Source organism: Sarcophilus harrisii, chromosome 2 (genome assembly GCF_902635505.1).
Source record: "Sarcophilus harrisii chromosome 2, mSarHar1.11, whole genome shotgun sequence".
In the NCBI taxonomy this organism is placed as follows: domain Eukaryota; kingdom Metazoa; phylum Chordata; class Mammalia; order Dasyuromorphia; family Dasyuridae; genus Sarcophilus; species Sarcophilus harrisii.
In genome coordinates, this window is record NC_045427.1 from 9,419,492 (window position 1) to 9,490,768 (window position 71,277).

Sequence of the window (71,277 nt, forward strand, 5' to 3'; positions counted from 1 at the left end):
GGGCACGGCACTGGACCCACACGTCCATGGACCACATCTCTGCCTCCCGCACTCCAGGCTGCAGGGTCAGCGTGCCGTCCCCCCATAACCCCTCAGCAAACCTCCGTCCCAGAAGCGGGGCCGGATCCTAAGGTGGATTCCCGGGCCTCAGGACCAGAGCATGGTCAGAACACGACCTGAGCGGCACCAAGTGCTCCCAGAGCGGGAGAGGCGAGCTCGCCTCTGGAGGGAAGGAGTGACTGTAGTGCTGGGCCTGGGCCAGTGGGCCCGTGGGCCCAATACAGCAATGGCACAAGGGAGGACTCTTCTGGGATGGAGGCTGCAGAAGCAAAGGCCCTGAAGGGAGGGAAAAGCCCAGCATGGCTGTGGTACGGGGTCCTGGGGGGTTGGAAAGCTGGTGGCTGGAGTGGTCTCCTCAGAGAGGCCCAGGCCAAGCACTGAGATTTAATTCTCTGAATAAGGGAAATCTGGCCAGGAGCTTCTTGGGGTAGCTCATGAGACACAACTGAGGGCCCACAATGAACACTGGTGAAAATGATGAAAAAGCGTCCAAGGGCTGTGGGAAGATGGGCACGCTGAAACGATGGCCGAAGGTGGGCGGCACCGGCAACCACTTGGCCTCTTCGATGCTGAGACACCACAACTGGATGTCTGCTGTCCAGGGAACTTGGATACGAAGAGAGAAAGCTCTCCATGTGGCAACATAATGAACTGCCGGCAAAGCAGGCACCCACTGACAGTGGAGGCTGCCTGTGCCAACTGGGAGACGGGGCAGGACTGGGCCGTAAGAAATGACAAAGACTGAAATTTCTCAGGCTGGCGAGAGCCATCTGTGCCCAGAGAGGATGGTGGGGGCCGAGTGTGGATCATAGCAGAGGATTTTCATTGTTTCTGTTGTTTGCTTGCTTCATTTTGTTTTATTTTATTTTCCTTTTGGATCTGATTTTTCTAGTGCTGCATGATAATTGTGGAGATATATAGAGAAGAATTGTTCATGTTTAATACATATTGGGTTATTTGCCGTCTAGGGGAAGGGATGAGAGGGAGGGAGAAAAGATTTGGAATAAAGGTTTTGCAAGGGTGAATGGGTGAAAATCATCTTTGCATGTATTTTGAAGAAAAGCTATTATTATTAAGAAAAAACAAAACCCCCAAACCCCAATACCAGAATTTTAGAGAAATTAGAAGCTTTGGACAAACTGATGCACAGGAAAGGCGCAGAACCAAAATAATAATAAATGACAAACAGAATCATAAAGGAAAATATTGGCAAAAGAAGCCAAATAGTGAAAACAACAACCCAAAACGAACCAGACCCAAACCCAGCCGGCCCTGGGCCTCTCCTCCCGGCAGAGGGCAGGATGTCCATCTGTCATCGGTAGAGTTCACCGTATTTGTGTTTGTAATTAGTTCTTTCTCTGAAACAGGGAAGACTATTCTGGAGGAAGCAGAGTTGGGGGAGCAGTGCTCCCAGAAAGCACTGTGATGTAAAAACAAAAGGTCTCGATCATTTGTTTTTTTTAAGAAATAGGACGGAAAGTCGACAGCAGCTCCAAACTACCCCTCACTTGGGATACGATGTGGGTCAAGGAAAGAAAGCCAAGGCGATATGTCCACAGAAGGTGGCTGGGGTGGAGATGGTACGGGACGGCAAACGGCCGGAGCCCGCCATTCTGGACAGAGAAAGGTTTCCTCGAGGCACAATAAAGTCCTCCCATCCCAGGGAAGGGCACCTCTCCATTTGGCAAAAGACGTTCTGGCTCATGAGAAAACAGTGAAGGCAGGATGGGGGTGATGAGGGGGTGGTGACAGGACAGGGACCCACTGCTGGGCCACCCCAGGCTGCTCCCAGCCCGAGCGCACACACCGCTGCTCCAGCTGGTTACTCCAGGGCATAAGGTAACGGGTGAGTTTAATCAGCCACTTTATTTCAGGGAACTACTCGTTAAACAACCAAAATCTCTGGCCAGTTGCACCAAAGCATTTTGTGGGCCGCGTTTTCCCTCGGCCGCCTGGCCAGATTTCTCTGGGCTCCGCTCGTTCCTTCCTTAAAGGAAGCTACTGCCCTCCAGGGGACACAGAATTCTACCTTTAAGGTGTCCCCGTGTTTAACCCCTTCATAAGCAGAAGGAGCGCCGAGAGACGCCTTGGATGGGTCGGCACTTTCTACCCATGCAGATGCTCACTGGGAGCAAACCCAGCAGTGAGCCAAGAAGGGAAAAGGAGGAGCTAAGTTAGAGACAACTGAGAAGTCGGGTTAATGCTATTGGAAAAAAGGGCGTTCCATCATCCCTGACACCGCGGAGGCTGGAACAGCTCTCCCTCGGGGAGCCAGACAACTCCTGCTACCTAAAGGCAGACCTCCCCCGTGAGCCCCCAAGCTTTTCTGGACGACAAAGAGAAGGGCGAGATCTTGACAGTGTCTGGAAGGGGGTTAAGGCCAACTTTTCATCGGAGGTCGGTCATGACGACCGCCCGGTCCACAACGGTCACGTGGCTGCAGGTCTGCAAGGGAACGAAGCACAAACCTCAAGTCCTGGGCCAGGAGCCCTGCCCAGACAGAGGCCCTCCCCGGGCGCCCCCGCCGACCTGTCGGCTTTACAAGGAGCCATGGCGGAGATCCCCAAGGGAGGATGGCCTGCTTGGGAAGGCCCCTGTCTGTCTTGGGGGTCCTAGAGCACCCCAGATCTGGGGCTTCAGTGATGGGCCAGAGATGGTGCTCATGGGGCCCGGTCCCTCCCGGTTCGCTCAGCACCCACACTCACACAGAACAGAGGGGGATCCTTGCAGTGGGGATGAAATCCTTTTTGGCGACAGGAAGAGATCTCCTCCAGTCCGTGGTCCGTCAGCCTAAAGAATCCTGTTCTGAAATGAGACCGGAGGGTCACTGGTGAATCCCAGCAGCCTGGACACACACGCTACCGTCTCCGTGCTCAAACTAACCCTGATCAAGAGAAGCAAAGGCAAGGACAGATCCCTTGGGGAGAAAGGACGAGGGCGGGGCCCAGGATGCTCGGGGGCCCCAGTCCCATTTCCAGCTTTTTCTGGCTTTCCTTTGGCTAAGCCTCCAAACTGTTGTCTGGAAATGACCTGAGGGGGAGGGGGCAGGCCAGCTTCCCCGGAGGCGCTTCCATTACGGTGCCCACGTATTCACAGACAGGGTGGACAGACCCAGATGGCCCCTCCTGCCAGGCCAGTGGGCCCTTGCAGAGCCCAGTCATTTACTCACTCCTGAAACTTGGGGGAGCAGACAATGGCGATCGACTCTGGCAGCATCATCTGGTAGGAGCAGTGCGTGTGCAGGTCCACGCTGGACAGGAAAGCCGTCTGCGTGGGGTGAGTCTGCACGGACACAAAGAGACAAACTCCCATCATCCCAGGAGCGGCCTGCGCCCTTCCCCAGAGAACGCCCGAGTCCTAAAAGCCAGGCCGGCTTTCTCTCGTGCTTGCTCTCCAGGGCCGGGCCCACAGCTGGTGCTTGGTAAATGCACCCGAACCCTGGTCTCTCCGGCCTCCAGGCCAGTGCCCTTCCCCAGTGCCGTGCAGCACACTGAGGAGAGTGGGAGGGGAGCATCTGCGCTGGGGACAAACTGCTGGAGCCGAGGAAGGAAGGCTGGAAGGTATTTTTGTGACAAAGTGGGGCCGGGACAAGAAAAGAGACGCGTGTGAAACCAGGAGGGGAGGCGACCCCCCCCTCCCCAATGGGGCCACATTGGGGAGACAGAACTGAGAGAGAAGCCACCGTCTGAGCACCTCGGGACACTCTGGGTGGTGGGCATGGCCACGGTTACCAGCGCTCTCCTCGGCTGGGCTCACTCCCAGTTTCTGCTCGTGGGCCGGAGCAGCCCAGGGAGGGCCTGGCTGCCAGGCCCCAGCAAGCCCCGGCTCCCACTGGGCAGAGAGAGAGCAGGGCAGGGGCAGCGAGGCCGGGGGCGCTTACATGTATCCAACCCAGGGTGATGAGGCCCTGCTGGTCCTGGATGAGGAACAGCTCCTCCTCATTCTCCGTGTTGCAGTAATCGGGCCCTGAACTCTGCTTGGGGATGAGGACGTGGGTGATGGTGAATTCATTCTTCATCTGCCGGAGGGCACGGAAGGAGAAGCAGAGTCACCCACGGGCAGCTGCTGAGGCTGCTCCTGTCAGCTCCACTCCCGACGGCCCCGGGCCGGGCCCTGGGCTCCCGGCAAACTGGCCCGAAGCTCGCCGAGACCTCCGGGAGCCTCACAACTGGGGGGTCCTGGGTCAGGCACGGGGTGGACGGGGAACCTCCGACATCCCATCATCCCTCTGCTAAGGGGCCACTGCCGAGGAGACCTGGGAGGGCTCTACTTTACCAGCTTCCCACAGAGGATCCCGCACGTCTCCACGCCACGGACAGTGTTGGCGTCGGCCAACTGGAGGAACTGTGGGCAGAGCATCTGGGGCACCACCACGTGGCGGAGGCCATCTATCGCAGATGCTGAAAAGGGCAAGGGGGAAAGGTCAGAGGCGACAGCCCAGGAGGTGCCGAGCGATACACCGTCTCCCCTGCCCCGGCCTGGGCTCTGCCCCACAGGAGCGGGGGGCCGGCTACTGCGAGACCTTTCCAGTGCTTGTCCACGGGCACCGAGGGTACATTTCTCCAAGATAACAGAGACCGAAACCATCTTAACAACCGGCATCAACAAAAGGGCGAAGCTTCTTGTACCAACAGGAAGAGAGCAGCCCCCCAGCATCTCCGGCCCAAAGCAGGCTGGCCACGTTTTGCTGAGCAGCCATGGCTGTATTTACTCTTCTTCTCCATTACTTGAGCTTTAAACACCAGCAAAAATAACTGCCTTCCCCTCCCCCTATCCAGCTTTGGCAGCAGAGGGTGACTTGGGGGTTATTTTGGGGAGCTCCGGGTGAGCAAAAACATGGCGCCCAGGCCGGTCCTCCACTCCCACTAGCTCACTGGGTGACCCTGGGCATGTAACTGATAAGTCTCTGAACCTTAGTTTCCTCACCTGAAAAATGGAGAAAACAATGCCTACGGCACTGAAGGATGGAAAACACCCTACACTCTGAAAAGCAACTGTCCAAGCAGCCATTACTCTCTCCCTAAGTGAGGGATGGGCCCTACAAGATTGAGCTCAGGGCCCCTTGGCCATTAGCCTGTTAAAGTCAAAAAGCAGAAGTCAGGAGCCGGGGGGGTGGGGGGAAATCCTGCATTTTCTGCCTAAATATCTGGATCTCTGTACCATGAGAGCATGAGCAGTAGTAGAACCCAGTGGAGCCCGAATGATGGACAATTTGGGAATCTAGAACAAAGAGCTTTTCCAGGCTCCCCTTTTCTGTGCATCTTTCTGGAAGCCATTATGCAGTGCTTCCTTAACTGGCGCTCCAGAACCCCTGACCCAGATACGATTTCACTGGCTTTTCCTGCCATGAGAGTGTGGGGAGTGGTCTGCACTGAACCCCGCCCAGGATTTCTGTCTCTGCACCTTCTCAGGTAGCCCGTCCACCATTCAACAAGGGGAGTTGGGGAGGCTGGCCATAGGACAAGGAGCGGAAGGAAGCCGGGAGCTGTTTTTCTGACCTAGTTGTCCAGAATGTTTATCTTGGCCAAGGCCCTGAGGGACCAAGATTGTTTTCAGGGGGAACACGATTCCCTGGCGTTACCCCCAAAACCAAAACCAGTTTGGTGCTGGGATGGAGCCCGGGAGGTGCAGAATTTCCTCTGAAAGGAGGATGGACATAGTGAGAAAAACCTAAATTTCTCCATAATCCCGAGGTTAGCCCCAGAATTAAGGGTTCTCACCCATGGGTGCTGAGACTGGTCCTTTTCTAGTTCTGGGGAAAAACAGGCAGCCTCACTGCTAGCCGGGAGGCTTGGCACGGAGGCCCCATTTCCGAACAAGAGAGGGGTGACAAGTGGCTCTCTGTGGCCAGTCTTCTCGGCCCACAGGATGGGGGACATTTTCACCCAGCCTGGTTCGGGTACCCCCCAGCCCAGGGAAAGAGGCAGCAGGGAGACTCACTGTGTTCTGGGCTGTTCAGAGCTCCAGGCTTCAAGGACCTGTCCACCAGAGGGGGCTTGGCTGGCGTGGGCCCCGGGCTGGGCAGCCCCGGCGCTATGGGCGCTGCAGGCAGCACCTCTGTAGGGGGCCTCTCCACACCGGGCACCAGGGGCCCACCTAGAACCTCAGGGCCTGGGTCCGGCTTCCCAAACTCCTGCACTATCCGCAGCCGCTCCTTTTCCAGTTCCTGCCGACGGATCATCTCTTCAAAGGCATGGAACTGTTCCTGCTCCGCCTGCTGCTGCTTCTGCTGGGCCACCCTTTGCCGTTCCTCCTCCAGCTGCTGCTGGAGGGCCAAGTTGCGAGCAAACTCCTCAGTTTCTTTCTTCTGCAAGGAAAGAGAGTGATTTGGGCTCACACTCCAGTGATCCCAAACCGCAGGAAAACAGGCAAGAAGGCCGCTCAGCAGCCACACAACTCCGCCGGGACCAGCTCCCTTATTGTGTCATCCCTCCCCCTTCTCCATTGCACCTCCTGGAAGGCCCTCCTCGCTACATGGGGCCGGTGCAACGGCCTTCTCACTGGACTCCTCGGACCCCGTCACCCCTTCTCAGGGAGGTTCCCTGGCTCCCCTTTGCTCCAGTGTTAACAACAAAGCTCTTTAAAGCTCTCCACACTTTGCCTCCAGCCTTCCCAGTGTCTTTACACTGCCCGCGGCAGCCTCGCGGTTCTCGGCCCATGCCGTCCATCTCTCATCTCTGAGCCTTTGCCTTGGGGGGGCTCCCGTGCCTCTCAGAATCCCCCCTGCCCTCTCAAGGGGCAAGAGGCCTGCCGTCCTACCGGCCCCCACGAGAGGCTTTCTCTCCAAAGCTCCCTTCCCTGCACTCAGGGGGCATCTTCTGGGACCGAAGGCCAGAAGGGTCCGGCACGCTAGCGCTTTCCCATTAGGATCAGGCTCCCGGAGGGAAGGGACGGCCTTTCTTTGCTCTGCTCAGTGCCGGACACACAGCCAGGGCTTACTAACAACTGCCCCTGCCCATTGGGGTCCACAAACCCTCAGCCCTCCTGGAGCTTCGCCATGCCCCCACCCCCGATCTGGGGCCTGCGGCATATTTCTGAGGGCCCCATCCCTGTTCCCCTGCATTCCTATTGCACTTAGTGTGGGTGGGGATGCCCCATTTTAGCCTTCTGTCCTCTCCCGGGAGACAGCAGCCCAAGGATTCCCGGCCTCCTCTTACACTCAAGGAGGCCGACTCCCGGGGAGGGGGGGGGGGGGGGCAACGCCCTGCCCCCAGTGCCCAGTCAGGGCAAGAGCAGCCCAAGTCTTCCCCAATGACTCTCCCATGACACGGAGGGGACAGTGGAGGAAGCGCCAGACTTCGAATCAGGAAGCCCTGGGTTCCAATACGGCCTCAGAGATGAAATATGTTTGCAAATCTAAAGTGCTACAGAAATGTGTGAGCTGCCACGACACTGTCCCATTGCAGCTCCCTCAGGTCTGGCTAGCCCAGTCCCCCAAGAAATCAGCGCGGGCTCCAGCCGCTGAGGGCTCTCGGGTCCGGGATGACTGACCTTTCTCCCAATGTATTCCACATATTCTTTGGTGTATCTCTTCAGCAGCTCCTCCTTCAACTCTTCTGCTTTGGGAAAGGCGATCTCCTTGAGTTTCTGGGACACAACGAAAAGACAGGAGGTTAAGGGGCATCCCCATCTTGTTGGGGGAGGGGAGAGTGTCAATGATGAGTGTAAGATGGATAAGGCCCCACCAGGGATCTGAGCGGCCCCTCCCGGCTCCTCTGAGGAGCTGCAGAGTCCTGGGGGCCTCAGAGCTTGCCATGATTCTGATCGAGCCTGTTTTTTTTCCCTTCTCTTCTTCTCTTTCTTTTTAAATTTCTTTGCTATGGGGGACAGCTCTTGAGGAGGGAGAAGAGGAGAAAGACGAAGAAATCTAGGCAATAAAAATAGGCAAGGGGGAGGCTCGGTGCGGGCCGGCTGCCGTGGCCGCTCTGCCAAGCCAGGCGGGAGCTTCTCGGGGCGAGGCCAGCGTGGGGGGTTCTGGGGGAGCGGGAGAGCGGGCACCTTCACAGTGTCCTTCTTTTCCGGGATGACCGCCGTCTTGTAGTCTCTGTGCTTCGGGAGCTTCTCGAGGAAAAGCCTGAAAGAGAAGAGTGGCTGATTAGCCTCCAGAAACCCAGTGGGCCTCCAGTCTCAGTAGGCCCAGCATGCCCGGTGGGCTCCGGTGGGTAAGAGCAGGGTCAGGCCAGCAGGAGGCAGGCCGGCCTGGGCGAGACCCCCACAAAGAAGCCCCACAGGAGCCTGTCCCACGTGCATTGTCCTCCAGGTACATCCGTCTCCAGGCAGGTGGTCCAGAAGCCCATGCAGAGGGAGCGCTCACTGGCAAAAGGGCTTTTTCAGGAAGCTGTCGTGAGCATGGGTTAGGGCTGGACTGTGGCCTCCCACAATGGATCCAGCCCCTGGGAAGGGGATTAAGCCTCCTGAGGCTTCCTGCTCTGCAAAGCAACTTCCTTTCCTGAGAAACGAGAGGCCGGAGACCAAGAGGTTAAGCCCCCCCTCGCAGCTCTCCTTGGGGGGGAGGTGCTCCTGGAGCCTCCTCAGCCACAGCCAGCACCAGCCTTTGTTGGACTGCTTACTCCAGGGCCCGGGAAGCGATTGGGACCAACTCACTCTGAAACGTTCAGTCACGGGCTCGCTTCTGCTCTGCGTAGAAATCCGCCTCCAGCAGCTAACAGACGTGCTGGCGGACCTTGGGACTGGAGCTGCTTTTAATAGGTCCGAATCCAAATAAATGGCAGTGGGGGCCAAAACAAACAGCTGGAACATGCCCTGCCAACGGCCCGGAGATCCTGGAGACAGGGGAGATCCCCAAGCCAGGGCTGGGCTGGTGGCCTTCCCTCCCTCCTCAGGAGTAGAGGCCCGAGGGCGACAGGGTGGGGGCAGCTCATCCCCGGGCTGGCGGAAGCCTCAGCCCAGGGTCAGCAGAGCAGCCAAGGAGCAAAGGCCTGGCCTGTCCCCCTGGGGGTGGAGAAGCTCTCCCCGAGGTGCCCCTGCCGGTCTGGGTGCCCCTGCCCACCGAACTACTTCCCTCCCTCTCCAAAGAGAAGTTTCCCTGGCCTGCCCTCAAGGAGGCTGCAATCTAATGGGGAGACAAAGATACAAGATACAAACACTAGAAAACCAGGCCTGAGTCAGAGAGACCCAGGTTCAAGTGTCGTCTCAGAACTCACTATCGGTGCAACCCTGACCCCCCCCCCCCATCTCAGTTTCCTCATCTCTAACATAATAGGGGACACTAACAGGACCTCTGCCCACTGCTCCCTGCCTGACCGGAGAGGATGGACATCAGAGCTCCTTCCACAACCTCCACTGAGTGACGATGATAATGGAGATGGTGGCAGATGCCATTTACACAGTGTCTCCCCTGTGCCAAGCGCTTTCAGTGGTCTCATTTGGTCCTTACAACACCCTGGGAAGGCAGGCAGAATTATGACTCCCCCTTTCATAGATTGGGAAACTGAGGCAAATAAGGCTAAGTGACTTGCCCAAGCTCACACAGCTAGTAGGTATCTGAACATCTGAGGCTTCCTGACTCTGGGCCTGGCACTCCAACCATTGCACCACCCAGCCAGTGGTCCCACTGCCCCCTTGGCTGCTCCTTCTCCTGTCCCCTGGATGGAGAGGAGGGTTCCTTCCAAATCTTCCATTTTCACCTGAAAGTGGGACTTGGGCTGGGGGTCTGCCCCCATCAGGGGCCCTCAGAGCTGGGGCTTCTTCCACGGCCTGGGCAAAGGCTGCCCAGCATTTTACTGGGGTGAAATGGCCGAGATAGCGTGCCGAGCCAGGGGGAGGAGGGTGCTTCCCTTGGTGCTTGTGTTCTGTGGGCAGAACACTACTGTACTGTCCTGTCGTACTGTCCGCATCCCTGCGGGCTCAGGGTACCCGCCAACCCAGGCTATGGAGGGGACACTGATCAGGGAGGAGGCCCGACTCCAGCCAAACGGAATGATCCTCCCGGCTTCCTCAGCGGGCCCTCCCCCCTCTGCTCCTGCTTTTCAATCCTCTGCTGCAGCCAGGAAGTTCTCTCCCAAGAAGGTGCTGCCAGTGCCTTCCCCCTCCTGGAGCCTCTGGGGTGACTCCCTTCACTGCTCATCCATCCTCCCAGACCAACCTCCACTCCCCAAGCACCAGTGCTCAGTCATACCGTGCCCGGAGCCCAGGTAATATCAGAACCTCAGGCCTCCAGGGGCCTGGGCAGAGAGAGATGGTTAAAAAAAAAAAAAGATGCTCTGAGGTCAGGCAAGGAAGAAACCCATCCTTTCTAGGAGGGGAAGCGGGGAAGGCCTCCCGGCTCTGATGGGGCTTTTGGCCTGAGCCTTGGAGGCAACGAGGATTTTTAAGAGGCCCAAAAGAAGGGAAGGCCCTCCTGGAGGAGGGGACAGTACAAGCAGAGGTTCGGAAGTGAGAAAGGGCAGAGCCTGAACCATCCAGCCTCACGCTGGTGTGGGACAGATGGAGGAAAGTGAACTGCAAAGGCAGGTCAGGGGCAGAGGGTGGAGGGCCCTGAACGTCAGCCTGAGGAGCCTGGGAAACCTCGTGAGGGCATCTGGGTCACAGAGACCGATCTGGCAGCAGGAGGGGATCAGAGGGGAGACCATAGGCTGGAAATGAGGGCTTTATCGGGCCTGGCAGCAGAGGGGCTGGGGAGGGAGGAGCTACTGGCTGGGCGGATGCTGACGGAGCACAGAGGGACAATGAAGTATCTCAGGGAGGGAGAGAACAGGGGAAGTTGGGACAAAGAAGAAGATTCAAGGGGAAAATGAGGGGAGCCATGGGCAGAGGGAGTGGGCCGAGGGCCTGGAAGGCAGTGGCAGCCCCTCGCCACTTAGAGACCTCCAGAGGGCTCAGCGTCAGTCCTCCACTGCAGCAGGGGTGCAGACCCTCGCCCAGTCCCAGGGGAACCTTAGGCTTACTCCCCATCCGAACTAGTCTGGAGGTTAGTTCCCTTGGACAGGGATGCAAACAGGCCAAAACAAAGGCAGCACCGAGCCGCCATCCACACAGGAGACCTCTGGGAAACCTCCCTTTAGATTTCTGAGACTGAGATTTAAAGCCACTTCTTTAAAGTCTGTTTGTAAAGAAACCACAAGGCACTCATTGGCTCACCCCCCCAAAGAGCCTACTATGTGCACAGCAGTCCAATACCCGGGGTTCAAGTTCCGTCTTAAAGCCTTACTCCCTGGGGCCGCTGGCTGGGCCCCCATTCTGCCTTTAAAGAGCCGAGGCTGCAAGAGCTCCGCCTGCCCGGCTGGGCTAACAAGGAGGGTCCCAATCGGTCAGGGGGTCACCACACACGTGTCCCCCTCCCCAATATCACAGCTTTCTGACACCTGACAGGATAATCTCCAAGGAGTGACCGTGCCCCCGACCTCACCGCAGCCTCTACGACACAGGGCAGAGGATCACAAAGTGCTCCCGGCATCCCGGAACAATGGTTCAGCCCAGTCCTGACCTCCCCCCAGATGCTGGGCCCAGAGCTGGGCCTTGGAGAAACAAAACCACAGGATGGTCTGGTCCCTGCGGACTCACGAGGGAAGTTTGGAAGGGGGAAGGCAGTAAAGTTACAAGGGGAGGACGGTTTTGCTCTGGCGATGGCAAGAGCCGTGCCTTGTCCAAAGTCACTACAAGAGTCAGCTGGGGCCCGGCACAGGGGGCTGGGCGGGCAGACCCCCTAATCCCAGCTGAGTGATGCTGGGCAAGGCCCTTCATCGCTGTGAAAACGGGAGAAGGGAAGAGCCAAGAAAGCCCCGCGGGCCACGAAGACAAGAGACAGACGGGCCAGACAACTACGGGCTCCAGGTCTTAGCTGGGAGGGGCGGCGGAGGCTCAGGGAGGGGGACATGGTGGCTTCTGGTCATCCAGCTCCTGGCCAAGCTGGGGCTCCTGGGGGAGGTGGCGGCTTCGAGGCCTTTTCCCTAAGGGTTGGACTTCCCGGTCACTGGGAGCCTAGTCCAGATCGTGAATGCTGTCTACAGCAGCAGCTTCCCTGGCCAGAGAAGTGTCAGACTCCCACCCGCCCCCAGCAAGGGGAGAGAATGGGCAGGCCCGTGTGAGCGCTGAACAGCTGCAGCCCAGATGTGGCCAGGCGGCGGGGTCACATCTGACTGGGGCCCAGGGCGGGCAAACATGTCAAAGGGGAGAGAGATTCATCAAAGGCTGCACAAAGGCCTCCAGTCCCAAGGCCCGGGGGCCTCCCGCCCTCCCCTGCCCACAGGGAGGGGAGCACAAGAGGCTGCAAGAGGCCCTCGGAGCGGAGCGCAGGGAGGCCCTGCCTCGCTGCAGCCCAGATCCCTTCCCTAAAAGCTCACCAATGCCCATAAAAAGCTCTGAGAGCGTCCGCCCGCAGCAGGGGTGGCTCCTGCTCCGTTAATCAGGGAAAAATGCGCCGAATTCCTCCTGCTGAGGATCCTTCCCCGAAGCTCGGGCCTACAAAGGGCAGCACATTCCTAGGGGAAGGGGGGCTTCTGGGAGACTGGCGACTGCAGGAGCTGCGGCGCCCGAGACAGTCGCTCCGAGCAAGCCTTTTGGACCTGCTTTGGGCCTGGCTGCTCAGGCTGTGGGCCGCCCAACGCTCATATTTTAAATGCAGAAAAGAAAATGCTGCAGACTACAAAGGGAACCAAGGGCTTGTTTTCCTGTCTGAAATCCTCCCCCGGGCTCTGAAGCCTGAAGAGCTCAGCTTTGGGACCCACTTGCAGGTCGTGAGGCTGGGGAGGGGAGCAGCTACAAGGAAGTGGGGTGCACTCCCAGTAGCCCCCGGGCACATCTCCTTAAGGACAGTAGAAAGAGCACTGGATTTGTGGCCGGCGGTCTCCGTCCCTGAGCAAGGCCCAGCACTGGGGCTCTTGGGTCTGAGGATAGTGAGTTCTGTGACTGCGGAGGGGCGACGGGCTGCCGGGGAGCTTACCCCCTTTACTTTTGACTCTCTGCATCCAGCATGGTGACTAGTACACAGTGGGCTCTTCACAATGCTTACTTTTGTCTGTAGGAATTTGGACAAATGATGAACCCCAATTTCCCCGTCTATTCCCCAGCTTCCTTCAAGGCTGTTCTGATTTCGCTTTCCCCCTTCTGAGATGACCGCCTGACTACTCTGCTCCCAGTCACGTTCATGTTTATTTCCCCATCAGAGCGTGCGCTCCTGAGGGCAGAGGCTGGTTTATACCTCAGTGCTCGAGCCTGGCACACAGCAGGTGCTTAATAAGTGCTTGGCTGAATGTCAGCCTTCCCCTGGAGGGGGCTGCCTCTGGACTCTCCGGCTCACTCTCTGCTCCCCCTCTACAGTTCTGCTTGCTTGGACTCCATGGAACCGGATGCCTCGTACCTGGGGACCCCCTCCCTTCCCCCACAGGGCAGGGACTGTCTTCTTCCTCTGTAGTCTCAGTGCTCGGCAGTGTCTGGCACACAGTAAGTGCTTAATACATGTTTACTGAATTGACTCCTATCTCCCCAGGCTGCTGTGGGCGGCCAAAGCATCTGAGGAATGTGAATGGTCTTCTCCAGAAACATTCAGAGGCTTCACGAGGAAGTGCCCGAGGACGCCCCCAGCAGCAGGGAGGCTGGCGAACACTCTCCCAACCCCAACCCCGGCTCCGAGCAGGGGCAGGTCTGCCCTCCGGCCATCCCCAGCCAGACACGGGAGGGAAAGCCGGCCCTCCGGGGCGCCGCCGCCGCTGCTGCCGCCGCCTGTCTCTATCTCTGTTTCTCTGTGAGATGAGCTCTCTCTGGACACACTTGGGTTTCTCAGCCCCAGAAATGCCTGGGGTCCGAAGGAGCCCCAGTCATTGAAATGTAACAAAAAGTTAGAGAGCCAGGGACCGAGGGGGCGGGTGGGTGAGGCTGTGTGTGTGTGTGTGTGTGTGTGTGTGTGTGAGGGGGGAGTATGTATGTGAGGGGGTCTGTGTGAGAGTGTCCGTGTGTGAGAGTGTGTGTGTGTATGTGAGGGGGTGCTTTCTGTGTGAGAGCGTGTGTGTGTGTGTGTGTGTGTGTGTGTGTGTGTGTGTGTGTGTGTGTGGAGCTGTGGGAAGGGTTCCCCTGCACAAGCCACAACAACCATGAGAAGCTTCCCTCGGACACCGATTGCCCCAGTGGGCCCTGGACAAGCTCCGAACCAACCAGTTGCCGGGCCGGGCCCTTCGGCCGCGTGCTCGGGGCCTCCGCTGTGGGGCCGCTCATCGAGCCCTCCCCTCAATGACGCATAGAACAGAGCAGACCGTACGACCAAGAAGCCGACTGTGGACAGCCTGCCGGCCTCCATGTAAGGGGAGCTTGGCGCCCAGAGCCCTCTTCCCTGGGAGCCTTTTCCCTGAGAGCGGACGCCCTGAGCCGTTGGCACCATGGGGAGAGGAGAGAGCCAAGAGCGGGGACAAGGCTCTCCCTGCCTCTGATCTCTCCAGCTCTGCTCACCCCAATGCTCCTCCTAAAGCTGAGCTTGAGGACTCCGGTCTCAGAAAGCTGCAGAGGTTCCTTCCCAGATGTAGGACCGTGCTTGGGCCTGTTTGGCATTTGACCAGTAGCGCCCGGTACAAGCTCCACAACGCACTCTCCTGGCATTTCTCACACGTGACACTTTGTCTCCCCCTCCCCCCCCCCAGCCTCTTCTCAATCCCTGACCTCCTTCAATACCCCCCTCAGGGGCAGCCTCCTCGGCCCCCAAGCTGCTGATGTCTTTTCCCCCTTTTAAGAATCTGAAGCACTTGGGGGCAGGGATGGTTTGTGTGGTAGTAACCCCAGCACCCATGAGAACACCTGGCACACAGCAGGTGCTTAATAAATGTTCACTAACTGGCCGGTGGACGCTACTGAGATCTGAAGCCAACGGCTGGAAACATTGCCTTCTGGGGTAACATCGCCCCAGTGCAGAGCGCACCTGCAGCCCGCCAGGCAGTGTGAGAGTGATCACTGGGGAGGGGAAGGGAACGGCTCTTACGTGATGTATTTGTTGTAGAGGATGAAGGCGTGCTCGATGTTGCCCTCCTCCGAGTAAATGGACGCCATGCGGATAATCTCCACTCCGGACCGAAAGTACCGGCGAGGGGGCACATCTTCGTTGACCTCCACCGCGCTGCCCACCTGGATGAGGGCTCTGACCCTCTCGTCGGGGGGGAGGCTCACGTCCCCGTGGTCAGGCATCAGGCCCAGGACGTTCTGGAGGGGAAAGGGAAAGCACACGGTTCTTAGAGCCTTAGCCCACCTCGCTCAGACTCCCCCGAGGGGACACTGCCCCATGGATCACCAGCCTGGGCCTGCTTCCCCCCGGGAGGCTTCCAGGGGCCACTCAGAGCAGCCCCGACTGCTAGAAGTCTTTCCTCACATTTACAACCACCACCGCCAGGATGGCTAATCCTTCTACATCCCACTCCACACCAGGCCCACGAAAGGTGCTTCACCATTATCTCCTGGCACCTGCACAAAACCTGGGAGGAGGAAGGGGCTTTTTGGTAAATGTCTCTCCCTGCAGCTTCCCCCAGTGGGTCCCTGGGGAGACAGGCAGAACAAGACTAACGCCTGCAGCTCTCCGTCAACTTCTGGAGAGACGCCACGTTCCCCACTTGGCCAGCTCCCGGAGTCTCCCTCGGGGATTCTCCCAGTGGGCTGCCCTCTGGAAGCCCCGTGGGTGCCCCCAAGAGTGGTCTGGCCAAGGCAGGGCACAGTCAAGAGTCACAGCCATCAGTTCCGGATATCAAAACTTGAAGAGGACCAATCGTCACTATGAGGAAGAGGGAATAAGAGAACTGGGGAAAAGAAAAGGGGGGGGGAGGTTAGTTGCCTTCAGACATTTAGAAGCTTGTCTCCTAATGGAGAGGGCTTCCTAAATAGAAGGGGGCTTGACTTGTCCCTCTTGGTCCCAGGGAGCTGAGAAGCCGGGATCAGCGGGTGGAGTTTCAAGAAAGGGTGATTTGGGTTTCAGGCAGGCAGGTTCTCCTTAGGCGGGACTGGTGACTGGGATATCTGAGCCGGCTCAGGGCTCAAACAGAGGCTGATCTGGACCGTGTTTACAAGAGTCTCCACCTGAGATTGTGGAATCAGAAAAGGAGGAATGGCAAGGAAGTGGTAGAACCAGAAAGAGGCACTTGCACCAAGCATGAGGGCTAAGAAGGTGGAGCCGCCCTGCCCCGTTCCCCTTCCTGCACCACCCCAGGGCTCACACCGGGTCAGGAAGAGTGTCCAATTTCTTCAGCCTCTCCTCACCGGGGGCTTTCAGTTATAGCACTGCCAAGAGGAAGTGTAACTAATTTTCCTTAGTCTACTGGGAGGGCAGTGCTCTGCCGCTAATTTTGTAAATCTGGGCAGGGGAGCAAGTAGAAGAACCAGCTCTGACTACGTCTTGTTAGTCCTCGGTCCGCTCCTTCCGTCAAGTCTCCATCGTCCGTCTTAGCACTGCAAGGAATTGAAGATCTGAAAACAATTTCCAGAGGGCCGGTTTCTATTAAACCACTGAAGGGCAAAAGGACAGGTAATAACTTTCGAATGCAACACTGTCCTCTGCCTCAGGCCCCAGCTAAGTTTGACAGAGAATCTACCCATTCCACCTTCAAGACTGAATACTAGTCATTCCGTGTCTTTGGGGTTGTATCTGAAATTCCCTATTGGAGGTGGGTTGGCTCTGAGAACCAGGGGGAAATGCCAATGTGTTAAATCACCAGTGGCTCTGTTAAAGATCCATAATGATGTCAGGTCTCACCCTGGCATTGGATGACTTTTGTTGACTGGCTGCCCTTACCACTTCAGCCTCATTCCCACTTCTGGGCTCTCCATCCTAGTCTTCCTTAGCTCTTTGCACCTTTCATGGTCTGACAGGAGCTGGACTCCACACGCCTACTTAGGTCACTTCACACCAGAATGTCTTCTCTTCCCTAGGCCAGATCCCACACTTCTGATCCCTAATTCACAGACCTCCTGGAAGACTCCCTAGTCCAACTGCAGGGGCATTGGCTGGGAGGAGGAAGAGAGGCCTCCAATAAACTTTTCTTTTTTTTCTTTTTTTCTTTTTAATAACTTTTTATTGACAGAACCCATGCCAGGGTAATTTTTTTACAACATTACCCCTTGCACTCACTTCTGTTCCGATTTTCCCCTCCCTCCCTCCCCCCCTCCCCCAGATGGCAAGCAGTCCTATACATGTTAAATAGGTTATAGATCTTGGATACAATCTATGTGTGCAGAACCGAACAGTTCTCTTGTTGCTCAGGGAGAATAGGATTCAGAAGGTATAAATAATCTGGGAAGAACAAAAATGCAAACAGTTTACATTCATTTCCTAGTGTTCTTTCTTTGGGTGTAGCTGCTTCTGCCCATCCTTGATCAATTGACACTAAGTTAGATCTTGTCTTTGTTGAAGAAATCCACTTCCATCAGAATACATCGGATAAACTTTTCAACTAAGTATTTCCTTCTGCCTAGGAGGAAACTTGGATTCTGAGAGGGAAAGGGATTTGGCTGAGGCTATACAGCCTGTGCTGACAGTTTTTAGACCCAGCCTTATCCTTGTGCACTCTGGATAAGTCACTGTCTGAACCTCATTTTTCACTCTGTAAAAGGAGGGTATTAGACTAGAATATCTTCTAAGGTCCCTTTAATGCCATGATTCAGTGTGACTAAAGTCATTCTAAGGAGGACTGTGGGAACTGAATGTGGATCACAACGTAACACTCTCACTCTTTGTTGTCGTTTGATGTGGATCACAATATAACACTCACTCTTTTTGTTGTTTGATGTGGATCACAACATTATATTCTCACTCTTTTTGTTGTTTGTTTGCATTTTGTTTTCTTACTCATTTACTTTCCTTTTTGATCTGATTTTTCTTGTGCAGCAAGAGAATTGTATAAATATGTTCACACGTATCAGAATTAATATATTTTAACATGTATAACACATATAGGATTGCTTGCCATCTAGGCGTAGGGTGGGGAGGAAGAGGGGAAAATCTGACACACGAGGCTCTGCAAGGGTCAATGTTGAAAATTTACCCATGCATGTTTTAAAAATAAAAAAAACTTAAGAAAAAAAAAGAAAAATAGAAAGTCACTCTAACTTTAAATGTGTTTTCAACGCAGCAAATCACTTTGTACAAATGCTTAGAAATAAAGATGCCTGCATAGAGTTAGAGGGTACCCATCTAAAGTCATTTACAGATGAAAAGTGGCTAATACTGCATATACACTGTAAAGACTGGAGTCAGAGGACAAGCCAGGCTCAATTCCGGACTGGTATTATGTGTGCCCCTTCTGGGAAGTCACTTTGCCTCTGAGCCTTTGTTTCCTCATCCGCAAAAAGAGCCAAAACTAGGAGATCTCTAACAGTCCACCTCACTGCAAGCCAGTGATCCAAAAAGATGGAAGACAATAAATGAGGCAGGGCTGCGAAATTATCTCTAAAGTCTCCCCATTAATAACAGTGGATTCATCACGTTCTACTCGGTACCTCACTTCAGTTGTGTGTGCTAAAAGAGAAAGGAGAAACAGGATTAAGTAACAAAAAGAGGTTGAGTTGAAGCAAGACAGAGGAGAAATCTGTGCTCACATCATTTTGAAAGCACCAAAGGATGAGTTCACAAGTTAGCCATCTTGAAGAGGATCCCAGGATCAAACTACAAGAAAATCACAGGAAGTGTCATCTCCTAAAAAAGGAAATCGACAACCACTGGCTCAATGTGAGCCTACTTTGTCACCTCTTTAGAAAAGACTTCCCTCCTCTTGGCAGCGGGGCAGGGAGCTGAGCAGGGGATGATGGGTAGAGAAGGCCTTGTCCATGACTACATGTGGTCACTACACCAGTTGGTTTGGCTTTAATAAACAACGGAGGGTTTATCTAATGCGAGGGGAGGAGAGAAGGAAGACTTTATTCAGAGATGACCGTGATGTAAAAACAAATGGCAACGACAACTTATTTTATAAAGATTTTGGTGAGAATGATTCGTGTACATACACTTAGGGTACTTTCAGTGAAAAGGTGAGAGAGCTGGTTTGCAGCCCATTTCCTATAAGGCCACAGAACTAACTCAGAGGCGTAGAAAATACAAGCAATTCTGCTTTATCTACTGATTACTGCAGGTGTCTGAGGAGGCAGAACAGGCAGCTTTTCCAAGCCTTTTGTCTGACACCTTTCAAGAAAATGCGAAGATCAGATGCTCAGTTCTTTGCTCCCCTGATGATGAACAAGGAAAACTTGGAGGAGAGAGCTGGATGCTGACTCAATACATTGGCCATTGTCCTGGACACTGTCCAGCACATCATTCAGATGGTGGGTTCAGATGGTAGGGTATGACTGTATCAAGCCCCAGAGTATTCCTACAAGTTTTCTTCAAAGGCCACTTAAGAGACCAATCGAATGGCATAGATGAGAAAAACTAAACAGATGAAAAATGTCTATGACAAACTGTTGGTTGAATCAGTCCATCAGTCCATAATAATAAAAAATTATTATGCACTGACTGGTACTGCCCCAAGTGTTGGGGACACAAAGAAAGGGTCCTTGCCCTCAAATAGTACACACTCTACTAGGGTGGATAAAATGAAAGGAACTCTACAAATGGGATAATTGGTGCCAGTCTACAGAGGGATGGCAATAGAATTAAAAGGGTTCAGAAAAGGCTTCCTGTGAAAGGTGGGGTTTTAATTGGGACCTGAAGGAACCCAGCAGGTCAGGAGAGTAATGTGGGACAGGGAAAACAGATGCCTGAAGTTGCAGATGGAGGGTCTTGTTTGAGAATCAGCAAGGAGTGCAGTTCCCTGCATCATGCTGGGGGAAGCTAGAAGGGGTCAGGCTATAAAGTTGTAGTTGAGCCATTTCAGTTGCGTCCAACACTCAACCTTTTTAGGTTTTCTGAAGTGGTCTGTCATTTCCTTCTCCAGCTCATTTTACTGATGAGGTAACTGAGGCAAACAGAGTACAATGACTTACCCAGGATCACACAGCTAATAAAGATCTGAGGCTGGATTTGAAATCAGGTTTTTTCCTGACTCCAGGCCCAGAGCTTCTATTAGCTGCACCACCTAACAGCTGAAAAAAGCAAATACTGCACTTCATATTTGATCCTGGGGTTAATCAGGTGCCATTTAAGTATTGTTATTGGGGGAGGGGGGAATTATCTTACCACAATTTAAGAAGAATGGTTGGGAAGAAAGGATGATAATCAGCATGGTGGCAGCATCAGGGGAGCTTGGCAACAGACGGGTTATGGAGGCTGGTGAGAGGAGTCAAGGATGCAGGAGGAAGAGGGAAATCCGGAAGAGTGGAGGAGGGGATGGAAGAAAGATAAGGAGGGGGTTGGAGGAGGGAGCTTAAGATATCTGCTGGGCAATGTCTAGTTTGATATGTCCAATAGGCAGCTGGAGATGTGAGACTGGAGGTTGAGAAAGAGGTCAGGGCTGGAAATCCAGGAATCATCAGACTAAGAAGTATTCAATGAATCCATGAGTTGATAAAATCCCCAAGTAGAAGAGCACAGAAGAAAAGGGAAGGGAAACTGAGGCAGGGAGCGTCTGCTCATGTGGAGTAAGAAAAGAAGAGGTAATTAGAGGGGGCCAAGCAAAAGGAGGGGTATGAAGGGCAAGACTAAGACGGGAGGGGAAGGGAAACAGAGACAGGGAGAGAGAAAGGAGACAAGAGACAGAGAGAGACAAGACAGGGAGACCAGAGACAAGAGGACAGAAGAGAAGCAGAGAGAGAGGAGGGTGAACGACAGAGAAGAGAGATAGAGACATAGGATGGAGACGGAGAGACAGAGACAAGAAAGACAGGGAGACAGAGTCAAAAGACAAAGAGAGACAGAGAGGAGGCAGAGACAAGAGAGACAAAGGCACAAGAGAGACAGACAAGAGGCAGGGACACAAGGACCCGAGAGGGAGAGCCAGAGAAGAGGGACAGAGACGCTCGGGGTGGGGGTGGGGGTGTCAAGGATACGCGGCAGGAGGGCGCAGCCCCCGCAGCCCACGGGCCCGAGCCCGGCCGGGGCCGCGTCACTCCCTCCCCTTCCCCCCTCCCCCTCCGCCTCCCCCTCCCCGCCGCTCCCACTCACCGGCCTCTCCGCTTCCGCGGTCCGGGCCTCCCCCAGCCTCGTTCTGGTTCCCTCAGTGCCCCGCCCCCGACGGCGGCGGAGACGTGTGGGTGACGTCACGTCCGGCGGCGACCCCGGCCGAACCGGGCTCCGCTCCACCCCAAGGCCGAGAGGATGGGGCCTCGTGGGCCCGCCTCCGAGTGCGGCCGCCGCCAATGGGGAGCCGCGGGGCGGAGGCCATCTTGGTAAAGGAAAGCCGTCGGAGAAAGGGGGCTCGGGAGTCTGGCCCCACTCCCGGGGGCCTCCTTCGGGCTTTCCTCGGCGGGGGACGCTGGGGCGCTTGGGCCGTCCCTTCGCCGGCTCGTTTTGCGACGGGGAAGCGGAGGCCGGTAGGGTTCGGGAACGTGCCCAGGACGCCCCCAGCTCGGGCGAGTCTGGGCCGGGGTTTGGGCTCCGGCCCTCGGGACTGCGGAGGGGCCCAACCCGCCCGATCTCGTTACGTCGGGCGGGCCGTGATCGTTACATGGAGCGCTTGGGACCGGAGCGCTGGAAAGTTGGCCGAGGACTTTACGTGGCTTAACTCCTTCGGGAAGCCCCGCTGGGGGCCAGGCGGCGTGCTAAGTGCTGGGGAAACAAAGGCAGCAAAACGGCCCTCCGGCAGCCTCCGATCGAATGCGGGCGCGCTCACGCGACCCGGGCACGAGCAGACCCTTCCCGCTCCCCCCCTCCCTCCGAGGGGCTGGGGGCCCGCGGCGGGGGAGATGCATCCTCTGGGCCTCCCCAGTTTGCTAAGTAGGGATCTGTCAGAGCTTGTGTCCTTCCATGCCGACGCAAAGAAAATTTTATTGGAGAATAATAGGAAAGGGGAGAACCAACGAATGCGTGCAGAGTCCATCTGGGTGCATGCCCCCAGCCTGCAGATAAGCTCGCTGAAAGTAAGCGTGGTTCCCTTGTTTGTGCGCGCTGCCCTCGGCCTCTCGCCCAGGAAGCATCCGAAGCCGGATTTGAACCCCTGAAGATGTGTTCCAGGCCTGGCACCCTCCCGGCCACACCTGGCCGCCCTTACTAAAAGCTTAGGTAGTGACCGACTGGTGGAAACTTTTTTTCCCCCTAGCAGTCGGGATCGATCGATATTCCGCCGCCAAAATAGTCTTGTAAGGGATAGGTCCGACCAAGTCATTCCCCTGGCCAACGATCGCCAGCGGTTCCCCAGGGCAAGGCCGCGGGGTCCCTCTGCACGAGTCCCCATCAGGTTATTTCTTTGATCCACCAGTCATGGATAACCTCGCCTTCAAAACGCCATTGCTTCCATAGCTTGCTTGCCACACCTGGATGGCATCGACTCTTCTCTGTCAGGAGAAACCCTTATTTTCCTTCAAAGCCCAGCCTTGGTTCCCTTTCCCTCTTCAGGTCCAGTTGCTCACTGCTGTCCAATCCCTGATGTGATTTGGGTTCTTCTTAGCCAATAAATTTATCAGTGATAATGCTTGTTGATTGGTTGAACACTTTTATTACTTATTATTTATTATATTTATATATATAAATAAATATATTTATTATTATTTATTAGGAAGGGCTTCCGGAGGGGCAGCTAGTGGTAACCATAATGCTTAGGCTCAGAAGGTTCTGCCCTAAATGGCGAGGCTACAAAGACTAAAGGGAAACACTCCCTGCCTTCAAGGATCTTGCATTCTATCTGGAAGACAGTATAAGAAAAGAATACAAGATTTCTTGGGAGGGAGGGGGAGTACCTCTAGTTTGGGGTCAAAAGAGATCAGAAAAACTTCAGGCAGAAGGCGATACTTGAGTGTAGCCTTGGCCAGGTTCTCCTGTTTCCCTTTAGCACTTTTGATGTTCTTTTCCTGTATCACATTCTCATAGAATATTTATCTGTGTGGCTGGTGCTGCCCCAGAAGGTCTTGGTCTTCACCGGAAGTGCTCGATGTTTAACTTGATAAACCTATTTCAAGATTAATTTTCTTTTTACATCACCTTTTCTCCCATAGACCTCTCTTCCACATGGAGGAGTACTCCTTTTAATAAATACATTTAATAACTAATAATAAAATAAAAATAAATTTAATAAAATAAATAAAAAAGGAGGAGGGGGAGTTCAGCCATGTTAGCCAACATATCCATTAAGTCCAACAGTATAAGCAGTATTCCTTGTTAATAGCCTAGCACCAGGAATTCAAATCCTGATAATGAAGCCTGACTGTAAACCTGGGCAAGTCACTTTGCCCCAGCTGCCTCAGTTTCCTTATCTGTAAGAGTCGGAGATAATAATAGCACCTACCTAGCTGGGTGGTTGTGAAGATCAAATGAGATATATTTGTAAAACACTCTGCAAACCTCAAAGCACTTCTATCCAAGCCAGCTACTCTAATTAATTAAGTTTTGGCTTGGTCAGTATAATGATGTTACACTGTTTACAATCACTGTGACTGTTGCTTTTCTGGTTCTACACTGGAAGGTACTTTAGTCCTTCCGCATCTAACAGCGATAACAGACATTTTGAAACCTTCAGATTCATTGTTTCTTATGGTCCCATGCCACATGTAGCCGTGTAACAGAATTGTTTTTTTGTTTCCTTAGGGATGGATATTAACTTTGTTCCAGTTCTTTACTATCACAAGAAGGGCTGGCTTAAATATTCTGGTGTAAATGAGGCCTTTTTGTCATCGGGCTCCTTGTGACACAGGCACAGCAGTGGTTTCTCTGGGGTGAAGGCGGTGGCGATTAAGTTACTTTCTTAGCATAAAGCCCAGTGGCTTTCCAGAATTGTATCCACTCTAAATCATTCAGCATTTCCGAGGATGCTGCGATGGGGGTTGAGGATATAAAAATAAAGCCAAAAAACAAATCCTCACTCTCTGGAAGCTTAATTATTGGGGCAAGCTGTTAAAAAAAAACAAGGTCTCCGATGTATTGGGAGATTTAAAAGATTTCAACAGTGATCAGACAAGATCTTGAGGATCTTTAGCCCAAATTTGGGAGGTCACAGAACAGAGCAGGAAAGGGTGATCAGTTCCTCTCGATTAATGGAAACATCCCCATTTCACATTTCAAAATGGTTGTAACTGGCTCCATCTACTGGACTAAATGTTAATATCTGGTCAGAAGAGACTGATAAGAGGCTGGCTTTGTGGACTAAAGAATACATATTAAAGTAATAAAATTAATACATACTAAAGCATACTGAAGAGCCTTGTACTTATGGGATCCTTGTATTAACTCATTTGCAAAGCGAGCCACCTTTCCCCCCACAAAAGAATTATCCCTTATTTTACCTCGATCCCCCAACTTCTGCCTACTTAAGGAGAGCTGCTGTTTCCTGAAAGTTTTTGTAAAGTGCTTTTCTCACAACATGTGGTGAGTAGGGAAAGCGACAATCTCCACTTTAAAGAGGAGGAAACTGAGGCTTCGAGGTGACCAGGCCAGGGCTACATTGGCAGTAAATGGATCCAAATCATCCAAGGCCAGTGTTTTTCTCACCATAGCACAAGAGAATACCTAAGAGAAATAAGAGGGAGGAAATGAGTCTGTGACCTAGTAGGACAGATCACAGAAAGACCCGAGTTAAAATCTGACCTCATATTGACCAGCTTTGCAATCCTGGACAAGTCACATGACCTCTACCTTAGTTTCCTCAACAGTAAAATAGGGCTAATAATAGTACTCCCTCGGGGGTTTTTGTGATGCATTCTGCCCAGTCCTGACACATAGTAGGTGCTTCATCAATCCTTGCTCCTGCCACAGAATGAGATTTGGGTCGTTATTCTGGATTGACCACTGATTCACTGTGAGACCTTTCCCAAGTCATTTCACAGCTCCCTCATCTGTAAATACAAGGCTTTCAACTCCACGGTCTCTTTGAACTCATTTCAAGGGAAAAACCAAAGTCCAATTGATCAGCATCTTCATCAAATGCTTCTAAGTCTGGGAGCCTGATAATTTTTACGTAATAGCAGCATACAAAGGAGGGGGAAAGAAACACCTGGTTCTAAGTGTTTTTGGGAGAGCCCCCTTCTAAATCTATGGTAATTACTTACACAGGGTCTTTTCCTTTCATCAGAATGGGAGTCCTTGAGGGCGGGAGTTGGTTTTGCCTTCATTGTACCCATGTACTTGACCCAGTGCTGGGAACACACTGAGACCTTAATAACACTTGATCCAAGAACAAGTACCCTACCTAATTCAGAGGAACACTCGTGTCCAACGTCATTGACAATGTGAGGATGGAGAGATAATGGCACTTATTAGACAAGCAAAATGGAGAGATGAAATAACTTGCTTAAAATCACAAGAGACAGTGACAGAGACTGGATTTCAGCTCAGCTATTTGGACAATACCACATCCTCTCCAAAGGTGCTCTGGTAGAATTTAGTCCAATGGCATCATTTTAACCCAAAGTACAAGATCCAGAGAGGGGGGAGCTGGGACCCGTCTGGCTCCAGATTCAGAGCTCTTTGTCCTGAAACCCTCATTGGAGCTGAAATTGAGCCTGAATATTAGGAAGAAATTGAGCAACAGGAATAGAGCCAAGGAACAACCTATAGGCTTTATGCTGTTTAGCTTGCTGATCTCCCATGGAATTATCTTCTTAATGGTGATGATTATCAAATCTGTTTATCCAGCCCTAAACTCTCCTAACTACTATCATATCTCCAAATTCCTTTGAACATCTTGCACAAAAAGTCCTGTAAACAGAAATTCAACTTTCCCCCAACCCTTCTACTTCCTGCCTACCATGGATACCTCCTACATTCTTCCAGGCAGGCAGACAGGCTCTCAGTCATCCCTTACTCCTCACTCTGCCTTCTCACACCCCATTTCCAACTTGCCTCTACATCCTTTTTATTCTGCCTGCATGTCATCTCTCGAGCCCCCTTCTTTCCTCTTGGCACTGCCCCTACCCTGTTACAGGTCCTAATCACCTCATTCCTGAAAAGTGCAACAGCTTGGTAGGGCTCCATGCCTTAAGTCTTTCTCCATTTCAGTCTTTTACTCTTATGTCAGTGATCTTTCTCAACAGTAGGTCTGGCCAAGTTATTTGTCCTCTCCTGCTTTTTAGCCCCATTTGATACTCCCTTAACCCAGACCCTGTCCACATTTCTAGTCGGCTTAACCCTTCTTGCTCGTTACATCATTTATCTCCACCTGATTTCCCAGCTAAAATCCCACCTTCCACAAGCCTTTCTGGATCTCTCTTTAAAATGCTTCCTGCACTTTAATAAGCACCTTCTCTCTGCTGAGTGTGCTCTAGATAACTGTACAACAGCTGTTTATATGCTTTCTCTCCTATCAGACCACAAGGTCCTGAAGGGTAGAGACTCTTTTGTCTCTGTATCTCCAGTATAGGAATAGTGGCACATAGTAGGCGCTTAATAAATGCTTCCTGAATTGCTATTTTTCAAATGTCTGTAGAGGCTGTTATGATTAACAAAATGCCAATTTATTTAAAAGTCTTAATGAACTCATAGCACCTTTAAGTCATGGTTTTCTTAATCAAAGAATATTGAGTACAATTATTATAGTGGTATATATGATTTTTTTACATTAAAAAGCACTCTTTTTAAAAAAAAAAAGTTGGCAAGCACTAGTATAGGCAAAGTTGGAGACAAATTCATTAGCTAAATGATCATCATAACACTTTGCTGAGCTCTTCAACAGTCCTGGAATTCCTCAACCAACATCCCAGATCTAGGAGGATTACATAATTGCTCCCCAAATCTCAAACACATGAGATTTAGGAAATGTTCCAGGGTCTGATGGCCATGTTCAAGGAATAGGATCAACCTAGATCTTTGCAGATTTGAATCATTTTGCCTCCAATATCTTTTCTAGAGACAGAGATGTACTGAAGGGTGCTAAACTTGGAAGCCAGGTGATCTGGACTTAATCCAGAATTAATGCCGACCGTGGGAAAATCACTCAATTTCAACCTCATTTAGAAAATGGGGTTACTAATGATTTCAGAATTGTGAGCTACTTTGTCAACCCTAGAGCATTAAAAAAGCATGAAATTATTATTTCTGCTCACTCGGGGTTATACTTAAAGTAATCCCAATCCTAGACTTGATTCAGCTTAGCTTTAAGAAAACCAATGAGAGACAGAGGTAGAGAGCAAAGGGGAGGAAGGAGAGAGGGGGGCAGACAGAAAAGGGAAGAAGAGAGGGAGATAGGATGGGGGTACATATGGGGATGGGAAGACCCAAAAGACCAACTTGTTAAGCTCAGCAATGTGATTCTTTAATTTCAAGGCTTCTACAGGGGTCTTTCATGAAGTCAAATGAAAGCACCAATTCAGTTTTTTAAACATTCACTTTGTCCCTTCAAAGTTTCTCTGATCACGTTTTCAATAGCACTAATTTCTCTTCTTGGTGGCTGCCATTGGTGGGCTCCATTAAGAGCCTGGATAAGAATTTCAGCTCTTTTCTCCTCTTGCTCTCATTTGCCTCCAGTCCGGACCTTAGTTAATCCTATTTTAACTTTCCTGGTACAGCTGGAGGGTCACAGCTAGCAGGACTCCTTGAAAGACCACTTCTCAGTAGCCATCACAAAAAGGTTCACAGCAACCCCACTGTAACCAGGCTGGCTCTTCGGGGACTGCCAGGCTAGCCTGGTGATCACTTATGTGCATCAGAGCAGAGGCCTGCTGGTGAAAAATTGGCTGGTGAAGCACTAACTTCAGCTGTGAAAACGCAGTGGCTCTGCCTTCTCTCCTGGGCTTATGTAGGTAACTTTTTTACACACAGGTATAAGACTAAACTCCTCACATCCATCCACATCATGAAAGGTGATCATGGAAAGAGCTGAGCTCCTCAGATATAGGCCAGGAGAAAAGGAAACAAACTGGGCATGAAGCAAGGATTTAAAGACAGAATTAGTTTTTCTTTTGGAGGCAAGAGCAAGATTCCTTCAGTCCAGTATCAACTCCTTGTTTGAAGTGATGGTAGAAAGGTCTAAGACCATTTTTTGGGGACTATCAGGTTGTTGATCTGTACAGCGAAGATGACATTTGAACAGGTAGTTGTAGGGGAAGAGCATTGTAAAGCTTAAAGCACCACGGGAGCGTGACCTCTAACCTATCATCTGCCCGATTTGGGAACCCTGGGACAGCAGCCAGGACAAACCAGGGGCTGCCATTCTATGAAGCTCTATGGTTTACAAAACACTTGGGACAGCTGATCGATCTCTGGGCCTTATGATGCACCTGTGAGATAGAGCACAGGTAGCATTAGCCCTATTTTATAGAGAAGCAAATGGGCTTCAATGTGGGAGGCAGCTTAGCACAGTGGAATAAGCAAGCATTGACTCTAGAATTGGAGGATCTAGGTTAAAAAATCACCTTTGAGGATTACTCCCCGTGTGTTCTGGAACAGATGTCCCTTCAGCTCTCTGGGTCTTAATTTCCTGATCTGTAAAAATCCAAAAAGACCTGCAAAGACTTTTCTCTTTCTCTTCATCTAGTACCCCATGAGTTGCTCAAGGTTACAAAATATCACATAAGCAGCCGAGAAAGGGTTCCGGCCTAAGATACTGGACGATGTTCCCATTAAATGAATGGGGTACTTAGTACTATGCTCTAGACTCCTTAGAAACAATTTGCTTCAGTACAGAAAAGGAGCTACTGAGGAAGTTACAGCCTTCCTGAAAAATCATCTTGAAGCACCAACGGAAAATGAACTGAATGCAAGGCCAGCTCTAATCTTGGTGGAGCTGTGACCAACCTCAGTGTTAGATGACTGATAAAGAACATGTCAAGAGCAGAGAGCCCAGAAGAAAAAAAGCTGCTACTTGGTGGGATGTTCCTGTAGTGTAGAAAGGCGCTACATTAGACTGACTCTGACAGGAACATTCCTTTGGCAAAATCCAATCGGCTTTTCTGATTTCTTTTTCCTCTTTGACAAATAATGTTACTTGTGTAGGATGAGCCACAAAGGCCCGGGTTCAGGGCTGGAAGGGCCTGTAGAAGTCACTGATTCCCTCATTTTAAAGATGAAGAAACTGATGCTCAGGGAAGTTTGGCGAGTGTCAAAGGTCATAAGACCATTAAATGCTTGACCTGGATTTGAACCTAGGCCTTCTTGACGACCACACTGTTGCCCTCCTCCATTTGCAGGTATCAGGTTAGGAAGTGTGCTTTCCCTAAAAAAAACAACCATGGATCACTCTGCTCTTTTACACTCCCAGAGTGGTTCACACGAGTCAGTGTCTGCTTAGCTGACCAGTGACACTCCTGGACTTGCTTACTGGCACTCAGGCAAGCCTACCCCAGAGCAGTCACGCTCAGAGGAACTGCCAGAACCCTGACCCAGGCCTAAGTCTAAAGAGACTGTCTCCTGGGCAAGGCATCATTTGAATACAGAACAAAAGCAGAAAAATAGCCTTAGTGACTGGGCCAATAAGTAAATATAATAAAAAAGACTTTAAAATGTTACCAAAATAATAAAAACAAATAAAAAAACTTAAATGGCAACTCTCGATATACGTGTTACTTTTTGGTAATCTGCAGTGGAGGCTCTTTGCTCACTGGTCAAAATTTTAAATGCCATCTTGTTTTTAAAATTTCAGGTATGACGTGGGATTTTTAAAAATTCACTGCCACACACACTTCAACCTCATCAACAAAGCGGTAAAAAACACAATTTCTCCCAAAGTTTGCCTGGGAAAGCAATAAAACAGATGGCGACCCTCCCTTGATTTGGTCTGACTAAACGTCGTGCCAACTATTTTCTCTCGTTTGATTTCTATGTATCTGTGGCTGTCTATCTGTCCCCCATTGGTCTGTAAAATATGGTCCATTATAACTGTTAAGTTTCTGTCTTTTGTTCCAAGGAGGGAGGTTATAGTTGGGTTTTAGATTCCAAGTATATCTGCTCTGAGAATAGTCCTCTCTAGATGGGCCTGGAGGAGGCAAAGGGGGATGATTTCCCACATTTTGACAAGAGTAATTCCGCCTGTGTTGGTTCTTCCTAGAAAGAAAAGGCAAAGACAAACTGTCAATAGTGATGTCACAGAAGCTGTGAGAATTCTTAACATTGAGCTAAGACAAGTTATTTCTTCCAGGTATCTAATCAAGTTGCAGATAAACAGGGGGCTGATGCCCAACTGTTCAGTGTTGGAGTGGACCGATATTCTTGCCTGGGCATTTTTCCTCCCTTCCATTCAGTAGGTGGTTTCTTTTCAGGGATCCTTTAATACAGTGGTTCTCTAACTTTTGTTTTCAGTATCTTTATCCTATTAAAAATGATTGAGGATCTCTCCAAAGAGTTTTTGTTTATCTGGATTATATTTATAGACATTTACCATATTGGAAATAAAAACTAATTTTGAATTCGTAGACCGTCTAAAAGGGTTTCAGAGATCCCCAGGATTCTCTAGACCATATTTTGAGAACCACTGCTTTAATAGAAGAGTGTGTCATATGGCTTCCTAAGGTAATTGATTAGGAAAGAAAGCTAAGAAAAACAACATTTAGACATCTCCATTGGACATACCCTCCATCACATGTAGTTTTAGAGGAGAGGGAGGAAGATTTTATAAAATAAGTTTAGACTGTAGCCCCAGGTTGGAAATTAATATACTGTTCTAAACCCTTCACCTGTTAGAAAAATTGCCCAGAATTGCAGCAAAAGCTCATTTGTTTACCTGGGCAATAAGATGAGAGATGCCCCCTAAGATCTTCACAGGGCAAAGCTTTTTGTCAAAGTGTATTACTTTCGGTTTGAGAAAGAAGTGGCACAGTGTAGGGCTTCTTAAACTTTTTCCACTCGTGATTCCTTTTTGTCCAAGAAATTTTTACATGACCCCAGATACTGACAATGAATAATTTCATGATCTTTTCATTCAGTTATAAGACCCAAGATGGGATCACAAACCAGTTTAAGAAGCTGAGACAAAAAGACCGTGCTATCTTCAGGCAATTTCAGCAATTCACAAATTTCTTTCTACAAAACTAGCTAAAGTTCTGTTTGAGTCATAACCTGTTTTGAAGGAAAAAATGTATAAGTGATATAGTACAATGGTGACAGTGGGAGAAGTGATAAGAAGAAGCTGTTCCCAACAACTTTTGATTGGCTTTCCTGACTCAACAGAAGACCCTGGGAAGTCATATGATACATCAGTATGAAAGATCTGTGGGAAAGAAACATTTAGCATAGAAACTTAAGAGACTGTAAAGTTAATAGGAAAGGAGGGACCAGGCTTGGCACATAATGAATTAGTACTAAATAAATGAATTCTGTTTAAACTGAATCATGAGTGGGCCAAATGTCTTCTACAATCACGAAGAAACTTTCATGGCCTTAAAAGCCCAAATGTGTACTTAAAGAGCAAAAGTAAAAACCAATTTATAACCAAACCATTGCTATAGAATTCTATTAGACCTAAGACCAGAAATCCTAAGTGTAGTCATTTAACCTTCACCTCGGTATTTTATCCTGGAAAAGGGGAATACAATATAGTCAAGGCACAATATAAGTAAAACAGAAATATTACAAGTAAACCCCTCCCCTCAAGGTAAATTCAAAATATTGTTCTTTCCTATATAAATGATTTCACTTTAACCTGGAGCTTCATCAGATTTACTGGCATAATAAATCTTCCCATGACCCCCCCCCCTCTATCCTGTACTAACTGTATGACTTGGTGTTCATTAAATAATGAATGCAATATATCTCTATTCTGAGGCAGGCTGTCAGCTGCTCTCCCATTCTGCAGGGCTCAGCACTGAGATACAACAATAGTAGACTACACTGTCCTTTTCATTTTTTTAAATGATTGGCTTTAATTATCTCATTTGCTTCAATGTTTATGATTTAGGAGTAAACAAAAATAGATAAGTACTTCATAGTTTTAGGCAGTAACAATTTCTTTACCAAGAGGTAAAGCATCCACAGAGAACTCTTTAAGTTTGTGTGAAGGCTGGCCCTTTGGCATTATGCTTATTTACTAAGTTTGGGTTTTACTTTCATGTTAAAAAAAAAAAGGGGGGGGGTTGGGGGGAGGGAAGAATATACCTGGATGACTGGTAGAAATCTCGGGGCTGTGAGTGGAACTCTCGCCGATGGGATCGAAAGTCTCTAGGCTGAGAGTAGAACTCGTGGGTCTGGTAGTGGAAGTCTTCTTGGGGCTGGGGTCGGAAATCTCGGGACCAGTGGAAGGTCCGTTTGGGTTCATGATAATCAGTTTCATGGGTGTTATAAAAGTTTCTCTTCTTGACAAATGATGATTCTTCAAAATGGGCTGACCTTAAAGTACCGTCATTCCTTAAAGACAAAATTGGATACTTCATATAACTGATGCCCAAATTAATGAAGTAGGTTTTCTTGTTTTTGCTTAGAATTTGTAGGCATGTTAAAAAACAAATAAAACTCCCTCTTCCAGTCTGTTACACAAAAGAGTTACAGGACTCACTTTCTGATTGGTCCATGCCGGAGATCATCAATGTAATTCTGCCTTTCTATAGCATGTCCTCGACATCTATTGAACACTAAAGAAAAGAATAAACCAAGCATTTTTCACCCAGGAAATTCTCTGATTATTCCAATTTCTTTTTGTTTTCTCTCTAAAGCCCAGAATGGCTTGCTTTTCAGGATTTAGACAAAGTGCTCACTTCCTTGTCTCCCTTTCCCCCCCACCTCGGTTTCTCTGTCTCCCATGTGTCCAGGCTTCTAAACATGTTACAGAAAGATCCATTAAAAATAATAAATTCAAATTTCATACTTACAATCTATTGCATCATTTGGCTTCATGCCTTCAACGTCAATCAAATACCTGAATAGAACAACACAATACAAGTCAGAGATCAGAGATCTAATGATGGGATAAAAGGAATGGTTAAGTCAACAAACAGTTGATTCTGGATTGTTTGCAAGCTCGCATTAAAAAGCTGACTCATATTCATGACACAGCCCACCCAGCCTCTGCCCCTGGGCTTAAGAACTCACCGGCAAACAAGATATCCTGTTCTGTTTAAACCATGTGTACAGTGGACTCCAATAAGTTTGTCTATAAAATGGGAAATTTACAATTAAGGGAATGATGCTTACATACTAGCATTAAGACAAATAGCACAGTTATCTTTCTCCAAGGCTCAGCTCAGGTGCCACCCCCCACAAAGCCTTCCTTCATCTCTCCCAGCTGTTACAGCATCGGCTCTGGCAAAATACTTTGTGTATTTCTTATACTGTGTTGATGCATCTGTGTTCATGTAACCTTCTTGAATCCAGTACTACAGTAGGGGCTGAACAGAAATGTCTGCCCCACAATCTGATAATCTGCAATGCTGAAGAACACCTGCTAGTTGCTCTCAGCCTGGCAAAATGAAGATGGATGCCTCTAACACAAACTAGAGATCAAATGACTACAGGGGAGTAAATACACAATTCATTCCACTCTGCTGCTGAAGTGGGTGACTAAGTATTCATGGGGATACGATTAGGAACTGAGCTTGTGATTTCCACAGAAGAAGGAATTGCCAAATAAGGAAACTTCTTTTGCCCATACACCTTTCCAGGTACCAAAGTCTTAGCTGCCTTGAAGGAAGCTGCAAAGCCACAGTCAGAAGGCATTAGAGTAGGGGTTTCCTGGCTTCAGTCCCCACTGTTTCTGCTACCTCTCTCTGCCATCATGCAGAGCTTCAGGCCTATGCCATCCACAAATCATATACAATTGATCTTTTTCATCCTTGTAAAGGCTGGGTCTGCATATGAGGTCCAATAAAAGGGAAGGGACCAGAAGGAAGCTCTATGATTCAAGGGCTTAAGTAGGCTCAGCAGGTACATCTTCCCGAATGGGGGAGAAGTGACTTATTTAAGTGGGTGCCACATGTAAGAATAGCTACTCCCTGGGAAATGGTACAAGGAAGAGATCCCTAGAGAGCAGATTTAGAAAAGATGAACAGGAGAAATTTAAAAGGATAGCAAAGTTCCCAGATGAAGTATTCAAAAGCAAAGAAGCCCATTACTTATGGTTCTAGGGGCAATACTGATAGTTCCACTTAGAAGAGGCTGGCAGTGCCAGTGACACATTGCAGACCATTTCCTAATGCACAAGAATGCATCCTAATGCACAGCTGATTCATGGGAGAAAGACTGAAGTCACAATGAAAATGCATGGAGATCTGGAATTACAGGAAGGGCCCAACCAAAGGAGACCCTGATTGAGCATAAACCTACCTGGGAAACCCCCTGGGCTTATAACAAAGAAATATGAGACCAACCTTCATCAGAAGGGGATAGAAAAGAGCAGGATACAAGGAAGAAAATCAGCTACTGTGATAAAAATGCAATGGCACTACAAGCAAAGAGATGAAAGAAAAATTCTCCTCTCATAGTCCTTGTGCATCTCCTAAGGACAGGGACTGAGAAGTGCCTTTACAAGACAAACGGATGACTTATTTCAGCTGAATAATGTCCTGGAACTAAGGTCTCTGAGCTAGAAGTATCTCTGGGGACCTCTCACTTTCAGAGGAAGAGATGGAGAACAGAGACAGGCTGGTCTCTTTGCTCTCTTCCCTCCTGCCTTTGGTCTGATCTGGCATTTCTATGTGCTGAAACCCCCAGCAGTGGAACCTGGCAAAGGAAGAGAGTCACCCTTTCCTTTTCCTTCCTTGTTGAGACCTTATCATAGCTACATTTCTTTGGACTGAGGTTGTCTGGCACACTTCTCTTTGAACTTAAATGTCCCTAAAGAAATCAATAAGTATTTTTTGGAGTCCAATAAATGTACCAGGACCTGTTTCTGAGGAGAAACCTTTGTGTATCCCTGAGTACAACTTGCCTAAGAGACTATAGCTGGGTTAAAGGATGCTGTTCACAAGGGACACGAGCAAAACTCTGGTCTTGTTACCTGAACCTAGGAGGTAGTGGCGGCCACTGCTGTTGACACCTAGATCAAAATCTACCATCCAATGGGCTACTCAAGCTATCCCATTTAGAGCAGAGACTCCCTGAAAGTACAAGGAATAAGAATGGGTCAAGAAGTATAAAGGGGACCAAAGCTTTCAAAGGGTAGTGATGTAGCCAGCTACAGGTTTAAGTGAATTTATGAACCAGTAAGCCTTTCTGGAATGTTCCTTTTACTTAAAATAAAAGGCTTTCTCTGTAAATTCATTCCTTTCTTTCTCCTTACCACACTCATGGGTAAGCTCTACAGTTCCTTCCTGCTCTTAAGAGTCAATGATGCCTAGACTCCCTCCTGCTCCCCTCCAAGATATTTTTCCCTTGTCATTTCCTTCATCCCCACTTTTCTAGCTGATCAAAAAATGAAATTAAAATTTGCATATGTATGTTTTGAATATGTGCTTGTTTGTGAGTAAATTTTCATATTTCCCTGTCATATTTTACTCTGAAAAAAAAAAATCCAATATCTCCCCTTGTACTTTGTATTCAGTGAAATAATGCAAACCCAAGGCATTTATTTCACCCCGTATGCAGGGCAGGCACATTAACAGCATATCAAACCTATAGTTTGGAGAAACAACCTGGCCCAAAATATTACCCGAGAAGGCCAAATGATGGGATCATTATTCTGTAAAAATTCGATTTTTTCTTAGATTTCAAAGTTCTTTCTGATTCTCTCACATCTGGTTTCCTTAAGCATCGTACCTTTATATAAATACTTACTTCAATATAAGAAATTGTTTTATGTTTCCTATTTTTAATTTATGAGAATCTAAAGTGGTAAAAGGATACCTATCTCCTCTAGGTTTACTCATACAATTTCTATGGGTTTATCTTCATTTGCCCCACTTTGCACTGTGACTTTCATGTGACCCAGCACAATTCTTCTAATGTTGATAACAACAGACAGAGGTGGAGTTTAAATGCACCTTCCTATTCAACATGGAAAGTGAGCATGGGAAAATTAGATGGCCCAAGAAAAAGTTAAACTCACCATTATCTTGGTTTTCTTTCAAGAATTTATTCACAGCACATTTGAATTTATAAATTGTGTCATCATCTGGCACCTGGTGTCCAACGGTAAAAATCTTTAAGTAAGGAAGAGCCTCTGGCAATTCCTGCAAATCAAAATCAGGGTGGGGAGGGGGAAAGAGGGAAATCATGTTACTCTTTCCATCTCTTTCTACAAATGAATGACAAAAGTAGAAAGAATCAAAAGGCAAGCCAGAAAGCTCTTATCTCAGGGCCATTTGTCCAAAGTCTGCCACACCCAAGCAACATTGATTGTCACTTACTGGCCCCAGGAACACTCAAGCCAAATCTACCCAAACCTTGTTTCCCATAAAGCTTGGCTCAAGTGCCATTTTGTCTACATGAGGCTGTTCTGCTAAGGCCTATGGTTTGATTACCAATTAAAGAATGGAAGGCACCAAGGGAAACTTTGCTGCCTCTTGGAAGAACAATGGAAAGCTTAGGCTTCCTTAATTTTGAGAACTGACCACGCATTGATATTTTACTTTTATCTGAATATCTCAATGGTTCCACAAAATTGACTAAGCCTTTTTTGGCCTTGGAATGTGACATGGGAACACCACAACAATCTGATTCCAACGCCCTGTCCTCTTCTTGATTCTGTGTTTCCCAGTTCTGATTCTGTTCCTCTGCTCTCCAGAGCATACTGGAGTCTGTTAATGGGGCTCTCCTAAGTGGTCACGTGTTAATCTAGAAAAGAAATGTGTTTAGGCCATGATGGAGTATGGTAATTACTTTCTGATAGTCTGATAGTCTAAGGGCTTCAGAGGCAGAAGAAACTTCAGCAGGTATGTGAGCCAACCTGTTTACTGATGAGAAAGTGAGGATGAGGAAAATGACTCCTCCAAGCTCACTGAAGAAATAAGTCATCAGGAATGGGTTTTGAACTCAAAGCCCAGAAATGTAAAGCTTACAAAAAATGTAAGCTTAAAGGCAGTGACTGTTTCTGGACCTCTAGCACAGTGCATAGCAAAAAAGGCTTACTAAGTATTAGTTGCATTTCTACTGAATAATTTTCACCCAATGTTCTTAGGGTCACCAATCTTCCCTCCCTGTACACTGACATTTGATTCTCCTAATAGGAGCACCCAGAGGAGAAATGGCACCATTCCTGAGAGACTCTCCTCCCTAAAGCCAAATGATGTTCCCTTCTCTCTCCTGCCCTGTTCTCATCTTTATCATGGTCACTCTAGAGGCAGAGCTGTGAGGATCAGAAGCAGGAGATGAAAAGAATGAAAATCCTTTATTCTTGCTACTCCCAAATGACACTGGTATTGAGTGTTTTCTGAAGTGGACACAAAAAGGGTTTCTTCAGTTTCCTCTGAGTTTTCAAGGTTCAGCTAAGAGAAGCTTCTTCTTTTCAAAAAGAGAAAGCTGGAAGTGCCAGGATGCCATATCCCAAAACGGACTCAAGATTGTTGCCCAACTGTTAAAACTGAAAGATTGGAAAACTGGAATTAGGGCCACTTCCTGATTTTCATTTTGACAAATGTCATGAAAGATGCCCATGTCTGGAGACATCATCTAACCCTCCCTGATGGTAGGTGAAAGTGCTATCAGTCTAGGATTAACTGACACGGAAGTGGTAACACTTAGCCAACTGCTGGATTCCTGGTGTATTTTCAGCAAAAAGACCAGCCTGTTATTCTCAATTCGGTCAATGAAAAGATCTCACTCACCTCTGGTTTATAATAGCGCTGAGTGTATGTTAAATCAATGATCAATCCAAGCTCTTCATTCTGTTCTCGTATTTTCTTAACTAGATCCAAAGGGGAAAAGCGTTCTTCTGGGGCAAGTTTTTCTTCAAAACTCTGTTAAGAACAAGAATAAAAAAATGACGACAAGAACAGCACGAGCACCTATACTGGGGGGACATTTTCACCCAATATTTCCCAGATTAAGACCAACAACCTTATGAGGTAGAGAGAAAGGCATTATTGTGCCCATTTTACACAAGAGGAGAACTTTAGTTAGGCCATGAAACTGTTAAGAGAGAGGAAGGGCTCAAACTCAGCTCTTCACACTCTTGGTTCTTTGGAGCCCATCATGATGCCCTTCTCTGCCCACTATAGCTGCACAATCTCCCTCCTCTGAACTTTACATGGTCTGCATCACTCAACTGACACTCGTGTATTGCTTTTTATTGTTCATTGTATTAAACTTACAAGGTGACACTGAATTAAAGAAACCACAAAGCCACGCAAAATCCATTCTCCTCACTTTCCTGCCACAATGGATGTAAGTCTTGTCTCTTGAGTTAGCCTGCAGGTGCCTAGGGAGGAAGAACCACATCTTACCCATCTTTGTATCTGACAGTGCTTTGCCTGGAGTAAGAGTGAGCCTTCATTTTATGCATCACTCAGTTGGTGGCCATTCTAATAAAAGCGAAGGCCTGTCTTCATGACATTCTCACTTCTCTTAACCCATTCTATCTATTTGATTTAGGGCAGCCAGTTCACACAGTGGTTAGAATGCCTGGTCTGGAGTCAGGAACACTCGAATTTAAAATCTGGTGTCAGACCCTTATTAGCTGGGTGACCTTGGGCAAGTCATTTAACCTCTTTGTCCAGTGTCCCTCATTTGTAAAATGCAGTGGAGAAGGACATGGCAAACCCCTCGTATCTTTGTCAAGAAAACCCCACGTGAGTCATGAAGAATCAGATATGACTGGAACAATTGACTGGTATATAGCTAGTCTCTCTTTGTCCCTTCTCAAGCTCTGCTCCCCCAAATTCTTGCTGGCCTCTTATATTCTCTGGAACATCCATTCTATGTCACATTAACTGCTTTTACAAAAGCCTTAGAGCTGTTACACCATCGGCACTGTGGCCCGGCCCAGAACCCTCCCTCGGGGAGACAGCTTCACCCCTTCCTTCCCTAACTTTACCACCTTTTCTGTCACCCTCTTACCCCATCCTCTGTCCTCTACCTCAACTCCTCTGACCACCTTCATGCTTCACTCCTGTCCTCCAGAGGCGCTAGCCAACCTTGGATTACTTTCACTTAAAATTGTTCTCTACCAATCAGCCAATAAGCATTTCTCCAGCATCCTCTGTGGGGCCAAGCATAGAGATAGTCCACAGGACTTGGAGACTCTTGAGCTGAAACCAGGGACACTAAGAGGCAGAGAGGAGGAGGGAAAGCAGGTCAAGCATGGGACACCACTATGGTAAACGCCAAAGACAGGAGAATAATGTCCAAGGAATACCAGGTAGGCCTGTATAACTGCATCACAATGCACGGAGGGATGTGTAAGAACCCTGAAAACATAGGAAGGAGCAGGGCTTTATGCAAAGAGTTATATGTGTCTGATGTCTTGTATTTGATGTGACGGAATCCAACTGAACCAGCTGGATGGGTAACATGATTATGTCCCTTGGGTTCAGGAGCCATAGAATAAAATTGAGATTAGGCTTCCTGGCAGCCACACGTCCTCAGACAAGGGCAGTCTCCCTGGCACACAGTCTCCACTCTTACTCCCTGTGCTCTCTAGAAAGAACAAGGGCCAGGTTACTACTCCTAAATGGGACTAGGATTCTTAATAGCAATCCTGATGGACATGGGGTTGTGAATTCAGATTTGAATGCGAAGGCTGAAGGTCACATGCTTGTGCCTCAGGATAGGCTCTCCTCCAGCCTTTCAATAAACCCAAGAAGGTTGTGTATAGGACCCTGGCAGAGCTCATGGCAGGTAGGATTTTTTTTACCTTACTAATGAGGGTAAAGGCTAGAGCCTGAACCACAGGCCTCAGCTCTAGGAACTTTCCTCTACTTCTATTCCTTAGATACATAAGCTATTGATTAAGGCCAGGATAGAGCTTCAGATCTGCCATACCCCAGTGACAGGGAATAAATTCCAATTGTGGTCAAGGGAAAGCATTGTGCCCTTTGCTCACAGGTGGCTATGTGGGATCAAAGTGAAAAATAGGATTACAGAGAAGAGGTGAGCCTGGATGAAGAAGATACAAATTATCTGCATAGAAATGATAATTAAAGCCATGGAAGGAAGTTGATAAGATCTCCATGGGAGATTGCACAGGAGAAAAGAAGGTCCAGGACTGAGCTTTGGGGAACACCCATATAATGGATATAACATGAAGAAGGAACTAACAAAGGAAACTGATCTATCTTAATATCTATCAGGATGATAAGAGAGAAACCTAAGGAAAATCTAGGGAGGAAAAGCATCCAGGTGGTGGTGATCCAACTGGATTGAAGGCTGTAGACAGGTCAAAGAAAATGAGGCTGAGGAAAAGGCCAACAGATCTGGCAACTCAAGAGGTCCCTAGTAATTTGGGAGACAGCAGTTTCAGTTGACTGATGGGATTCACAAATTTCACATTTCTCCAAATTCTTTCTTAAGGTACAATTTCTTAATCTTCCTACATTTATATTCCAAACGGTTTCTAGCCATTCTCCAATTAGGCAGCAGTCACTTTTTTCCAGTCCTCTACTAACATAAGAAAGGAATGGTATATAATGGGGCCTATCTGCATCGGTGGAAACAGTTTTCATACTTCTGGAAAAATCACAGGCTTATTCTTCCTTTTCACCCCCAAGTTCAGAAATGTTAAGCGCCGATGGCAAATCTCTAAATAAATGACAAAACCATCAGCTATATGTTGTCCACTCAGACTTTCAGTTTTTAACCAAGACTATCTATGGACTATTCCAAAAGTTGCACCTTTTATGTGGGTAAATACAAAATATTAGTAATCTTCCATTTAAGGGAAGTCTTCTCCACAAGGGATATAAGATCATTTACAAGAATATGTGAATGAAAGAAAGTTTTATTTTGGAGGGAATTCCTGAGATGAGATGTAGAATTATCAGAGGCACAATTGTAGTTAAACTTGTATGAAGTGTCCCTCACTTTATCAGCAATCCTCATACATTCAGAGACTTAGGATACTGTGGAAATTAACACTGAATTTCTTCATAGCCAACTTATTTTTTCTCACTTTCTACATCACATTTATTTTCCTTTTCACATTCCTTCCCCATCTCGTAATAAATTCTAGCAAAAACAACATAATTTTCAGATTCCATGCTGAGAATGTGGCTTTACTACATCAAAACATAATTTCATCACTGTGGTCTATAGTTCTATTTCTGAAAAGAAATCCTATTTGCTTTTACTAACCTGTTTTAATGGAACTTTAAAAGCAATGAAACGTGTCCCAGGCATCCGCTGTCCAACTGGGAGGTAGTCTTTCCACCTAGAAGACAAATATTTGCACATGAGGCTAAGTAACCTGAAAGCTGTGGAATGAAAGACTGTGTTTTATAGACTGTCCACTTTTCATGGTACTGCTCTCTGGACACTGTCAAGACCAATGCTCTTATTTCCTGTTTATTGTCATTTTTGCGTCACTCATTAACATCACATATGCTAGGGGAGTGGTAGGGGTTTGATGGTAAGAAAAAAAAATCTGATGGAAATGAGACTGATTGATCATTGCTCACCAGAGTGGATAGCCACACGCAAATCTGACTCAATCTCTACTAGAGAAAGCTGTTGGAAATATGACAAAAAGGAACGGTTACACCCAATACACAGCTACCAACTAATGCAAACATGACTGGATTAAGAGCTGACTGAGATTTCCAGCTCAATCTCTACTTGAAGTATAAATCCTATCAGCAACAATTCAAGCAAGTATCCAGTCATTCAACCTTCTTTCAAGGGATAGGGAACTCATTATTACACCAATAATAGCGTTCTACTTTGGGACAGTTCTCACTGTTCTAGGAGCTGGGAGATAAAATAGGGACCGAAGTAAGTTTGCCTATAGCATCCACTTTTGGTTCTCCCCTCTGATACTTGACAAAATCAAGATGTTAATCTTCTGATGAAACTTCTCAATTACTTAAAGATGGGGATCATGTGCCTCCTAAAATCAGCAGGGAATTAGGAAGGGAACTTTGCGGTGAAGTCAGCTAGTTGTAATTTTTGCCAAAGGAATGCCTACTTTGGGCTTGTTCTGGCTCAAAGTTAGTACAGAACCTTGGCAGGGAGGGAGCAAGGGAGGATTTGGTCTTGTCTATACTTGAATGAAAAGAACTACTCCAAAATAACCAGCAAATGCCCCGCCTTCTCTCCTCCCACCTTTGAGGGCAGTCTTTGGGAAAGCAAGGCCATTATCTTGGTCAAGAAACCCTCAAGGCTAGGAGGCAGACCAAATTGTGGCCCTTCCCTGGGGTTTGGTGCAGAGATCTCCAGCGCACTGAGAGGGAGCAAGTTCTCCCCCAAGACTGATATGTCAGGACAGGAAAGGAGGGAAAAGGAAAGATAGGGATGGGCAATGAAGGCCTGGCTGCATACGTAAGAGCGGGCCTGCTTCTAATCCTCAGAGATTTTCTTCTCAATCACAAGCTGCCACTTGCTGAAAAGGGCTCTATTCTCCAGAGTTCAAGAGCTTCCAAATAACCCCTACAACATGTGTAGACAAACCCAATCTTGCCCAATTCTAATTGAATCAACTACTCCCAATTTCTTCTATGGCAGGAAGCACGGCCAAGTTTTAGGAGAGCTGGCACGGGCGTCGAGGGCCCTGGGATGCCAACAGGCCAGCTCCTTCCCACCTGTGTGATCTCTAACCTCCTCGGGCTCACTTTTTTCAGTGATTTTCATGCTGAATTTCATGCTGTACTCCATTTGTGGCCCCTACAACGTTATCTCTTCTGGTTCTATATTGTGCTGAAATTAAGTGAGACTGAAACTATGGTTATGGACACTCCCCCGGGAGAGACGTTTCCAGACCTGCGGCCTGTGCAGGGCCGGGACGCCATCTATTACCCAGCTGCCCCCCAGTTCTGTGGCTGAAGGAGACCAGCCTCCTGTCTCTCGGCGATGTCTCAGAAGGACGCACCCTCAGGCCGGGCTCTGGACAGGACGGACCCAGCCAAGGCCGGCCTAGTCCGAGGGCCCCCCAGCCTCACCTCCCCAGCGCGGCACAAACGGCAGGCGGAGAGCCCGCCGGGCCAGCTCAGCGGCCTTGAATGCAGGACGAACGGTCCCCACCCGGAGGGGGGCCGGGGGGGTCAGCCATCCCTCTCCACCAGGTCACGTCACCGGCCCGGAGGCTGCGACCACCGGGGGCGGCAGCGCTGGGATGCGGCCCGCAGAAGGGGGGGGGTCTGTGCCCGGGAGCCGCATCCGCGGCGTCACTTACAAGGACCCGGCGGAGCAGCTGGAGAACCTGAAGCCGGCGGCGGGGGCGCCCAGCCGCTCAGACTTACGGGGGGGGGGGCGCCCCTCCGCGAGCCCCTCCCAAACTCAGCCTCGGGGCCGCGGCCTGCGCTGGGCAAATGAGGAACCCCAAAGAAAAGGGAGCTGCCCAGGGCTCCAGACTCTCCTTCCCGGGCGCGGGCGTCTGATCCCGCGAGTCTCGGCCCTCCCTGTCCGGGCTGCGGCCTCACCTGTCCGGGAGGTGGTTCACGCCCTTTCCCCGCCCGCTGCCGCTGTGGCCCTTCCCGGCGGCTCTGGGGCCGCCCCAGCCGCCCCGCGCCTGCTGCCGGCGGCTCATGAGGCCTTGTGCCGCCGCCGCCGCCGCCGCCCGCAGCGCTCCCCGCGTCGCCAGCTCAGCTCCGGGACCCGCGCCCAGCCGCGGTTCCGGCCTCCACCGGGCCGCACCGCGCCTGCGCGCCCGTCATCGCGCGCCTGCGCGGCCCACGTCGTCGGCATAGAGGCATCCCGGCTTCCGACGGAATGACGTCATCGCGTTTCCCTGCGCGCCTGCCCAGAGAGCCAGCAGTTCGGTGGAGCTTGCAGCGCTCTCTGGTGGAGCCTAACTGCGTGTGCAGGGGCCGCTCTCCGCAAAAGATAAAGCAAGGGACCCTAGACCCAGATATGCGAGGGGCAAGATAGTACCTGTCCCATCTATAACTAGGAGAAGAGTTTTTTTTCCCTTTATTAAAGCTTTAATTTTTCAAAACATATGCATGGACAATCCTTCAATATTAACCTTTGCAGAACCTTGTGTTCCAATTCCCCTCCCCCCTCCGCCCCCCCCCCCTCCGCCCTGTGGCAAGTAGTCCAACATATGCTAGACATGGTAGCAGTGTATGTTAACTCCAGCATGGGCGTACATGGTTATACAGTTATCTTGCAGCACAAGAAAAATCACATTAAACCAGAGAAAAAGGAGGAAGGAAATCAAATGCGAAAACAACAAAAAGAGTGAAGATGCCGTGTTGTGAACCGCACTCAGTCCCCCCAGTCCTCTCCGGGTGCAGATGGCTCTCTTCCTCACAAGGTCGTTGGAACCGCCTCAGTCCTCTCGGATCAGAATTGGTCATCTTCTTGTTGCGTGTACAATGATCTCCTGGCCCTGCTCGTTTCACCCAGCATCAGTTCCTGTAAATCTGCTTCCCTGTCATTAGTTTTTAGGAGAAGAGTTTTCATCGAGCAAAAGAGAGAAAGAAAGGGAGAGACAGAGGCAGAGACAAAGACACAGCGAGTTAGAGAGAGAGAGAGAGAGACAGAGAGAGAGACAGAGACAGAGAGAAGAAGAAGAAGAGAAGAAGAGAGAAGAGAGAGACAGGAGAGAGGAGAGAGACAAGAGAGACAGAGAGAGGAGACAGAGAGAGAAAGAAGGGAGAGACAGAGAGAAAGAAGACAGAGAGAGGACAAGAGAAAGAAAAAGAGAGACAGAGACAGAGAAGAGAGAGAGGAAGAGAGAGAGACAGAGAGAAGAGAGAGACAGAAAAGAAGAGAAGAAAGAGAGACAGAGAGAGACAGAGAGAGAAAGAGAGAGACAGAGAAGAAAAGAAGAGAAGAAGAGAAGAGAAGAGAGAGAAGAGAGAGACAGAGACAGAGGAGAAGAGAGAGGAAGAGAAGAGAGACAAGAGAGAGAAGAGAAGAGAAGAGAGAGAGACAGAGAGAGACAGAGACAGAGAGACAGAGAGAGAGAAAGAGTCAGAGTCAGGAGACAGAGATAGACAGAGACAGAAGACGGAGAAATAGAGAGACAGAAACAGAGAAAAAACAGACAGAGATTGAAAGACAGAGAGAAAGAGAGACAAAAATATTGAGACAGAGATAGAAAAAAAAAAGAGAAAGAGAGAAAAGGCAGAGATACAGACAGGTAGAAAAAAAGAGACAAAGACAGAAACAAAGAGAAAGAGAGAGAGACAGAGAGTTGGGAGAAAGGAGGAGAGAGACAGAGACACTAAGACAGAGAGACACAGAGAGAGCTGTTAATTTATAGCTAATATTTATTATATGCTATGGTGAGTAAAGTGCTTTACAAACATCTCATTTTAACTCATAACAATACTGGAAGGGAGGTGCTATAATTTGCAGTTGAGGAAAATGAGGCATAAAAAGAATACATTATTCATTCCAGGTTCAGTTGGTCAGCATTTGAGGCTTAATTTGAACTTGGTATTTCCTGACCCTAAGTATGGTGCTTTTTATCTACTGTATCATATAGCTGATTCTATATAAAAGATGAAAAGGCTTACACACACACACACACACACACACACACACACAAATCAATGCAGCTAAAATTAGAAGTGAAGCAAGTTATGGAAAATCTTTCCAAGATGTCTCTGATAAAGGTTTCATTTGCAAGAATTATAAGAAAACGATTCAAATATTTCAGACTTACAGTCATTCTCCAATAGATAAATGGTCAAGAAATTTTCTTTTTCTTTTCTTTTTTTATTTTTATTTAATAGCCTTTTATTTGGGGATATATAGGGAACTTTACAGATTAAAATTGCCAAACCTCTTGTTCCAATTTTTTACCTCTTACCCCCCCCCACCCCCCCCAGATGGCAGGATGACCAGTAGATGTTAAATATATTAAAATATAAATTAGATACACAATAAGTATTCATGTCCAAACTGTTATTTTGCTGCACAAGAAGAATCGGACTCTGAAATATTGTACAATTAGCCTGTGAAGGAAATCAAAAATGCAGGTGTGCATAAATATAGGGATTGGGAATTCAATGTAATGGTTTTTAGTCATCACCCAGAGTTCTTTCTCTGGGTGTAGCTGGTTCTGTTCATTACTGCTCCATTGGAAATGATTTGGTTGATCTCGTTGCTGAGGATGGCCAGGTCCATCAGAACTGGTCATCATCTAGTATTGTTGTTGAAGTATATAGATCTCCTGGTCCTGTATTTCACTCAGCATCAGTTCGGTTAAAGTCTCTCCAGGCCTTTCTGAAATCATCCTGTTGGTCATTTCACAGAACAGTAATATTCCATAATTTCATATACCCAATTTATTCAGCCATTCTCAACTGATGGACATCCATTCAGTTTCCAGTTTTTAGCCACTACAAAAGGGCTGCCACAAACATTCGTGCAATACAGGTCCCTTTCCCTTCTTTATAATCTCTTTGGGATATAATCCAGTAGTAACACTGCTGGATCAAAGGGTATGCAAGTTTGATAACTTTTGAGCCTAGTTCCAAACTACTCTCCAAAATGGTTGGATTGTTCACAACTCCACCAACAATGCATCAATGTCCCAGTTTCTCCGCATCCCCCAACAATCATCATTATTTTTCCTGTCATCTTAGCCAATCTGACAGGTGTGTAGTGGTATCTTAGAGTTGTCTTAATTTGCATTTCTCTGATTAATAATGACTTGGAGCATCTTTTCATATGACTAGAAATAGTTTCAATTTCTTCATCTGAGAATTGTCTGTTCATATCCTTGGTCAAGAAATTTTCAAAGAAATTTAAGCTGTCAATAATCATGTGGGGAAAAATATTCTTGATGACAAATAATTAGGAAAAGGAAAACTGGAGCCACTGTGAGGTAAAACCTCGTCTTTCAGATTGGCAAAAATAGTAAAAGAGAAACTTGACAAATATTGGAGGGGCTGTGGGAAAACAGTCAGATGATAGACATTTAATTATGATTGCATATGTGCTAGGCAGGTAGCTGGGATCAAAGTGCATTGAGCATTGGGCCTAGAGTCAGAAAGACTAGAGTTCAATGTGACCTTGGACAAGTCACTTAACCTCTTCCTGCCTAAAAACAACCCCCCCCCCAAACAAACAAACAAAAAACCTAGAGGACTTTGATCCAGTAGTGTCTCTACTGGATATGTAGAGATCATACAAAAGAAGGAAAGGACCCACATATGCATGTAGCAGCTATTTTTATGGTGGCAAGGAACTGGAAATTGAATGGATGCCCATCAGTTGGGGCATAAATAATGATATACGAAAGTAATGGAATATTATTGTTCCATAAGAATTGATAAGCAGAATGATTTCAGAAAAGCCTGGGAAAATTTACAAGAATTGATGCTGAGTGAAGTGAGCTGAACCAAGGGAACACTGTATATAGCAACACCAAGATTATGTGATAATCAACTGTGATGGAAACATATCACAATATATATCACAATAGTCAACAATGGGGTGATTCAAGACAATTCCAATAGACTTGGGGAGGAAAATACCAATCCCATCCAGAGGGGGAACTGTGGAAACTGACTGTAGATTGAAACAGTATTTTCACCTTTTTTATTTGCTTCTTCATTCTCATGTTTCTACCTTTTTAGTCTGATTTTTCTTGTACAACTTGACAAATATGGAAATATGTTTAAAAGAACTGCACATATTTAACGTATATCAGATTACTTGCTTTCTTGTAGAGGTGGGAGGTAAGGGAGGAAGGGAGAAAAAAGCTGGAAACCAAAGTCTTACAAAAATGAATATTGAATACTATACATGTATTTGGAAAAATAAAATACTATTGAAAATTAAAAGAAAAAACTAAAGAAGGGATTGGAAAACTACTGCAGTGTCTTTGCCAAGAAAATCCCATGGAAAGTATTAAAATGTCAAATATGTGACATCAGATGAACCGTTTAGGTCATAAAGCTCTAGTGTGCTACAGTCTACGGGGTCATGAAAAATCAGACATGAATAAACGAATGTACTAAAATCTGGAGGTTCAAATATGAAAAAAAGAAAAATAATCTCTGTTCTCAAGGAGCCTTTAATCTAGGGAAGGAAGGCAACACACACAAAAATGGAAGATGAAAAGTAGCAGAGATGGTGCTGAGGAAGAAGGCACTTGTAGTAAAACATGTATAAATTAAGACTTACCCTTTGATCCAGCAGCGCTACTACTGGGCTGACACCCCAAAGAGATAATAAAGAAGGGAAAGGGACCTGCATGTGCCAAAATGTTTGTGGCAGCCCTGTTTGTAGTGGCTAGAAGCCGGAAACTGAATGGATGCCCATCAATTGGAGAATGGTTGAGTAAATTGTGGTATATGAATGTTATGGAATAGTATTGTTCTGTAAGAAATGACCAGCAGGATGAATACAGAGAGGCTTGGAGAGACTTATATGAACTGATGCTGAGTGAAATGAGCAGAACCAGGAGATCATTATATACTTCAACAATGATACTGTATGAGGTTATATTCTGATGGAAGTGGATTTCTTCGACAAAGAGAAGATCTAATTCAGTTCCAGTTGATTAATTATGGACAGAAACAGCTACACCCAAAGAAACAACACTGGGAAATGAATGTAAACTGCTTGCATTTTTGTTTTTCTTCCCGGGTTATTTTTACCTTCTGAATCCAATTCTCCCTGAACAACAAGAGAACTGTTTGGTTCTGCACACATATATTGTATCTAGGATATACTGCGACTTATTTAACATGTATAGGACTGCTTGCCATCTGGGGGAGGGGGTGGAGGGAGAGAGGGGGAAAATTGGAACAGAAGTGAATGCAAGGGATAATGTAAAAAATTATCCAGGCATGGGCTCTGTCAATAAAAAGTTTTTTTTTTTAAATCAAGTCTAAAGCAAGACTCTATTCCAAATAGTATAGCTAGTAGTACACAAGAGGATAGTTTGGGAATTCTCTTTTAATAAATAAAATTAGATAAAATGCTCCCCATCCCTCTATTTAAAGGGACAAAAAAATACTTAAGGTACTGATGAAGAGTACCAGAGCTAACGAAATCTCCAAGATGATGAATTTCCTAATGAAGAGTTTTTTGAGTGGCTGCATGGTGGAGTCTAGTCCAAGGAATGTGAGCTGGTGGGAAAGAGGTACACTAGTGTACTATTGGTAAAGCTATGAGATGGTCTTGTCATTCTAGAAAGTGATTTGGAACTGTGGGTAAAAAGTCATTAAAATATGTATAACTTTTGACCCAGGTACATCATTATAATGCCCCAAAGAAATCAAAGAAGAAAACAACCCATATATACAATACTGATAATACCTCTTTTCATTCTAGCTAAGAACTAGACACTAAGGGGACCTTCTATTTCAGAATGACTAAATAAACAGATATATAAATGGGATGGAAGTCAACTAGCAATTATTAAGTGTTTCTTATGAGCGAGTCATGCTCATGACGAATGCTGATGATACAAGGAAAATAAAAAAAAAATAAAAGTACCTGCTCTGAAGGTTTTATTTTGGATTTATTTTTCTGAATTTACTTATGAGGCTTAGAGAGAGGACAGAAAAAGACATAAATGAAGGAAGAAGGAGCGAGAAGAGGGATGGGAAGAGATGGGAAGGAAAAAAAAGAAGAAATTGTTGAAGATAAGAGCATGACAAATCTTGGGTGTGTTGGTGGTGATTGCCACACAGGCCTCAAAGGTAATCCAGTAGACTTTCAGGAATGGTTAACATGAGTGATATAATGCTCTCTGATTAATATCAATAATATTAATAAAAAGCAAACACTTTGACAGTTATTACCTGCCAGGACTCTGTTGTGTGTTGGAGATAGAAAAACTTATGTAAAATGGCGCCTACCCTCGAGGAGCTTGCCATATTACTCTATACATTTAATTATAGTAAACAGCACAGATTAAGAATTTTGATTTGGCGGGACTTCAGAGGCCATCAAATCCAATTCCTCATATAATAGATGAAGATTGAAAACGCTTGGGAAATCAATCTAGTAAAGAGGTAGAAATAATAAGTGTGGGCTAGTTTATAAGTTTAGCAGTGAAAATGAGAAGATAGCTTGAGGGAATGGCTTGAAAGTCACCAGAAAGTGTCTTTTTAAAAATTGTCTTAAGGTTGAACTCAATTTGAACACATTTATAAGCAATGAAAAGGTATCTGTAGATAGGAATAAGATAGTAATAAGGATAGGAGCAGTGGGCCCTAGTATATAGATGAAGAAACCCGGTCTAAAATTCTGTATTTTTTTGATAGCGACTTCGTGACTTCTCTCAGTGATGTTGGTTAAGGCACTTTCAATAAAGCAGCCTCCTAATTGGTCTTCTTTGAGTTTATTCTCAATCCACACATTTGCCAAAATAATTTCCCCAAAGCATTGGTTTGACCATATCATACTCCATGCTATACTTCACTGGCTAAACTTCAGTTGTTTCTTTTTGCCTCTAAGAAAAAAAATATAAACTGGGTTTGGCAAATAGATATCTAGTCAAGTCAACTCGACTTCTCTATACTTTTTAATCTTCTTACAAATTATTCTCTTGCTCCCAATCTTCTATTGGAACCATTCCTCCTACATGGTTCTCTGTCTCGAGTTTCTAAGTCTTTTCACTGACTGACCTTCATTCCTGGAATCCTCTCCCTCCTCACTTCTACCTTTTAACTCTTTAAGACTTAGTTCAAATTCAACTGTCTGCAGCAGGGCCTCTACTGTAGAGAGAAGGTCTTTGACAAGGACCATTTGTTTTTCTTGTAATCCCTAGAATTTAGCCCAGTGCCAGGCACAAAATAAGTGTTTAATGAATGCTTGTTGATTAATTGATTCCATTCAAGGCTTGTTTACACTTGATCTTATTCTAATACTAGAAGAGAAGAGATTCTGACTCTATTTTAATTCCCTAGGGATTCCTGTATCTATTGGTGGTAGTATTGATATAACATTTAGCTAAAGAGAACAGTAATGTACTTCCTCTTGGATGGCTCCCTTTGTGGGTAGGGTCATTTTCTTCCAGTTATTACTTTTTTGCCTCCTGGGAATGACTCTCTCTCTAGTCATCATCTGAAGCACTCGGGACATAAGGGTATGTGTGTGTGTGTGTGTGTATGTGTGTGTGTGTGTGTGTGTGTGTGTGTGTTTGTCCACAGTGGGGTGGATGAGGCAAATGAGCTCTTGCTTAGAGGGAAAGCAACATTTTTCACCGATTTCCTTCCCACACTTATGATCAGGCTTTTAACTTAAAAACCAGATTCATACTTGTGCCCTATTTCATAAAGTTGTAGAATATAATAAGTTTTTTTTTTTTCATTTAACTCAAAGACCTCAGCCAGTTTGCTGATCATTTCTGATAGTATGGTTTTCCAAGCTTTTTTTTTTTTTTTTTTTTCTTATGATTAGGCTTTTAACCTAAAAAACCAGATTCACACTTGTACCCTATTCTATAAAGTTGTACAATATAATAAGTTTTTTTAAAAAATTTAATTCAAAGACTTCAGCCAGTTTGCTGACAATTTCTGGCAGTATGACTTTCCAAGCTTCTCTCTTTTTGTGCCTTTCTTTGCAAATCAGTATTACCTTAAAAGCCCTGATGAGTGTGCTAACTCCTGAAAGATATTGTAGCAAATGTAAATAAAACTTATTCTCTTGCCATTGACAAACTCAGAAGATTTGGATCCCATATCATGAAGATTGAAGAGATACAAATTTTGAGGCAATGGATTGCTAATAAGCTAAATTGTTCTGGTAAGTTTCATTTCCCAATCTGGAAGCAACTTTGGAAAATCTCAATGAGGCTCTCTTAGCTGATATTCAAGCTCACTTTCAGGAACCATCACTTTCTTTCCTTAATGAAGACAATAGATTATTATATAAAATTGCAGCCTACCTAGAAGTAGCAGTCACAATCCACTGGGGGCAAATATATCTGTATCCACATATACAAATACACTTAATATGTCTATGTCCATACATATGTGTCGATATGTGTACATATGTATTCCCACTCACACCATTAACACGTTCTTTTGAAGTTAACTTCCTTTTTTAATTGCTCAGCTGCTAAAACTTCAGAATAATAAAACCTTGGAGTGATTTATTGAAAACTACCAGACCTAGTTGCCAGATCCTCTGGTCCTAAGACTTCTGTCACGACTGAAGAAGTTTCATTCCTGATACAAAGAATGATTCTAGACTGGAATGGCCATTTATCTGTTCCATTACAATGGAGTGATGTACAAGCCAGAAGAATCCAGGAATGCTGCTGATGTATTAGGTGCTCTTCTGTTTCTGAAGGATTATATTCATTTTATAAAATATTATAAACACATAGGTAATCACTTAAAATTTTGTAATTTAAAGTTAAAAAATACAATGTAAAAAAATTAAGGTTTAAGGTTGTTTTCTTCTGGTTCTTTGCATTGTTTTCCCTAACATTGCCTCCCCTTCACACCTTTTTGGAGATCTGAACCTTTTGGAGACTGGCAGACTTCTGGAGCCTCATGGATACCCCTCTGGTTCTTCACTTGTTTCATTTTAATTCATCACTTTTGGAAGAGTCTTTGTAGGATAAATTTTCTCTCTCCAGGAGAAGTTAACCATAACCCTAAAATTGCAATGTTTAACCACAAAATCTCATACTATAAATTCTAATTGAATCACCACATAATTTAATTTATATTTTAATATATTAAACAACTACTGGTCATCCTGCCATCTAGGGAAGGGGGTGGGGGGAAGGAAGGGAAAATTTGGAACAAAAGGTTTGGCAATTGTCAATGCTGTAAAATTACCCATGCATATAACTTGTAAATAAAAAGCTATTTAAAAAAAGAGACAATCACCACATAAACAAATTTTAAAGAAATGATAAACCTTGGATTTAACTTAAAAGCTCTTCTGAATACTGTCATATATAGAAGAGACAAGACAAACCACTCTTTGATATCAAAAATCTTGAATGTTAAGTTAGCAACTGACTTTTCTCATTGACCTCAAGCTGTTCTCTCTGTGGAACTACACTCATCTATTTTATGCTTGTTTTTATGTCCATCTCTCTTTCTTGTTTCTCTTCTCTAGGAATCCCAGTTCACTCCTGCATCTTAGAAAAATTTTCCTTCTCAGTGAAAGTAATAGGCGTCACTTCTTCTTTAAGATTCACACAGTGATTGTGACTTTAGAAGATGAAGCAGCAGGCAAAAATGGAGACTTTATATTTGACTGGATATCCAAATTTCAGTAAAATCAAGTGATACTGCAGATATGCTCAGTTGGTGTCCACTGACAGCAGCGATCAGATTGGACAGAAAAGCCAAATCTTTGAAGAATCATCATATAGATTGAGAGTGAAAGGGATCTTAGAGGCCACCAGAAAGTCCAAACATTTCCTTTTATAGGTGAGGAAACTCAGGCACACAGAGTTTAAGTAACTTGCCCCATATCTTATAGATTATGACAGAAAAACAAATAAAAACTAATATAATAGTGACAGATAAAGCATTTTAGGCCTATGTACCCTGAGCACTGTGTTATAGGTTGGGATAAAGACCAATATAAAATTTAAAAATAACGATCCCTACCCTCAAGGAGTTTAAATTCTAATGAGGGAAGATTACATATGATGGAGACCTGAAAACAAGGAGCATTGGAAACAACATTGGGATTAGGAGGAAAAGTCTGGAGAGAGTCAGAAGGGACCCAGTGGAGAATTGAGCATGGATGGCTTAGGCTGTTAACCAGTCATATCATGTTCCAGGAAATCACCAATCAGAGAGTGGCTTGGAGGGTTAGCCATGAAAACCTAATCCCCTTCCACATCATAACCCTTCAAGTAGTTGAAGTCAACCACCATGAAATTATAGGGTATGTTTTTTAAAGCTCTTTTTAAACTTTAAAAAGCAAAATAAGTAAAAGATATTGTCAAGTGTGCTGATATAATTACTGAACAAGAGTTTCCTGGAAAAAATGTAGGAATGACACATTTTCAAATTTGATCAGCATAACTAACATTTTCTCTGTCACTTTTTAAAAATCTAGACATCTAGAAATAATAAATCAAGTCACAATTTGTAGTGGTGATTTCTAAGTGTGAAAGCTTACACTGACACTGAAAAATAATCAATTTGATTGTTCTTGAGTTGGATCCAACAAACTCTTGCCTATCCTTATATGATTATTGTCACTCTTTACATCTCTTTTTCCAAATTGACCATCATTATTTCCTTTAATTGATCCATTTTGGATTAGCCATCTTGGAATTTCCGGGAGAACATTCTTCTCATCCTTTCCCTTTTCTTCAGTGGGTAATTGAAAGATAATATTGGAGCAATTGCTAATATTCCCTCATTGAGAAGATGGAGACTTCCAGATCTAGAGGCTTCCAGAAGATGGTGCATTTCCTTTCTCAACTCTCCTAGAATCTTTTTTTTCCCCTCAGGATCTTCGTTCTTGTGGCATATAGGAACAGAACTTTAGGCTTAGAGTCAGGAAGTTGTTGTTCAGTGGTTTCAGTCGTTTGTGTCTCTTCGTGGCCCTATTTTGGGGTTTTCTTGGAAAAGCTACTGGGTTGGTTTGTCATTTCTTCTTCATTCCATCATTTTTATAGATGAAGAACTGAGTCAAATAGTTGTTAAATAAATGATTTGCCCTAGTAAGTGCCTAAGGCTGAATTTGAACTCGCCAAGGAATCTTCCTATTCCAAGCCCAGTGCTCTATTCTTACTTCACCACCTAACTGCCTTTAGAGTCAAGAAGCCTTGAGTTCAAATCTGACCTCAGATTCTTACTAGTGGTATCATTCTGGATAAGTCACTTCATCTCTGTCTGCTTCAGTTTCCCATAGGTAAAATGGGGATAATAATAATACTTTCTAGGATTGTTGTGAGGATCAAATAAGATAATATTTGTCAAATGCTTTGTAACTTTAGAGCATTATAAAAATAAATGCTGACTATGGAGGCAGTCAGGTAGTATAGTGGTTAGAGTAGTATGTTTGATGTAAGGACACCTTAAGCTCAAATCTGGCCTCAGACACAAACTGCTGTATGACTCTGGATAAGAATTTTAATGTCTGTCTTAATTTTCTCAACTGTCAGGTGGGAAAAATGATAGCACCTATCTCCCAAGGCTCTTGTGAGGAGCAAATAAGAGATCTGGCACTTAGGAGTAATAGGTGCTGATTAAATGACTTCTTCCTTCCACGGAGAGTTTTGACTTCCAGTTATACACATTGTTTTTTGAAATTTGTTTTATTTGAAAAAACAGAGTAAGAAAAAAAGAAAAAAACAGAAAAGGAATACAAAACAAAATAAAGCAAAACAAAAGGGAACATTGGCATGTGCCCAGCAGAACATCAGGGAGGATTCAAAATATATAACAGCAAATTACCAGAGCAAGAAAGTGTATATATGTATATGTATATCTACATATATATGTATATGTATATATGTATGTATTAGTTGGAGAAATTATATTCATGAAGGTCCATGTTTTTTTATCCTTTCTTGTAAATTCTTTGGTTCTCTGCTGCACACATTATTTGCTTTATCCCTTTTCCCTCCTTTCATCCCCTCCTCCATTCCCAAGCAAGCCATAGTTAAGAAAAGATATATTTATATATACATATGTAGATATATACATACACAGACATATCTCACATACAGATGTCTTTCCTATCCTTGCTGACTCTTTAATTAAATTCTGCTCCATAACCTGCATAATTTGCCTTACTATTACTTAACCTTCTCCCACTCAAGGATCCCTCCCTTGTCTTTTCCCCTCACCTTTTCTTTCCCCATCCTCCCATCCCACCCCCCTTATTTCTTTATAGATTTTGGAGCGTGCTATACCCTTCATGGCATATCTGTAGTATTTTCTGTTGAACCCATTCCTAATGTGAATAGGTTTTCAGAACTATGAGTCCTCCTCTCTTGCTTCTCTGTCTATTTTTCCTTTGTACCTCATTTGTATGATATGACTGCTATTTTTATCTTAACTCTACCTCTTTCTTTTGAGTTACCCTGTTATTGACGAATCTTAAACATATAGTATACATTTCCCATGTAGAATAAACCCATAAACAATTTGTCCATGTTTAAACAGTTTGTCCATGTTGAGTTCCTTAGAACTGATGTTTGATATTGACTCATATGTTGAGTTTTCTGTTAATGTTTGGGTTTGGTTAATAGAAAGTTCTGAAAAACTGCAAGCTATCCACATTGTTACTTATCCCCTTTCCTTACTTACCCATCTTTTCCAGCTTCCTTTTATTTGGAGATCCAATAAGCAACCATTCACATTTCTCTAGCAACCACCAACTCATTGGTAAATCAATTCAACAAGCACCACCTAGGCAGCAACAATACAAAAAAGAGAATAGAGCTTAAGCCTCTGTCCCCAAGGACTTTACATTTTGGGAGAGAATTCTTCAAAATTTCATTCCCCAAGACATAGCCTAATTATGTGGGATCCTTTCCACTAGAGATCTCTTTTACCCAGATATAAATTTTTTAAACCAATTGGGTTCAGTCAATCAACCTTTAAGTACCATCCTGCAAGTGCATTTCTGTTTATCTTGGCCAGGAGGACACTGTTGTAGAATAATAAAGCTGGCATCTATATAGTGCTTTGAGGCATATGAAATATTTATTATACATTATCTCAAATTTGATCACATAATTCCACGAAGGGCAAACTGTAAGTACCATCATCACTCATTTTGTAGATGAGGAAAACTGAGATCAGAGAAGTCATTTGCCCAAAGTCATGCAGCTAGGAAGTAGCAATGTCAAGATTTGAAGAGAGGGCTCTCCTTACTCAACTCCTCTTTCTTCACATGTGAGAGACTTCTTGGCTGAAATTTATTCTTGACCATAGGGCTCCCTAATTTACCAGTTAACTCTTATTAGAAAGAGAAGGAAATTAGCATAGCAAGACATTTAGAAAAATAAATCTCTATTAGTTCATAGTCATTTCTATGTGTTCCTGACCTTTAAAAAATAAATCTATCCTAAGATTTTGATGAGACTACATGTCAAGCTGAAGAGGTTAAAACAGCAAATGATTAATTGTGGTAATTGAGTGCACCACATTGACTCCATCTTGTGATTCAATTCTGGAGCTCTCTTAGTTCCCGTTTATATTGAATTTTATCCAATTTATGTCTTGTGAGAAAACTTTATTCAATTGTGGAAACCGTGAGGAAAAAAATATTGCATTGCTTGAACCTAGCCCGGTGTGACGGGAAACTGGACCATCTTTACCTGTTGCTTAGAGACCTTTACCTTGAGACCAAGGTTTTGCTGACCAGAAACCTGGTCACATCTGAGGAGTAATGCAAGGAGTTTTCTCATGATTATACCTCTCAGGTCACTATGTCTTAGCTGAAAACTGGCCCTGTACTGGTTAATCAGTTTTTGTTTCTGTGCTCCTCTGATTGAGTGTAGATACAGGGGAGAGGAGCATCTCTTTTTTTGATCTCAGGGATTTGGACCTGTTCATCCTTCCTTTCCCTAAGATCCCTAATCTTTCCTACAACTTGAAATCAGATTATCTAATTTTGTAATTGCTTAATTGGTTTCCTTTAGTTAGTTGTTCTTATTTGATTGTCTTTTAATGCCTAAAAATGTATCTCCCCCTATATTCAGAGATCAGTTCCAAAGCCTGCTCCCACTTTATTAAGGATGCATGTCTTTAATATATCATTATGTGGGGGCTGTTAGGTGGCACACTGGGTACAACATCAGCCCTGAAGTCATGAGAAACTGAGTTCAAATCTTGTCCCAAATACTGGCTAGCTGTGTGAGCCTGGGCAAGTAACTTAAGCCCAATTGCCTCCCTCCGGAAATCCATATGCTTAGAAATTCAGACTTTTATTTCTTCAGTTATTTCATCTTTTACATGTCATAAAATTCACTAGCTTTTAGGTATTATCACCTTCTTTCCCCAATTTGGTAGAAAAGGAACCCAAGAAATAGAGATGTTCTTCAATTTTACTAAAATCACAACTAATTAGTGGCAGAAACAAGAATCCAGATGTCTAGACTATTAATAATCCAGGTTCTTCTATTAGACCATCCTGTGCTGCCTTAGAAAAATTAATACCGATACCATGTTCCAAAATAATAGAGAAACTTAGGCTGATGGGATTTTACCTAGATTAAGGAAAGATTTTGCAGCAGGTTATGTCTAACTATTTGGAAGCCAAGGGGCAAATAGCCCTGTCGTTGGGTTGCTTGGAAAACTATCCCAGTGTTCCTACTTAGGTGACAATCCTTCCCTCCTCCCTCCACTCTGCACACTCTCTAGGTCATTCTCCTTTGTTCTGACTCAGGAATATCCCCCAAAAGAGAAGATGAGTTTGGGATTTCCCAGTAAGATAAGAATGGAGGTTCATTGAGGGCAGGAGCTCCCTTTTATTTTTGGTCTTTCTTTGCATTTCCTAATATTTAGTACACAGGGATTGATGCATCAAAGTTATGTAATGAATGGTTGTCGACTGACGACTTCACCTCCCCCTTAGGATCATATTGGGAACCCTAGAGTCTCAAGGTTCCAGGGTGGCAGTTGGTAGTGGGGGGAGAGAGATGTGTTTAACTGGCAAATAGGACAACCACATTGGGAGTCTTCCCCTGGCTTCTAGGATACTCCAGCAGGGAAAGAAGAAAGACCACAAGATGCCCCGCCCATGCAGAAAAAGGGATGACGAAGCGCCCAGCATGGTCGTAAGATCAAGAGCCAGAGAACTCAGGAGAAGAGATGGGGGAACTCTAGAGCAGAAGGAAAACCAGAAGAAAGGATATATACCCCCTGATTCTGGCCATTTCGCCAGGGTCTGCTGCAGCTGGGAGTGATTGTCCCCAAAGCATCAGGGAACTTAAGGGCTCTAGAAGCTGAGAGGAAGGGGCAGCCAGGGGGTGAGTGGGGCAGGGTGAGATTGCTTGTCTAAGACTAAAAGGAGGGGCAATGTTTAGGATGAAGTCAGGAAAGAGAAGAAAAGCTAAAGAAATGCAGTGGGCCCAAAGGTAGGATTCAAGGAGAGTGGGACCAGGGAAAGGTAACTTTGGAATTAGGCTATATGCTCATTCCCAGAGATGAAAATCAATAGGATCATGGAATTTTGGAAACTGGAAGGGGCTCAGAATTAGGGTCAGGAATATCGTTTAGCGTCCTCCTGTGAAGAAAATAATCCCATAAGAGCAAATCATATTTGCTCTGATTTGGAGATGAAAAAAGGTTGTAGGTCCATGTGATTGGTCTAGGTGACAGACCTGTTTTTTAGGACATAGACATCTATGTTTATGTAATATATCCTTAGCTAGATAGAGGATCTTTCCTTCAAATAAACCAATATGTTTAGTATTTCTACTCTATTTGAACAGTGCTTTGGGATGTAGTGGAAAGAGGCTGGGAAAAGGTCTGACCCTATCAGTGGCCTTGGCCCCCTCCTTTCTTCATATACCAGTCTTAGAGGTTCTCTAGGGTAAGATCCCCAGTTAGTAGGCTTCTTCTTAGAAAGGATTCGGGACTCTCACCCTTCCTTCCCCCCGCTTGCTGCCAGCATTCTGACCTCTCCATTGGCTGCTCCATCCTTTTAAACTGACTGGCTTTGTGACCTCATTCTCCCGCCAAACCTGTTGCCCACCTGGTGGAATCTTTAGGGTTTCCATGGAGCTGCCCGTAAATAAACTTGGACCATCGCAAGTGACCAGTCACATTCATACTGGACACATGCTCTTTCTGACTTCAGTCACCTGGACAACTACAGGAGTCGTTTCTTCATATCACGTGGCCTTAGTTGATGTTTTCTCTTCTCTAATCATGGCAGGTAAGGAAAAAGATTATTTTGATCATCGTGAAGATTTTTTTAAAGGAGCATAACTAAACAATTAGAAGAACAGATGTTTACAAATGAGATCAGGGCTTCTTAGATGTTTTGTACAACAGTAGTCAGCTAAGAAGGGAATTCTAACAGGCTTTTGAGATGGTTTTTAAAAAAACATACAAAGAAATTTTTTTTTTTAAGAATAGCTACTGATATTTTCTTTTGGGTATTTCAAGTTTCTTCCACTAATCTATCCTCTTTTCTCTCTCTCATCATGGAGTTGATATAACCTAACATTATTTAAATTATTAGTCAAAGGCATTTAAACTCTAAGATCCCCTATTAACTAGAAGAATTTTGAACCATGGACATGATGTTGAACTACAAGTCTATTTCCCCCAAACTATCCCAACTAAATATACAGAGATGAACCTCACGTGAGAATTTTTCTTCATCTATCAAAGTTCATGAAGAAGTTAAAACATAGAGAATCAGGATTCACATAAGAGTAACCTGTCCCTCCTCTACTGATAAAATCCTATATTTTTGAAGCATTTAAGAGAGTTTAAAAATTTTGTCCCCTTCAGAAATAGTTATAACACAGTTACTGTGAATTCCAACAAATTAAGTTTCATGTTGGAAAAACTAGGAAGAGAGACTGGAAAAAGCCCATGGAGAAATGTTGGGAAATAAGGGTATACTTAGAAATGTCTTAGAGGTTTGGGTTCAGCATTGATTAGCTCCTTTAGAGTGGAGGAAAAGGACTTGCAGAGGTAGAGAAGTATATAAATTCTCTAATTTATATTAGGAAAAGGATAATATAAAGGAAAGAATAATATAAAAAGAGACTAGAATGAAGGGAGGGAGGAGACAGATAGAATCCAGAAGATGAGGTGGGATTTGAGATGGAATGCTGAAGAAACCAAACATCTCAAACCAAAAAGAAAAAAAGTTAACATGTGGAACTTTGTCCCCAGAAGGGAAAAGTCAAAGCCATTCTTAGCCCTTTGTTTGGTCAATGAATTAGAAATTTGGATTTGGATTCTGACCCTGAGATTTTTTAACTGTGTGATCTCTGAGCAAATCCTTTCACTTCCCTCTGAGTCTTGGTTTCCTCACCTGGAACGTGCAGATAATAATTTTCTCATTGTCTAAGATTTTCTGGGGAAAACATTTTATAAATATGAAGTATTGCCAAGATTTTGCTGATTATGTAAAGAGCTCTGGGGACTTTAAAACATTGTAAAATGTGAACTATTGCTATTACAGAAACATGAGGCCTTCTGAAGAGTAACCAATCAATAATTTTTAAAATAAATGAATGAATATGCTAAGGTTTGATTAGAATATATTTCAGAAGGGCTTGTTTACTTCCACCCAAGGCTGATAAACTGTTTCCTTGGTGATGTCAAGTAGACAAAAGGGAAACGGGCAAATTCCCTTTTTGGATTTACTTATTGACATGATGAACATAATAATAATAATAATAATAATAATATCTGAACTCCAGCAAATGAAACCAAGAAAATAATGACAGTTATATAATATAACAATCTAAGCTATGACTCTCAATATTGTCGTGTCATAGTTACAACTGACATTTCTGACTCTATTATAGATCATGGAAGCATAGATTTAGAGATGGGAAGGAACTGAGAACTGCCTAAATAATATAAGAGGAAGGATTTGAACTCTTAACTCCAAATCTAGTGTTCTTTCTATTGAAGAAGGATGTCTTTCTCCAGCTCAAAATGATTCTGAGGGGGTCATTAAGTGTTTTTCACACTTTCAAAAGAACAGCTTTTCTCATTGTTTAGACAAGCTAGCCAAATAAATATATGGGATGCAGCAACGATTGTGTGTGTGTGTGTGTGTGTGTGTGTGTGTGTGTGTGTTTAAATAGATAATATTCCTCTTAAGATAGTTATAATCTTGGGCTTTTGACTTAGGACTTAAAATAAGATTCCATTTAAGAAGGCAAGGAATGCATGCCCCCTTTAAATTCATTCTACACCATAAATTCATTCTTATGTATCATGGACTCCTTTGTTTCTTACTAAAACCCAAGGGCTCCTCAGAAATATTTTATTGAATAAAATACAAAGGATTTACAAAGGTAATAAATTATGTTAAAATTCAGTCATCAAAATACTAAATTAAACACGTTCCTAGAACTCCAGGTTAAGAAGCCTTGTTCTAGTGACCAGGTTTAGGTTAAAAGTTATGTCAAATAATTAGTCCCATCAAAGTGGGAGCCCAATTATAAATTAACTGAAAAAGAACTGAAGGATTATATATATTCCTTTGGATCCCTGAGAGCAGAGTTGCTTCCTCTTTTCCCCCCATAAAATCCAGGGAGACTTTAAGAGGAACCAAGTTCAGATTCTAGCTCTGATGCCTATTAGCTTTTGTAGAGTCAGTTAGGTTACTTCTAGGAGTCTAGGAAAGACACAATGTGTAAGCACTCCACATAGAGCCGGTGCTTGATAAATATTGAGCTTCCATCACACTTATTATTAGTGAAGACAAGTGAGGAGAAATTATAAAGGCACCAATTTAGATGATGTAGCCAGAAGAATTTGATAGTAATTAGAGCTTGTCAGATAATGAGATGGACTGTTTTTATCCAACTAGCACCGATTTCCAGGTCTTCCAGCAGAGAAACTGAGGCTGGATAACTACCTGCTGGTCAAACATTGCGTTCTAGAGTGTTCTTGGCCACGTACAAATTGGGTCACTGGGACTTTGTCCTAATTTGAGATTATAGAGATTAACAAAATGAAGGATTATACACATACACAATGAACATGAAGAAGCATATAAAGATATATACATACTTATGTGTATGAACACATACACATACATACATATTCACATAGACAATATGCATACTCATACACAATGTATATCTCACACACATATACTATAACACACATACACACATTAACCTATACATGCAAAACACATATATGCACCTACATATACAGTGCACATACACACCACAGTGATACACGCACACATATCAGTACAGTATACACATACAATATACATAAACATTCATACACAAAACAACACACATGCACACATGTACACACAGTCATACACTCACATGAATATCCACACAATCCACACAATATACAGCAACAACCTACAATACAGATATACATGTATATGCACATCATACCCTACAATAAAATATGTACTCATATATACATGTACATGTATATACATGTACACCTATAAACAGGCACATACACAATGCACACACATATAACACAACGTGATAATGCACACACACATATGTATACAATGCAACACACAATACACATATAGATACATACACAACCACATAATAAACATAACGTACACATACATATAACACATATTCACATACATACATGTACACACACAATGAACACAACACATATACAATGCATACACAATGCAACACCTATAAATGCATACTCATACACTCACATGTAATACACATACTTATAATACAATATAAAATATACATATACATACACACATGCTCACACATTTACATACATACAATATACACCCATACATATTACACAATACACAAATACATGCATACACACATATTGTTACACACACTTATTATACACACATATACATGCACAATACAGTTGTGCATATACACATACATACACAACATACTTATACAAACCTTTATGATATACATATAGACATTCACAATACACATTCATACAATGCAATACACACAATACGCAATACAAATATATATACACACTCACACACATATTTACATATACACACACACCTTCACATACACACACACACACATATACACACACTTACAATACACATTCATACAATATGTACATCCAAATATACATTCACACTCACCTATACATAGACACACACATACATACACCTTCATACATACATACATACATACATACATTCACAATACACATTCATACATGCAATACACACAATATGCACATACAAATATGCACTCACACTTATGTACACATACACACAATATATATGTATACACACCTTCATATACATACATAAACACACATATATATTCACAATACACATTCATAATGCAATACACACAAAATGCAATATAAATATACATACACACATGTGTACATATACATACACACCTTCATATATATACTCTCACAATACACATTCATACAATGCAATACATGCAATATGCACATACAAATGTGCATTCACACTTATATACACATACACACAATATACATATATGTATACACACCTTCATATACATACATAAACACACATATATATTCACAATACACATTCATACATGCAATACAAACATTATGCAATATAAATATATACACGATCACATACACACATATGTACATACACATATACACACCTTCATATATATATACACACACACATTCACAATACACATTCATACAATGTAATATACACAACATACCATACAAATATACATACACACTCACATACATACACATATACATACACATCTTTATATATATCCACACTCACAATAAACATTCATACAATGCAATACACAAAATATGCACATACAAATATACATTCACACTCACATACACATAGACACACATATACGTATATATATACACACCTTCATATACATACATACACACATGTACATTCACAATACACATTCATACAATGCAATACACACAATATGCACATAAAATATACATTCACACTTACATACACATAGACATACACACATATGTACATATACACATAATACACCCTCATATACATATACTTACACATGACCTCATTATTGTACACCTGGGAAACCTGGTCAATATACCAGCACCATGTCAGGAAAATGAATTGCTTCCATTTGAATTGTCTCAGAAGATTCTGAAGATCAGCGGGCAAGAGGAGGTATTGGACACTGAGGTCCTTTCTCAGACTCGACTGCTGAGGTTCCAACTCTGCTGCAGAGAGGCCGGCCAGATTGTTCGTATGTCAAATGAAGGCTTTCCAAAAAGATTACTTTATGGAGAACTCACACATGGCAAACGCTCACAAGGTGGTTACAAAAACTGATACAATTTAATTTTCAAGGTCTCTCAAGAACTTTAGAATTGACGGTATAATATGGAAGATACTGACACAGGACCACCCAGCATGGAATGCCCTCATCAAAGAAGAGGCTGTGATCTAGGAGCAAAGCAGGATTGAATTACCTCAGAAGAAACATGAGACGTCATCCCAAATGTTCATAGGGACTATTTGTATCTGACTTGTGAAAGAGAATTCTGAGCTCTTACTGGTCTGATCTGCCACATGCAAACACATTGTAACTCAACTATAGCATAATGATGTTATTTTGATTCTTTCCAAGGACAGAGGATGACAACTATCACCTATACATATATACACAAACATACACACGCATAAACATACACAGCTAATTTCTCTTCAGAAAGTAATGTTTCCTCAAAGATTCAGTTGATGTAGCAGAGTGTCTTGAATAGAAGGAGAAGATTCTGGGTTCAATTCTCAGTCCTGCCACTGACATCAAAAATCACTCGGCTTCATTTTTTTTTTTTTTTAAGTTAGAATGGGTTGAGAAAAGGGTTAATTCAATAAATTTTATTAAGTAGCTATGTAGCTATTGGCTGTAAGGAAGGCCCTATCCTAGGATTTAGGGGATAGAATGATAGAATTGAAAGAGTCAATGACCCTTTAGGGGTCCTCAAACTTTTTAACTAGGGGGCCAGTTCACTGTCCCTCAGACTGTTGGAGGGCTGGATTATAGTAAAAACAAAAACTGTTTTGTGGGCCTTTAAATAAAGAGACTTCATAGCCTTGGATGAGGGGGATAAATATCCTCAGCTGCTGCATCTGGCCCTCGGGCGTAGTTTGAGGACCCCTGCAGTCTAGGAACTTACCTTTCATCGAGCAGAACCTTCATGGTCCCATGTAATTCATTATGGTATCAAGGTCCTAGCAGAACATAAATAACTTGATTGGAGTGATTATTTCATTTATGCTTTTGTGTCCCAAGTACATACTACAGTACCTAATAGATGCTTATAAATGCTTATTGATTAATTGATTTAGAAAATTGAAGACTTGGGTTCAAATCCTTATTCCAATTCTACTTAAGAGACCTGGCCAGGATATTAACTTCTCTAGCCTCAGTTTCTTATCTATAACAAAAAAGGTTTTATCAGAGGACCTTCAGATTTTTTTCCCCCTAATCTGTGATGTCCTGATAATATTTAACAGCCAGCTCCTTGAGGGGAAATAAATGTAGTGGAAACAATTTTACTATTAATATGTTCTCCATAATTTTCTTAAACCTAGACAATAAACAAGATAATAAACCAAGACCTGATTTGCAGCATTTGTTGATTTCTGATACTTAAATTGAAAATTTAACAACAGACTCTTTTAAACTGCGTCCCTGGCACAAGGATGACCAAGAACAGCTCTTTTAGTTAGGGACTTCTCCTAATTTGGGTGGGAGTATCTGTGGCCAATTGTAGTTTTTCTTCTCTTGTTTATTTCAGAAAACTTCCAAAATCCATCCATGCTTGGGACCCCTAATCCTCTGCACCTCTCCTTCCCAGTGGTAAACAGCACTGGCAACCTCTGCAACTTCTCCAGAGTCTCGGCCCCAGCCATCGGCTCTGCCTGGCTCCTGCCCTCTGCCTCTGGCGTGCCTTTCCCCCCGCTCATGGGCAGTACCTACCTCTACCAGCACTCCAGCACCACCATCCTGTCTGGGGTCCCTGGGCAGGGCCAGATTTCCACTCCAGCCGCCTCCTCCTACCCAGGCATATATGAGTGGGACATGTCTGGAAGTAGTGGGGAGAAGCCATCTCTTGGAGACTTCACTGTGACGGTCATCGGCCAGGACACGCCAACTTCCGCGATACCGGCCCCAGCCCAGTATGATAAAGCTGCAGATGCTAATACTGTGGTGCCTCTCTACCCACAATTATCAGCCAGCCTCGTGCAGCAGGGGGCTTCCCCACAAATGCCAAGTCAGGGGCCCAACAATGTGTCTGTCCCTTACCAGAATGGAAGCCAAGTTTATTACTACAATCAAGGAGCCCTGGGGCCCCTCCTCACGGGAGAGCTTGGCCCTTGCATGCAGTCCTATGGATCTGTGTCTTACAAGGGAGGTAGGACCCCTTCGGTACCAGTGGCATCTCAGCCAGAGATGGTGATGGTTCTCAAAGAGGTCCAGCCCCCTGGATCCCGACCACCTGTCTCCACCTCAGGCCTGTATTACCCTGTTCGGGCCCAGCCAGTCAAAGATTCAGGTTTCCAAGGTGAGTATTGTACAAAGAGAGGAAAGGTAAGGAGGTCAACATCAGAGGGAGGCGCCAACATGGGATCAATGTCTTTTTCATTGTAAGTCTCTCTGTAAGACTTTGGGAAAGTCTCCTAATTTCTCTGGGTTTCTCTTCTCTCATTTGCAAAATGAAGGGGCTGGACAAAAAGGTCCTTCAGACTTTTCTAATATTAATAATTTTACAAAATTGGAGGGCCATTGTCCTTTGCTCTTCACATTGAGATTGTTTTCCCGGGATCAACAAGTCTTGCTACTTTAGCATATTTAGGAGCTTAGATGGAAGGAAATACCCTTTAATTCTAGTACCTCAAGCAAGAGCACTATTGTTGATTGCCCTATTGGTCATTAATTTTTCTTACTTTTCCTACTATGCTGGGCATTGAGTCTTGCATTCAAGCTAGTAAAGTTCCTATCTAATCAATTGCAATTATTTCTTAAATGTGCAGCACTCTGATAAGCTCTTTAGATACAAATATACCTAAAATGGTTCTTGTCCTCAAGGAACTTATTTTATATCAGGGGAGACAACATATACATATAGAAGTACAGCATCTCCACCGGGGGGTACTTATTCAACTCCCAATGACATTGGTGGACTGGATGTCCAGACGCCATTTTGGAATGGTAGAGATAAACTCGGAGTGCTGAGATTATAGTAACTCTGCTCATGAGCCCCCACTGTTGTGATACCCCTCCATAATCAGTCAGTAGGTAGTAATTAGCTTCTAGTAAAAGTGTAGTAGAAACTGGTGGTATAAGACTTTTCTATCTCAAAGTCTGGGGCATACACTCTCAAAAATTCAGGGTCCAGGGGGAGAGTCAGATTAACTTCAAGTACAATGGTCGTGAGTCACTTGTTTAAGGAATATGTGGTTATGAGTAACTCCTGTATCCTTTTTTGAATTCATAACCAATAGTATTATCTTGTGTTCTTTTTTGAAGCCATAACCAATAGTATTCTCTTGTGTACATGATAATGGTCTTTGACTCTGCTTCACTCAATAGATGACTATACTTCTATGTCCATATTTGTCCTTGGTGTATCTCTGCTCCTAGATATTGAATTTTCCTTCTGGGATGACTCTAAAATTTGCATTTGGTGGGTCTTTGCTTTTTCTCTCAGCTGGATATCCTTTTCCTCTGGGGACATGGTCACGTGTGGGAGTGAAGTGAGGTAGAAACTCTTTCCTCTGCCTTTTCTACTACCCCATAGTGCTTCTATATCAGAGATATGAATCTGGGATCCTTCAAAATTGGGTTGGTCTACTGCTTTACTGAACAAATTGATTTTTCCCCATTATTTAAAATCTCTAAGGGGGTATTGATAACTTATTCTGTTACCTAACACGGCCTAACCTTGTCAGTCTAATTAAAGACTTCAAATTTAATAAAGGGATCAGAGTATAGATTATTTTCCACTCACTTTAAAAGCCATGACTATTGATTACAGAAGGGAATATGAAACCTCCTAAATATATAAGGTAAACACAAGGATATTTGAGGGTGAAACATAAATAGCTGAGGAAATCAGAAAAGGCTTCCTGTAGGAGATGGCAGATACGCTGAACTCTGAAAAAAAACTAGGGATTCTAAGAGAAAAAGGTAAGGTGTGAGAGAGTGAACTTTAGACTCCCTAATCATCACTTGGATATAAAACTCCCATCATGTCCTTTGGGTCAGGTAAGTAAAATGAGTCACTGTTTCTCATTGTGGGTAAGGTGGCTCTTCAGGTCATCTAAACAGCCTCTACAAGCCCCAGAACTACTCTTTATTTCCTGTGGAATTGAAGCCAGCCCCCCAATTCTTATATAGGGAAGAATGTTCTGTTAGAGTAGCAGGGGCCGTGAAGATGATAGTAACTTTGCTCTTTGGATTTGGAGTCAGAAGGACAGAGTTCAAATTCCTGTCTGATACTTAGTACTCAGTTGACCCTTAACAAGTCAAGAAATAGCTTTGGTCCAGGGGAGTAGATGAGATGAAAAATATCCTTGAAAAAAAGTTTTAGTGTCTAGTATTGGGTAGAGCCCTGTCACGTAGCTCCCTCATTTCATCCTCTCTAATCCTGTGGAGAAAACGGAATAAGTATTTCCATACCCTTGTTATAGAGGAGAAAAGCAAGGCACAGCACAGAACGCCGATGATTGAGCCAACACGAAAACCCTGGTTTCTGTTTCTCCAAAAAGCGATTGTGCGAGGTGTCCTGGATTTCTTTGTGCCTACAAAAGGCTCTTCGATAGTGGGTATTGATTCTCCCTTTGGTTTCTTTGCAGTGATGGAGACTTCCCTGGGACTGCAGCCTACTGCCCGAACGTTCTCTTTGCCACAAACCCTGGAACTCTCCAAGTCCTGGGGGGGCAACGGAAGCAACCTTCAGATTCTTGAGGGCACTCCGCCGGCAGAAGTTGCCGGGGACGGCTCCTTGGCAACCCCATCCCAGAATTCCAGAAACTTACTTGCCCTGCCTCCCGCCCCAAACATTGAGCTCAAGGATAAGAAGAATTTGGCATGCCTTGAGAAGGAGAAATGGAAAGTGGAGGGAGTAAAGGCCAAGTTCTCACAGACTCTGGATCCCTGCCATGTTCCTTTGGAAATACAGGATCCTCCACTCCTTCCCTTGGAGATCCCTGATATTAACCAGCTTCTGGCTTGCATTGATCCTCTCTGCCCCGATGCTCTTAAAGAAGGTACTAGTCCAAGGGAATGCCATCTGGTGAAGAATGGCCTGAGTCTTGGTGACCAAGAGGCACTAGAGAATGGGATGGAGCCCATTCCCAGTCTTACTGATATCAACAAACTGGTGGAAGATTTCCGCCTTCCCCGTCTCCTCTCTCCCTTGAAGGAGGTTGACCAGCCCAAAGGTCTCAGGGCCACCAAACCCAAAGTAGTCAAAACAGCCAAAGTGGTTCGGGTGCAAGGAAAGCCGTGCACAGGCAAGGAGCCTTCAGACCCTACCAAGAAAACTAAACGTAAAGTTCCCGAGCTGATGGCCACTGTTCTGCCGGCCAAAGTCTTGCCAAGAAACCCCGACTGCCTGCTTGCTGGGGATATGGCAGGTATCTCTGGTTCTGTGGCCAATGAGTTTTCTCCCCTGGAAATGGCAAAATCAACCAGTGGCAAGTCTCGAAAAGCCCCAAGCAGCAGGACCAGCAAGACCAAATGCCCCAGCCAGGAGAAAATGGAGGGGACCGGAGACACCTGTTATGAGAAAGTGGAAGGGAATGAACCTCCTGGGGGTCGAGCTAAGCCGGAGGAGAAGCCGGCCCTTCCCAAGATGAAGCGCAAGAAGAACCATCCTGAGCTCAGTCAAGAGGCCTTTAAGAAGCCCCGGAGCTTCCTGGGCATGCACATGCTGGAGTCAGTTCAGGTGTTTCACGCCCTGGGCAAGAAGAACGATAAGATGGCTGGCCCTGTCCAAGTCCCCCAGCCAACTCCAGGGATCAAACAGTGGCTGGAAACCCCAGCAGAAGGCCAAGGTCCTATGAAGACTCAGGTCAGTCTCCTTGCAGCTGCCAAAGCCAAAGTTCGGAAACCGGAGGGCAGTGCTGAGAACCAGTGTCCATCTCCATCCCACACCAAGCCACCACCTCCGGGGAAAGTCAAGTTGGTGCCTTTGCCTTTTCCGACCTTAGACAGGCCTTTGACTCGGCCTATTCCTCGAAAACCACAGCCCTTGGCTCCCCACCGGCTTTCTACCACCAACCCTGCCCGTCTGGGCAATCCGGCTCAGCCCGGTCCCTCCAACCCTGCCCGGCCCGTGTCGGCTGTACCACCTCAGTCGGCTCCTCCTCGGCCCATGCTTCTGAAATCAGCACCTTGCCCTTCTCCCCAGCTGCAGCCATGTCTCCCGAGCCACCTGGTCCTGTCCATCTCCCCAGAGTCGGCTGCTAGCAGCTCCTCCAAACAGGCCGTGGTGGTCATGACCCAGCCGCAGCCTCAGGCTCAGTTCCAACCTCAAGATTTCTGCTTTCAGCCAATCCCATGGAGGAAGCCTAATGTCCCTGAGCCTGTGATGTCAAAGCCTATCACCAAAGAGCAGAGGCCTGAGCGAGAAGCCATGAAGAGGCAAGCTCAGCGGGAGCGGGAGAATGCCGCCAAGTATACCTCCTTGGGCAAGCTGCAGTTTTTCATTGAGCGGGAAAAAGACTTGGAAATTGCAAGGCGCTACGGCTACATGATCTGATCAGAGCAGCTA

General features: G+C 45.4%; 3 protein-coding genes across 3 annotated transcripts in view; 1 reads left to right on the forward strand and 2 right to left on the reverse strand.

Annotated features, from left to right (window-relative positions):
- Positions 1-1,110: 1,110 nt before the first annotated feature.
- STAMBP (STAM binding protein) lies at positions 1,111-21,267 on the reverse strand. Its single transcript, XM_031949637.1, has 10 exons — positions 21,077-21,267; positions 14,984-15,201; positions 8,059-8,134; positions 7,552-7,647; positions 6,001-6,367; positions 4,336-4,460; positions 3,941-4,078; positions 3,230-3,342; positions 2,766-2,865; positions 1,111-2,505 (listed from the first exon to the last, which is right to left on the reverse strand). The coding sequence occupies exons 2-10, from the start codon at positions 15,184-15,186 to the stop codon at positions 2,449-2,451; spliced, it is 1,275 nt and encodes a 424-aa protein (XP_031805497.1). The 5' UTR covers positions 15,187-15,201; positions 21,077-21,267; the 3' UTR covers positions 1,111-2,448.
- Positions 21,268-26,492: 5,225 nt separating this feature from the next.
- DUSP11 (dual specificity phosphatase 11) lies at positions 26,493-43,551 on the reverse strand. Its single transcript, XM_031949638.1, has 9 exons — positions 43,420-43,551; positions 41,141-41,216; positions 37,678-37,809; positions 35,961-36,084; positions 33,011-33,071; positions 32,791-32,837; positions 32,478-32,553; positions 32,081-32,329; positions 26,493-30,034 (listed from the first exon to the last, which is right to left on the reverse strand). Exons 1-9 carry the CDS (start codon positions 43,524-43,526, stop codon positions 29,773-29,775), a joined length of 1,134 nt encoding a protein of 377 aa, XP_031805498.1. The 5' UTR covers positions 43,527-43,551; the 3' UTR covers positions 26,493-29,772.
- Positions 43,552-59,577: 16,026 nt separating this feature from the next.
- C2H2orf78 (chromosome 2 C2orf78 homolog) overlaps positions 59,578-71,277 on the forward strand; it is an 11,827-nt gene continuing 127 nt past the window's right edge. The window contains exons 1-3 of the mRNA XM_012540570.2: positions 59,578-59,737; positions 66,295-67,062; positions 69,356-71,277. The exon at positions 69,356-71,277 is cut by the window's right edge and continues 127 nt beyond it. Coding sequence (XP_012396024.1) covers positions 59,578-59,737; positions 66,295-67,062; positions 69,356-71,265 — 2,838 coding nt within the window. The 3' untranslated portion in view covers positions 71,266-71,277. The remainder of the gene's footprint in view (positions 59,738-66,294; positions 67,063-69,355) is intronic.

Coding starts and splice junctions, on each gene's coding strand:
- STAMBP (XM_031949637.1), bottom strand. CDS start 15,186: ATGCCTGACCACGGGGACGTGAGCCTCCCCCCCGACGAGAGGGTCAGA. Junction 8,135..14,983: donor CTCTACAACAAATACATCAC/GTAAGAGCCGTT, acceptor CTTCTCTTTCAG/GCTTTTCCTCGAGAAGCTCC. Junction 4,079..4,335: donor GGATCCTCTGTGGGAAGCTG/GTAAAGTAGAGC, acceptor GCCCTCCGGCAG/ATGAAGAATGAATTCACCAT.
- DUSP11 (XM_031949638.1), bottom strand. CDS start 43,526: ATGAGCCGCCGGCAGCAGGCGCGGGGCGGCTGGGGCGGCCCCAGAGCC. Junction 37,810..41,140: donor TTAAAGTTCCATTAAAACAG/GTTAGTAAAAGC, acceptor TGTTCTTAACAG/AGTTTTGAAGAAAAACTTGC. Junction 32,554..32,790: donor GCCAAATGATGCAATAGATT/GTAAGTATGAAA, acceptor TCTTTTCTTTAG/TGTTCAATAGATGTCGAGGA.